Source organism: Caloenas nicobarica, chromosome 2 (assembly GCF_036013445.1).
Source record: "Caloenas nicobarica isolate bCalNic1 chromosome 2, bCalNic1.hap1, whole genome shotgun sequence".
Lineage (NCBI taxonomy): Eukaryota > Metazoa > Chordata > Aves > Columbiformes > Columbidae > Caloenas > Caloenas nicobarica.
In genome coordinates this window covers 42,281,893-42,353,981 of record NC_088246.1, presented here as the reverse complement: position 1 = coordinate 42,353,981, position 72,089 = coordinate 42,281,893, and the positions used below count along the sequence as shown (strand labels likewise).

The window sequence follows — 72,089 nt, the reverse complement described above, 5'->3', positions numbered from 1 at the left end:
TTCAGAAAAGAAGAACTTGTGCCCTAAAGCATCTCTTTCCCTCACACTTGGGAGATAACTCCATTTGATCCAAGGATCCCTTCAGAGACTTCCCCCTCTGCATTCACTTGGATTTGATGCAAAATCTGGGCTGGTCATATAGAGACAGGATTTTTCTTGGTTGTTTCAGAAGGCTGGTTAGGGTCAGAAGAGAGATCTAGACAAGAAGCTGATGGTCATCCTTTTTATTGTCTTACTTGTGGAATAGGAGTGCTTCTACTGATAAGAGAAGGAAATAACAGCTCTTAGCACCCTTGCTGCCATTCTGAAAGGGGATCAGTATCACAGTATATCCCGCTGTTTCTTATGGCTCATTCCTAATGAAATATGCACGAGTGTATTACATTGGTCCTTCCCTCCTCCCATTTTAAGATCTGTTTTTTGCAGTTCAGATGGAGTACTGTGAAGAATGACTACAGTTTCACTGGCATAATTATTTTTTCATTAAATTCACCCACATCGTGCAGTAATTGGGTTTCCTGATTTGGAGTCCTGAAGGTTTTCAAGGTTATTTCGAGCTATCAGTCATGCCAACATCCATACCCAAATATGTCTTGTCCCTCCACTGGCACAGGTCATTATGCACCCTGCACTTTTGCCCAAGGCAAGTCTCTAATCTCTTCTTCTATCCTAATCTGGTTACCCCTGGCACAGATGAATCCTGTATCTACTCCAGCCACCCATCAGTAAGCAGAGAAGGATCTAACATTGACACCAATATGAATTTTGTACATACTTTTTTTTTTCCCCCCAGAACTGGAGAAAGCACATTAAACTACCCTTGTTGGTTGGAAGGATGCCAACCTGAAAACAGCATGCTGCTATGCACATTGCTTTGCATAAGCAGAGGGACCTGCCCAAAGTGATCAGCTTCCAGTTTGGTAATTTTTGTGATGACAGTGATGAGCTTTATAGCAGTTACCCCTGCTGGAAACATAAACACACATATATTACGCACTGAAAAGGAGTGGTTAGATGATTTTTCAACACACCTAGTGATCTTGACTTGTATAAAAGAAAGAGAGAATGTTTTGTTCACATGAAGCCAGGCCTGGGAACATGCTATTTCAGGACAGACATTTTAAATACCACTTATATGCACAAGTCGAAAGTTTCTTTATTGTTGTTTCAGGATTTTTTTTTAAGCACAGAAATACTCAAATCCATTGAAACTTTTAAACCACTTAGCTTAATTCTTAACCACTTTAGTGCTGTCCTTATTCACTTCAGCTTTTGCTCTTGAAGCAGACATCTTGGCAAGCAGGAGATCTTTCTTCATGTTTTTTGAAGAGATTTAGATAAATCTGAGACTAAGAGTGAAGAGACAGGACAGATAAGATTGGCACTTGTTATATCTTCAATAAAGGCAAGAATATTCTGGGGCATCTTAGCCAGGAAGGCCAACTGTTACAAACCAAAGAAATTACAAGTAAGGAGAAAAATTATACACACATCAGCACAATGAATTCCGTGTACATACCTTGTTCACTCAGCCTGCAGCAACTACCTGAAAGGAGGTTGTAGAAGAGAGGATGTTGGTCTCTTCTACCAAGTAACGAGCAATAGCATGAGAGGAAAAGTCCTCAAGTTCCACCAGGGGAGGTTCATATTGGATGTTTGGAAAAATTTCTTCATGGAAACGGTTGTCAGACATTGGGACAGGCTGCCCAGGGAAATGGTGGAGACATTATCCCCGGAGGCGTTTAAAAGGCTTTTAGATGAGGTTCTTAGGGACATGGTTTAGTGCTAGAGTTAGGCTATGGTTGGACTTGATGATCTTGAGGATCTCTTCCAACCAAAATGATTCTATGATCTATAACTACAAACTACCTCATGTTTGCCACCGGTCACAACATCTACGCAATTACTGCAGATCCCCTCCAGTACAGTAGGTAGCTAATGAGGTGCTGCTAATTTATGTTCAGAAAGCACCACTTTGTTGAATGCAAGATTTCAGGTTCTCCTGCACGGGGAACACCTGTGTGGGGAAGGTGGCTGTCCAGGGCACAGGAGTGCAACTCTGCCTTCTGATTTTGGGCATCCCCTCCACCCCTCCAGTTTTTGCACGGCATCGCAACTGCAGCTCAGTGGGGCAGAAGTTGCCTGGCATTTCCCAGTCTTCAGTGGATTATTATAGCTATTTTTGAGGTGCAATCACAAAGCTTCCTCTCTGCTAATTGCAAATTATTTAGCTTTTGGCAGATTGTAGCTGCGAAAACACACTTACATTAGCAGTAGAGTAAATAGTGCTGAGAAGGCAGGTGTGTTACCCTGAAAAAAATAGCAAGTTATTCAACTATTGGTGCGACTGAAATGTTGTTTAACTTCAGCACTTCCTTATTTTAATTAAACATGCCCCTTTCTTTCTTTCCTGAAGAGAATGTCAGCTAAGAAGCATAATGATAAAAAAATTAATTATTCAGATTTGCTGAGGACAAAGAAAGATTTCTTTCTCAGTCAATTTACAGTGAGTCAGTCTGCCAGGGCCAAGAATTAGCACTAAGTGAAAAGAAATGCAAGTGGGTAATTAACAGCAGTAACAGCAACACCAGAGATGGGAGATCAAAACACCAGAAACATGAATGTTCTTCAGATGCTGCCTTTGTTCAGACTGGCTGGAAAATGAGAGCAGTGCACTTTTCCTTCAGAAAATCAAAATGAACCATTTACCCTTGCCACATAACTCACTCCAACCTTACTCTCAGGTCTTAATCTTAGACACACACCTTCACAATCAAAATTTTAATTGCATGACACTGTTGTTGAGAAATATGTGATTCGATACAACATTCCTAACATGCCAAAATCAGTGCCATATTTGGGAAATCGGCTCTAGCTATCTCTGGTAAAATTTTATAGCCATTACTTACTATTGTATTCCTATTTTTCTTGTTGTTCTTTATCGGGGTATTAGATGTTCGTCTCATTGTGGGATCCAAGAAGTCACGCTAAGGCTGGCACAGATCAAATTTCAGCTCAAAACCCACAGGAATGACACTTTATAAGCAGAGCAAGGTAGAATCAAAGGCATAAAAAACTGATAGCCTTGTTTTGACCATGGTAAAATACAGACTGAACACGGATGTAGAGAACTCTGATGCTTGAATAGCTTGAGATTACCTAAAGTATACTGCAGCCCATCCTAGTACAATAGCAGAGTTTTGGGAAGAACTTCTGTTTCTTGAAATTTAAATTTCTTAGTGCATATATTTAAAACCAGTGGCACTTCTGAGTAATTCTAGTTTTACACTGACACAGATATTAGTAATGTTATGTTAAAGGATAAAATATAATAATTAAAGAAAAAATACACTGTACAAATAAAGTCATATATGACATATAATAAAATGGATTAGAAAAAAATTAGACGATATCAAATCCTGAATATATGCCAAAACCTCCAAATACTCATTCAGATACTAACTGGGTGCTTCACCCAGAAGAGCCTTGGCTCTTGGTCATTACACATGACAGCACAAATTTGGTATATCAAAGTGAGTGTTTTTTGAGGGTCAGATGGTTGGTGCTTTGGTTCCCTTCCCACTTCTGTCCTACTGCAGACAGAGACCAGATACACATCTGTGGCACTTCCCTGGTCCTCCAGCATCTGGTCATACTCAGCAGCCTTGCAAATCAAGCGGCTTCTGCCAGTCCTTTCAAGGAATGCAGAAACTGAAGGTTTAGGAAGGGAAGGCAGCATTTTGTGTCCCTCCTGTACTAAGGGGTCCTCCTGGAGTCAGGCAGAACCTGGCTGTCCAGGAAATACTTTTTTAAACAGTGCTTTCCTCTCACTAAAGGTTGCCAAAGTAATACTTGCATGTGCAGCATTCAGTGTAAGATAGGATTACTTCATTAATCACTTCATTTAAAATGGAAAGTATTTTCCTTATTCACTTGAGGATTTTGCCTTGGCTGGGGTTAACCCACAGGTCTCCCGCTAGCATTTTCTGCTCAATTAGTTCTTTCAAAGGGATTATTGAACCAACATAGATATTGTGTAATCTATCTTAAATCAGGAAATAGTATAATGAGAAGCAGTTACATGTGGAAGGGAGGTCAAAAAAAGCAGCAACAGGAACTCAGAAAATATAAGGATAAAAATAAAAGGACAGGTGCTGTCTTCAGTCATGTAATGTGATGGGGACTCAGTAATTGACCTAAAAATAGAGGAGAGTAAAAGAAAACATTCTGAGAAGTGGAGTAGAGGCCATAACCTCAGCTGGTGTAATTCAACATACTTCTACAGAAATTAGAGCAGAAGTGAATCACTATAGCAGAATAATAAGAACTTACATATTTATAGAAGCTGTAGCAAAAATAGCACTTGTCATAAAACATTACTCAAAGCTAAAGCAAAATGATTATCGAAGTAGACCACATTCTGTGAAAAGAGCTGTGATTACTGTATTATGCTTACAGTAAAGGCAGGCCATGCATAGACTAGGTTAATTTTAAATACAAGTTAAGCAAGAAGCATTTGGTAACTATGATACAGATGGTAACAATCCTAAAAAAGAAAGGATCATGTTTATATTTTCCTCCATGGCAGTATTTTTGGAAGGACAATGGCTAAATCAGAACAAATACTTAAGTGGATCATGCTCAGCTGGATATACATCTGATCAGATTTCAAACCTTGACAGTTTTGCCTTGGATATAATTATTTCAGGCTCTGGACAACTACTGAAGGAATTTTATGTATCAGAGGCAAATGGTGATTTTAAAGGATGGGCATTCCCCATCAGTCTATGGACAAAAGGACACCCAAGCCTAAAATTGCCTGAGACAACATAAACCTCAATTTTAGCTTTCTTGCTTTGAAATGAGATATTAGATCTCCATTTTTCCCTGTTTCAAAACAGCCCTGGTCAGCTTATTCTGCATCCCATCCTGAGCAATATCACTGTTGAGAAACATTGAGAGACAGAATAGATGAGGAAAAGCTACTTTTCTCTTTGGTTGATTTTATTCGCTTGAATAAAAACCTTTCAGAAAGTTGGAGAAACTCTGCTCCAAGAAGAGTAAACAGGAGGAGAAATATACTTTCTGGCTGGTATCATGTAGGCCAAGAATACTGCTAAATCTGTGCTTTAATCACTGACATTTTATGCAACCGTCTATAATTAAAAGCAGTGTTTTCACCCAAAATGTATCTTATGCAAGCAACATATGTTTTGTGCAATTGAGCTTAACTGTTCAGATCCACTGAAGGAGCAACTTCATTCCTGGAGAGTTGAGACCAGACCGTTTCCTTACAGTGCTGCTACACTTCAGGAAGCCAAGCTCAGCATTACCATTGCCACGCTCACAAAGGCTGAGCACGATACCCTTGTTGTTGTAAATCAGCCTAGTGAAAGCTAGTGACAGCTGCTGTAAATCAGCTGTGAAAGTTCACAGCACTGCACAGATTTAAGCCTATGGAGACCGTGACTCCTGTTTAAGCAGGACTATTAGACTGCTGATACTTCGCGCAGCATCGGTATAATTGCATCCAGAAGTGGTTTTCTCCCACAGAGGGTAAATGCAAAGCCCAGTAGCAGAGCCAGCTCCTCAGATGCATTGCTGGGTCATTGCATCCATTTTGCACATTCATAGGTGAGCAGTCTTGTATGAACCATTTCAGAATACTGTACTTTAATACAACAGAGTAACGATAAATGATAGAAAGTCCTCTATTTTCTGTTTCAATAAGGCTAAGGAATAATTTGATAGTACAAAAATCACAGTTTAATTGAAACTTTTAATAGCTTTGAAAATATGTTTATTCACAAAATAGAGTTCTAGCCTTTCCAAAGATCAATGAAAACTGTATGAGTGTATTCTTTCTTTGAGTACTAGCACAGCCAGAAAGTGTTATAGAACCGCTATGGTTATTGGCTTTAAATGGAAGCCAAAAAATTTTAAAACAGCTAAACCAACAGCTTCAATTTACTATGCTTGATTTGCAGCTGAATAGGCTAAAATGAAATAAAACTAATATATATGCCTCAAGGTTACAAGATAATTTTTCAACAGAGCAGTAACACAACATATACAGTTTTCTTCAAACAGAAGAACAAAAAAAATTAACGAAAATATCAACACTACTCGGAGCTGTTTGCAAAGCATCAAGAACCTCTCCAGAAAAAAGTCATCTTTTTCACAACATTTTGAACCAGCTCTTCTCAAATGCTTAGAAATCTCTTTCAGGAGCCAAGCAGAGACTTGGCACCAACTTGAATTGTGTGCTGCAACATCAGGAAACACAGTGCAGTAGGATAATATAATAATAACCCTTCTTGTTCTGTTAATATTTTCTCCATGGTTTGTTTTGCCCAGAAACATCCTAGAGGGTTTTTTATCATTTCCTTTTTTTGCCTGAAATACAGTGTGTTTCAAAAAGATGGACCAAATTTCAAAGATAAAGAGATTTCAAATTGGGTCCATCTTTCTGAAATACCCTGTAGTGACCTGCTGATAATCTGATCTGTGAACCAACTAACTTGTCCTCCAACAAATCTGTCATCAGCTGTCACTGCAAAGTTCACAGGATGGTGCAAGGTGCTAATAAGAAGCCTGATAAGCAGCAAACAAATATTGACTGGTTATTTATACTTAATAATTTTAGAAACCATGTAACTAGTCACACACTGTGTCACCACCTTTCTTTTATTACATCCTATTAATATAGCACTTTGTTCAAGTCTTCATCCTAGAGTGAGCCTGTAGATACATACATGACTATATTCTGCCTTCTGTGCACAAGAGTTTTCTTGTTCCTTACTGGAAACTCTGCTATTAACCTTGCAAGCGGTCATGAGAAATGTGCTCAGGATCGTGCAGTAGCACAGAAATGCTAAGGAAGCCTCACTGTGCGCTTTTTTCTCTCCCAGTAGACAAGGAGGTATCTGTGGCTCTGCAGTAATACCAAATCTGCAGCAATGCAAGATCTGATTAGCAAAACTGTGCAAACTTCTTTGGTTAGTGTCAGGAAAACTCTTTCTGATCATTTAGTGAAAAACAGTAACATCGGATTGCTTGACATCCCACTTATTACATACTTACCAGTCTGTGTGTTCTCCATTTTGACAGAAAATCCTGTCTTAAATATTGGCATTGGACTAAAACAAGATTACCTAGCAAAGCGGCCAGTGGAGTTGGGGATGTTTTGAGACGGGCTTTTGAAACAAGCAGTTGATTCGTAACCAATGTTCTCTGCAGATATCAATATTAGGAGGATTATGAATACTGTTTGTCTCAAAAGTTGAAAGACTGCATTTGTTTAAACAGTAACAGTATTGTTTTAGCTGTCACAATATAAGGCCCCTGGCAAGGTATGTGGGAGGAGCTGACAAATTTTTGTAGGCCAGCTGACATAATTGGGAAAAAAACAAACAAGCAAGTATTTTTTGAAGTTTCTGCAGTTTGCAAGAGCTTGTCTGTTGGTTCCCAGCCCTCACCCCCCCTTTTTTCTTTCTCAGCTATATCCACAAGTCTAAGAGCAGACAGTACATTTCCATTTTATAACAGGCACACTAATAGGAGAGAGAAAGTGCAGATGTTCTTGAGGACTTACATAAATGTAAAACCTTTGATAATTTAGTTCAAAACCAATCAACCAACCAGAAATCCTTGTGTGAACTTCAGTGGTATTTTTATGGTAAATAGAGATGATCGGGGAAAGCATGGTGCATTCCTCTTTATATAAAGTTTTGCACTTGCTTTGCTCGATGGCATACCTGTAACCAGCAGTGGAACCCCTTAGCAGATGTTCCCAATATTGACAGATCTTATGTGAGAGAAAATAGTTTAAACAGCTGGGTACACTAGGGGACAATATAAGACACAGTTTATCTTAATCCTAGAATTCTACCACAAAGTATTTTTTATCCTAGTCTCTCTTAAGGTTTTCTGTTGTTTCCCCAACCTCTTTCCCAGGACAACTGCAAAAGCAAGAGACGAAGGTGAACTCAGAGACTCAGACACCATGTAACAAGCCACAGAAGTTTGTCTCTGAGCAAACAAGCCATCTGTTGTCAGCTACTTTTCAAGAGCTTGCGGATGCACAATTTGATCTTCATGGTGAATTCGACGAGCAAAATGGAAGCACTTCAGTATGTCACATATTTCTAAAGCTAGACTTTCCTGGCCAGCTGATTAATACATACTGCATTAGGATATGATGTCCGACACCAAGACCTTTTGTTGTAATGAGTGGCCAAGCATTCAGATACTCTGAGCCTTTAATCCTCATTCAAGTCACTGAAGTAAATGTAGTTTTCCCCTGGAGACAGTTCCAGAAAACACGATAAAAAAGCAATTTCCTCTCTTCAAAAGTGGACATTAGCAGCTGTGTGCATTTTAGAAGAGGTCTTTAGGATGCTGGAGACCCTCTAACCACATGCACAAAGGTATAGTTAACACACCGTATCTAGAAAACATCCTCAAAACATGGAACTCCTTTTCCAAATACACTTCTTCTCATCATGGATCTGGCACGAATGAGGAAGACAAACTGTTTGCAGAGCTTGTATTCGCACATATCTGCAGAGCATCCTTCAGCCCTTAGACCCCACTGGAGCTTGTCATTGTTCTGTGTTGATCCAGAAGATAGAGTCTTGCCTTCAGCAACTGGCAGGAAGAAACAAAGCAAAGTGAAAAGGGAAGAAACCTACGTCAACAAACATCTCCACTCCTTGGGGGTGATCTGGGAGATGAACCGAGTGAGCACCATACCAGGCCTATGCATGGCAGAGAAGGTTCAGGGTATGGAGGCAGGAGCAGCACCAACTCTTGCTGATGACCAGCTTGACAACCCACCACACTGGCTGAGAGAGGCCAGCCCACACCTCGCCCTGTGCCAGGTGGAGCCCAAAAGAGCAGCACCTATCTGCTCAATTCCCACCCCGCTGGCAGCAGCATCCCCACAGACCCTCACTCAGCATCTGCAAGCATCATAGCTCAGCACAAGAAGAAGGTGTCCTGGGCTTGGCTTCACTCTCCCAGGCTGCCCTGCACTTTTGAAATTAAGAACTTTTAAAATTCTTTTAAAGAAAGATACTTTGATTTCTGTCTTTTATCTTCTTCCTAAACAGGCATTTCTAACTTAGGGTCTTCACGAAGAAGATGCTAAAGGATCCTTGTTCTTTAAGACAAGGTTTTAATCCCCTCGACTTCCAAAACAATCTGGATAATCCAGCTCTAAGTCTCCTCATTAAGGCCAGATTTACAAAAATCTCAATCAGACTTCTGCTTGAGGTTTTCTAAATCTGGTTCTAATACAGATAGTTAGAGCTGGAACACAGATTAGCTTGAAACTTTGGGGAATTAAAAGAAATCAAACCAGCAGATAAAACCTGTACAACAAATATTCCTTCCGCTGTAGTTGACGTGAGAGAACATGTATATTTTGTATGAGGCTTGTCTTCCCTGTCTATTTGGTGACTAAATTACAGCTGCTGGGCAAAGGACAGGTGAAGAGAATAAAAATAAACCTTCTTGATTTTCTTTTACTTTTAATTTAGACCTATTTGAAAGAACTTGAGTTTAGTCTTGCAGACTTTCCAAGCCTCTTGAGTAACATCACAAGGCACATACAAGAGAACCATATGATCAGGCCCAATCAACATGGGTTTATGAAAGACGGGTCCTGTTTGACCAACCTGGTCTCCTTCTACGACAAGGTGACTCACCTAGTAGATGAAGGAAAGGCTGTGCATGTTGTGTACTTAAGACTTTAGTAAGGTCTTTGACACCATACCCCACAGCATTCTCCTGGAGAAGCTGGCAGCTCACGGCCTGGATGGGTGTACTCTGCGATGGATAAAGAACTGGCTGGAGAGCCGGGCCCGAAGAGTGATGGTGAACGGAGCCAAATCCAGTTGGCGGCTGGTCATAAGTGGTGTTCCCCAGGGCTCAGTATTGGGGCCAGTTCTATTTCATCTCTTTATCAATTATCTGGATGAGGGGATTGAGTGCACCCTCAGTAAGTTTGCAGACGACACCAAATTGGGTGGAAATGTTGATCTGCTGGAGGGTAGGAAGGCCACGCAGAGGGTTCTGGACTGGCTGGATCATTGGGCTGAGGCCAATTCTATGAGGTTCAACAAGGCCAAGTGCCGGGTCCTGCACTTGGGTCACAACAACCCTAGGCAGCGCTACAGGCTCAGGGAAGAGTGGCTGGAAAGCTGCCTGGCAGAGAGGGGTCTGGGGATGTTGATTGACAGCTGGGTGAATATGAGCCAGCAGTGTGCCCAGGTGGCCAAAAAGGCCAACAGCACCCTTGCTTTTATCAGGAATAGTCTGGCCAGCAGGACCAGGGAGGTGGTTGTGCCACTGTACTTGGTGCTAGTGAGGCCCCACCTTGAATCCTGTGTTCAGTTTGGGGCCCCTCATCATAAGAAAGACATTGAGGTACTGGAGAGAGTGCAGAGAAGGGCAATGAAGCTGGTGAGGGGTCTGGAGCACAAGTCTGATGAGGAGCAGCTGAGGGAACTGGGGCTGTTCAGCCTGGAGAAAAGGAGGCTGAAGGGAGACCTTATCGCTGTCTACAACTACCTGAAAGGAGGTTGTAGCATGGAGGGTGTTGGTCTCTTCTGCCAAGTAGCAAGTGATAAGACAAGAGGAAATGGACTCAAATTGCACCAGTGGAGGTTTAGATTGGATATTAGGAAAAAATTCTTCACGGAAACGGTTGTCAGGCATTGGAACAGGCTGCCCAGGGAAGTGGTGGCGTCACCATCCCTGGAGGTGTTTAAAAGGTGTATAGATTAGGTTCTTAGGGACATGGTTTAATGCTAGAGTTAGGTTAGGTTATGGTTTGACTCGATGATCCTGAGGATCTCTTCCAACTGAAATGATTCTATGATTCTATGCATCAAGGATATTTATTTTGAGTTCATGCACTTCCATGAAGATGCCAAGTTATTATTAAAGACTTTAAGAATGTATTTATCTGACATTAATTAGTCACTGGAAAAAAAAATAAAGTTAGATGCTAGCAGAATTTGAGGTAATCTGACTTAATAAAGCTTTTCCTGTTTCTTATTAAACATCATTTGCCTGTGGCAGTTGATCACTTCGCTATTTCTCCAGTCACTGTAAAATTCTGCAGCCCTGGTAGGACTTCAATTTCGAAAGTGAAAAACGAGCAAGATGGAAAGAATAAAAATGAAAAATCTGTTTTCTGAACACCTTTCCAGGCATCTTCCATACATCTTTTTCTTCACAGGTGACCTTTACCAAGGTATATTTGTCTAAAAGTCAAGCAACACTCCTGTATTTCATCTAGAATTTCCCAACCTTTGTTGATACAAAGCACCCCAGCAGACAGGTCTCCCATCCATACCATTCACATTTAAGAATGATGACGTCCTAGAAGAGGCCAGCAGCAGGCAGCAAGGGCTTACATTTACAGTACTTGACCATATTTCATAGAATTTTAGTGATAACAGCCCCAGAGAAATCCTCATTTCCTTGATAATGATTAGGATCTTGGGTAGAGACAGCAACTGTATCTAAGACAAGTTATATATGCCTGGAAAACAAGGTTATTTTTAAATGCAGGATGCCTGCTTATTAACTCTTTCTCTGTAAATTCCTCATAGAAGTGAGAGATATAATACTAGCATGAAAACCACTAGAGTTAATTAACCTTTGGTTTGAAGGTACAGTTTTTAAGTTAAGACAAAGCCTGAGACTGATATTTTAAAAGTTGTTTAAATTTTTAAGGTCTTGTTGGGTGAGGGAGGTACCTTCAAACGGAGAGGGAGTTATGTCTTGAGTCAACCAAATAACATTTTTGCAGTTTAGGCTGAAAGGTACAGCATCTCACAAGTTCAGTTTTAGAAAATTCGTAATCAGATCCTGTTCACTGGCAAACAATGTAATATGAAAAAAAGTTCAGGGATGATTTAGCTACATCAGCATGCTAGGAACTGGTGGGAAGGTGAGAAACTTGGAGAAAAGCATCAGAAAATATGGATCAGTACCTGTCATTTTGCACGCACAAGATATCACTCACCGTGCCATGTATGTGTATGCATTCATACACAGAGAGACAATTATATATATATGTATATGTACATTTGAGTGGACTAACTGCTCCACTGTCCACTTTCCAGAGGATAAACACATAACAAAACTGACATGGTCGTAATAGGCCTTCTGAACACATGCAGGCTTCTGGCTTCTTCTGCCTCCATGACTTTGTGGTATACTAGCATGCTCTTACAAGAAGGAGGAGCAGAGACACAAGTCTGTACCTGTCCCTAGTACTTTCTAGTTAGATTATAACTGCTCTTTCTTAGCCCTGCTTTACTGCCCTTTCAGAGCAGCAATCACGTTTTTAATATTGTACCAGATAATTCTAAACAGAAGTCTTATTGGCCTTCCCAGGCTTCGGGCTAAAAGCCAGGAATGCTACTACCTTTAAGGTGGGAGAGGAGTTAATGCAGATCTTCCTTGCCCTTCCACATATTGATGAAAGAATATGACCTTTTCAAAATTCACTGAAGATAATAATTATAATTAGATTCTCTTTGTTATCTGCAAAGCCTTGAAGCTCTCTTGATCTACTTAGCCCTGACAGCTCAAGTCAATGCTGAAACAAACTGAGGCCAACCCAAACCCTTGTATCATTATCTTTTTCTCTGATAGGAATACTGAGGCATAACTGGGGTAGGAACAATAAGCACATTTAAACTAAATGGACTAAATATTCCCTCCAAACTACCATGTATTTCTTTCCTTCATGCTCAGTGAGGATGCTGGCAGATAAAAATGCTTTCTGCAAGAGGACCTTCACTATGATAAATGAGAACAGCTCCTTCGATTTTAATGGAATTACATTAAGGTACTGCAGGTAAGGATCTGACCCTCTACACTTCTGGATTTCACCCAGGAAAGCATTGCAGCAGGGTAGGTGGTCTCCCAGCTTACAAATTTTTAAAAAGACAGACAAAGCTGGGAGAGGCATGCAAGGGGCAACTTGATTTATGTAGCCTGCTCCCTTCTTCACTACATCTTCCCTGTGTTTCAAAAGACCCATACAGCTGGTTTAAACACCTTTCTGTGGGAGAGCAGAGCATGGACATTATTTACAATTTTCTGACTGGAAAGAAAAATGTCTTTCCTGTTCGGAGTTGGTGAGGGCTGGGCAGGGAAGAGCCAAGCACCAGGCAAGCTGTAGGGTGGACATGTGACAGTGACTGATCAACTCAGCAGCCACTGCAGCAGTTGGCACCTTTTCTCCGCTACCTGGCTCAGTGGGAACCAGCCACACAGTACAAGCAGGGCCAGTGGTGGGATGCCACCTACCAGCCCAGGTCATCATGCCATGGAGGCCTCAGAGGCTGCAAGTGGTGAGACAGAAACACTCTGGCAAGGCTGGGTGGGGCTGGGCAACTGATCTCCTCATCAGAAGCATAAGTATCTGAACACCCCTCTCTCCCAGCTCAGCTTTGTCCCCAAATGGCCTTTCTGGAGCAGGGAGCAGCGTCAATGGTCTTATAGGAGGTGGAAAACAAATCACAGTGTCAGCAAGGGTCATGGTGACTGAATGGAGGGAATTCCCTCTGCATCCTCCTCTCCCTCCTCATCAGCTGCCTGAATCAATGCAAAAACCCATGCAGAGCATCCTCTCCAGGTAGTCATCTTACCCCAGCCTCTCCCACCTCTTCCTTCCCTCTCTGCAGAGCACTCAGGGCTTCTCCCATATACAGACTACAGGTTTCTGGGTTAAACTGGCTTTTCCAGGCATTCGTGTAACCCGTTGCTTCAAATCAGGTCCTCCTTCACCCACCCCAGCTACTCCTTTCTCCTGGGAGCACAAGGAGCAGATTCCCTTCACCCTTCACCTTGCCTCTGCCTCACCTCTTCTCTCCAATAGGAAATGAAGCTTACACGTGGAAACGCATGAAGTTTGAGAGACAGGTCAATAGTTTGCCATTGAAGGACACGGAGAATGCCTCTGAATGTAACTGTCAGGCGAACAAGGTGTCTTTTGCTCAGAGGCAGGTGCCTCGCACTTGGACAGGGATGCACCAAGAATTTGGCTGACTCCTTGCCCTGGGGAAGTGGCCTCAGACAAAAGCAACCCAGCAGGCCCTGAGATGACATATATCATGCAGTAATTAAGTGATTCTGCATTATGACAGTGATAACTAATGATTTAATTACTCTACCTTCACTTTTACAGAAGATGTTCCAGTATTAGGCCAGTAAGAGAACAGAAGACAAAAAAATAATGAATCTTTTATACCAATACCAGAATAGGGTGTGAACATGGCGATCACCCTCTGACCTTCTCAGACCCACTCTCCAAAAAGCCTGTGGACAACTTCCCCAGGATATTGCTGCCACCCAAGCCCGTCATCTGTATGCACACTGACAATGTAGGGCATAGAAATTCCCATTCTCCTACCAGCAAGATCTAGCTGAGTCGAATGTTACCGCACCCATGCACGTGCACACACACATGCATGGGGACAGGAGGCTGGAACAGCTGAAGTTCATGTGTCATGAACCAATGTGGTTTTCTACAAGGGATGAGAACTGGTGTTTCAAACCCAAGTTCATCAGAAACAGCTTCATCGGGTCTGCAGTGAGAGGTGCCATCTGCTCACTCTTCACATCTTCAGTCAAACCATGCAGCGCCTTTCACAGGCATCTTCTCAGTTTGTCCTGAAGAGTTGGTTCTCCATTTTGCTCAATCCAACACCTGCAGCAGAAGGAGCACCCTCATCAGACACCAAATACCATGGTCACATAACGTGAGCAGTCATCACCCATAGACCTCTAGCAGCTAAAACTGACTGCCATACCTATAGTCACCACCATGCTATGTCAAAACAAAACCACTGGCATCAGAAGCAAAAGCATTTCAACACTGATTAAGGGCTTACCTGCAGGATTTTCCAAACGTAAAGCCTAATTAGCCATTGCATTTCTGTGGGTTTTCAGGAAAAGCAGCTCAGCTCTAAATGACACTTCTCACCCCAAACCATTTGTTCTCTCTGCTAAGTACAGCATCTATTTACTGACCCAGTCAGGGGCCAGGCATGAAATGTGTGTCGGGTCTCCTCAGGTCCACAATGACATACTGTCGTGGTTTTAATTGAGATAGTTTCCATGAAAGACATTTCCTCCACCCTCTCAGAAAAGCCTGAAAATTTAGAGCTTGTTCCTTCCAAGATAACTTTTTTGCTCACCTCCACAGTGCTGCTCGCAGAGGACACAACAGTGCAGAACAGCAGTAATTGTGGAAAAATACTGGAATACAAACATTTAAACAATAATGGTGGTTATTTTCCAGAAGCCTGCTGACTCCAGCAATTTTGCTATAAAGTAACTTCGTGGGTGATGCTGGCTGAACAGTGACCCATTACAGGAAGCTAATAACATCCAGTGAATCCACTTATATACTGTTATTTTTTTACACTGAGGAGGCCTGTCCTCATACACACACACAGATTCCAGAGAAGTCTATGTACAGCCAAATACAAAAAGACACCATCTGTCTTTTATCAGATAAACAATAAAAAGTTAAGACAATTGTAACTGCTGCTTGCCGCCAGCATGAGGAAATGCTAGTTCCCTATTGCCACTCCGCAAGTCTGAGAGTGTGATGCCATTATTTAGAGGTTAAACCCATGTTAACCCCTTCAGTACAAAAGCAATTGCCAAAACAATCACTCAGTTCACCCTGTACCGAAACCACATTTATTGCAGAAACGCTGATCCCACGGTAACGGCAAAACTTCCACTTTACACACAGCCCAAAGTGTATTCCTGGATTTGGGAAGGAAGTCTGCTAACAAAGAGCACAAATTCAAGTTCAGTCAGGAATGTTGGCACATCACAATGTGAGAACCCAAGATAGACACTAATTTTGCTTTATTATTTAAAAATAATTTTTTTTCAGCTTTACAATTTGCATCTAGTATGATCCTTCCAACTATCATTTCAGGGTTGCCACAGTTTTTGAAAAGAAATAAATGGTTCGAAGAACTGCAGAGCTTGTCTTTTTAAAGAATATCTTTATACATTACTCCGCCCTTCCAAACAGATAGTCCTTTTCTACTTCAGAACTTCAGAATAAAATACAGTCAATTCCACTTTGTCCATTTATTGATCAGCCATTTTTTAAAAAAGCTTGTGTATACACGATATCTAATTTTCTTTGTAAAAAACCTAATAATATACCCATCAGTTCATGAATCTTGTAAAAAACATGAGAAAAGACCAAATCTGTGCTCACCTATGCACACATTTCTCAACAAGGTCTACCACTCATAGCAATAGGAAGTAATTCTGGTAAGTGAAAACAAGCTTGCTAAAGATTCAATATGAAGAGCTATGAAGGTTATTCAACCACAAAGGTAATATTAAACAACAAATGACTAAAGAGAGGGGAAAAAATTCTAACATTTTGAGTGTAGTTGTGATGTGGTTAGACACACCTTCTTGAAAATTAAACCAGTTATGTGGGTGTTTTTCTATTTATAATACTGGAGAGTCTGATGTCTCAAAATCAAATTGTGTCACTCTGTAGAAAAGTAGTCATGAAATTGGCTCACCCAGATAATTTGGCTTCATGAACAGGTCAGGATGCATTGTCAGAAAGAAAAAAAAAAACAAACACCCTATGGTTTTAGGGGGTGAGTTGCCTGGGATCCTGAGCTGTGGTGTGTCTGCTACTGGTGGCAACGGAGTCACATCAAGAGGGTTCCCAGATTACCCAAACAGCAGGTTCCCTCCCTTTACATATGGCCTAAAACAATGTGGGACTCTGAGCTCTGCTGTCAGGGTGGCATTTCCCAGGGATGGTGTTTCCCAAAACACTCATCCTTAGTGACTGCACGAAGAAAGAGAGAAGAAGTTGGTTGTTCTGAAACAGTAACCAGGCCTGTAGCTTCTGAAATAGCGTAGTAAAAAGGTGCCTTGGTTACCCCTTACACAGGCCCAATAAGAATATTAAAGCCCGTATCTCCTTGAGAATCTGAAATAGCTCTAGTATTACCTTAATTCAACAACTCTTTTCCTTTGCCACTAAATTTAATTAACGGAGTATAGAAAGATTGTCTACAGAGCTTATTTGTTGCATTCACTTTTTCAGCCAACTTGCTACGCCTCAGTATTCTCTGTTGCTAAGATCTCCAATTATAAGAGACTTTGCTGAAAGTGAATGTTAATCTGGCTTACGTACGGTAATAAAAAATTGGTAAGCCATGAAATGCAGTGCTGAGCACAAAGCTAATCCTCAAAGGAAGAAAGAAGAATAGGTTGTGCTAGGGCTTTTCTGCTTCCTTTTTGTCCAGCTTTGATTTATGAAGAGGATCTGAAAGTTCTGGAGTCTGTTTTTCCTTTCCAATTTTTTCCTTGCTTTTTTACATTAAAAACTTTCAGAACATACCTGAAAGAGCATGGTCTCATAGCCACATTTATGTAAGGAAAAGGTAAAATTTTTAATATATACCTAAATATTTTTAGGGAGATATGCAGACAGGCATACAAACAGACTCACTGCAGATGCGATTTATCTAACATGTTAAATTTCAATCGCCTTTTAAACACAAGTATTGGCAGGTCAGATACTACCACTGTTAGGGCAGATTTGTCTAAAAAGATGTGTTTTCCCAAATTAAGATGGAGCTATGAAAAAATCTAGTGATCACAAACTCTTTAATTATGAGGCAGAGACTGAAATTGTGAAAGATAAAGATATCTAAACAGACTGTTAAACATACGGACTTTCTTTCTTCCCTCCTCCCCCAATGCCCAGTTTAATCTGCCGCTAACAAACGAGCTTTGGATATTGTTGCATCTTTATGAAATCTGCTTGCAGACTGCCCCACCAAACTAGTAGGATGCTCACAAGGTCCATTTGAAACCTCACAGCAGCATGAAGAATAATACAGATGTTTGAACTCCCAAATACTTCACTGCCTCTCCCTTAACAGTAAGGAAAGCTTAAAACCATCTCATTTTTCATTCTGGAGCTTTTGTTGGATTTAGCTGCTGTGTTCGGACTCAGAACCATCTCAAGAAATCTCCTCCAAGGGGCATAACTATCTCCTAGGAGAAAAACACAGCCAAACACACTGCAATGCCAAGAACCTACTTATTAACAAGCGCAGAAGAGAACAGATCCAAGGACACTAGTCACATTTGCACATTTTACAAATAGGACTGTTTCTTATGAGCTAAAAGGCATTACATCATCCACGTAACCATTTTTCTTTCTAGAAAATCATACTGCTTTCTGTGAGCTGGAAGGAAAACAAAAGGTTGTTCACAAAGGTCTGTAACAGCTTTACATGGTAAGCAGCGGCTTCGAGTAAGGATCTCAGAAACAGGCTGAGCTGCGCCAGTGTCGCCCTGTTTTCTGTCACGTCGTGTGCAGCTGGTGCTGGGACCAAGGGAGCACTGAAAGGCTGAGGATGGAGGTGTACTTGGCTCAGGAGGAGCATGAATCATGGCTTCAAAGCAGCTCGTTTCATGATTAAATAGGGGAAATGAAAGCACCCAAAGGAGTTGCTGTTTTATCTGCGTCCATGTGCATACACGTACCTGACACGCTCATGCACATGACTAACTGCAGGGAAGTACGAGTGAATTCGAGAGATGTATGGTTGACCTGCACGCACACATACTTGTGTATGTATTGGCATGCAAAAAACACCTACTTCATATACTGCCATGGTATGGCATGTACACTCTGCGTTTAATGCTTGTTGGTTGGTTTCACTCCTCGAATTAATGGACTTCGGCAAACCAAAACTAAAGATGCCAGGGCATTTCCCTGCCGTACGTGGCACCATGAAGTATTCACACTTTCATTAAGTCGCCACACCACTTTTCACTTGAAGAAACAGACGATGAAGGGATTTCTTCGTGAAAAACAAGGCTTTAGTCTTATTTTAATGAAGAACCCATAGGGAAATCCTCATCCTTTTTACATGAACCACCAGGTGAGCAGTAAGAATAGTATCAAAGCACCTCGACGTGTCAGGGACGATCTCCCCAGCGAAAAGCTGTCACTCCTTTAGTTAACAGAGCCTCAGCACGACTCAGCACAGAGTGCTCAAACCCTCCCCGGCAGTTAGCGCTGTGAATCACAGCGAGGAGACACCAACAGTTTAATGTGATTTTGCTTTTCCTGGGCCTCATTCCCACTCCACAGATGTGAAACTTCCTTGTCTGCACAACAAATGCCCCCTCCTGCCCCACAGGGAGGGCAGTGCAGCAGGGTTTGCATCCTGGCCAATGCATGAGAGCAACGGTGTCATAAAATCAAGCCCACCTCCCCTTCTTCAACAAACACCTGCAGCAGCACCTCAGGGAGAATCCGAGCAGCACAGACTTGTGAACCTTTCCTATGGAAACCATCCCTGCTTCCTGGCATGAGCAGGGGCTTTCCTTCTTCAGAATTGTATCTACATCAGTGTTAACAGTGTTAAGTAACCTCTGACAACTTTGACTTCCATGAATTTGTGAAGTCCTACCTTTGAATGTGTTTTTTTCTCCACAGTATCCTGTACTTTATAACATAAATGCATGCTCTCTAACAAAAAATATATAAAAACAAAAGCAAACAAACAAAACACACCACCTGCTGCCTGGTATTCTTTAATCAAAACTGCTCTATTTTCTGTTGCAAGAAATGAACATCAGTCCTTCCAGTTAACTTTTGTGTACTACTCCTGGTTTTATGTCGTCTTCTTCTGGCATCTCATCCCCATGCTTGGGGATATTTAACGTCTTCTCCTATGGAAACAACTTCATATCCTTGATTATCTTTTTGCCTTTCTCTACATCTTCTGTAGTTTGGAGACTACAGATCTACTTTTTTGGGGGAGGAGGAGAACCTGAACTGAATGCAATGTTCTAGATGTGGGTTCATCAGAGATTTATTCAGTGGTTTACCCAGTCATTCCACCATGCTGTTTGGCTATTTCCCTCCCAATAATTTCTGGTGTTAGTCATCAAAGAGCTCCCAATGTGCCTCCAAGATGTTTTTTTCCTTTTGATTATAGCCAATTCAGAGAAGATCCTTGTGTTCATAGCTAAGGATGTGCCATCTGTAGTACTTTTCAATTATTCACACCAAATCCAACCTTCATTTTATCATCATCTGCTAACTTAGAAACGTGAGAACCTGCTATATTTCTTCACAGTTAGCTGTACGCTGGACTGTCCTCAGTAACTGTTTATGATCCACAAATGTTATCAGTTCATTATTAACTCCCTTTTCCAGATCATCCAGAATTAAGTTGCACAGCATTGGTCCCTTTCTGAGATCTTTGGGACACCTTTTCAGCAACCATCCTCCTTCAAGAAAACAGACAATTTCTTCTTCATTTCTTATCTTTTAACCAGTAACTAATTAATAGGATTATTTTTCCCCTTCTCACATGCTAGCCTAGTTTCTTTCAGAATATTTGTCATATCTATCCACAGCTCCCCCTTAGTACTTGATCAGCTCTTGGCCCTTGCTAAGGAGGGATTCCTGGTTCTGCTTTGCTTAGAAAAAAAATGTTCCCATTTGTTTTGGCCATACTATGGCTTTATATCTAATCCCCCAGAATTTACACCCTCTTCTATTTTCTTTCTTCAGATTTCACTCCTACAATTTAAAGACTATGTTTTTAACTCCTGAAATCTCATTTACTCTTGTTTAGCAATGCTAGCTTTTCTCCCAGTGTGGAAGTAGAAGGACACCCTTTTTAAAATCTATTTAGATTAACTCTGAGACCCTACTGAACATCCAAAAAATAAAGCTACTTTTAGTTACGAACCAATATGCAAATCAAAAAGCCTAATTTTATTTAACCTTTTTTTTTTTCTTTTCCTCTCCACCACTAGTGGTACTCTAGTTTGATCATGACACTAAGTTTGCTGCTGCTTTCTCGCCATCCTCCCCAGTGCTGAGGACACCTGCCTGAAGCTCCTGGGATACAGTAAGGGAATGTAAGATGAAAACCCACCGCATTTCCCCACTTACCTCTCTTTGATGTCCTGCAATGCAGCTCCTTCGTGTTGGCTCCTCCCCAGTGCTGCCGAGATGCCCTCCAGTCTTACCCAGGCTTCGGTACCTTGCACCTGGAGTCAGGGCACTCTGCTCACCCCACACTCTGCCCCTCTCTCATCACAGCGAGTGGTCCCAAAAATGGGCTACCATCCACCAGCTCTTCACCTGGCACCCCAAGGAGAGAAGTGCCCCTCAGGGACCCTCCACTCCAGGACATTTCACAGCCATTTTGTCATTGCTTCTCTCTTCTACTTGGTCAAACCCAGTGTGCTCTGGCACTGGACAGGTTTCTGATCAATAAATTACTCTGTTTTACATGGTTCAAATTTAAGCTTTTATTTGTTTTTTAAATTAAAAAAATAAACTTCGTTATTAAATAGTGGAATGGGTCTAAACTAATGTTTACATATTAATTCACTTGCTTTAGGATACCACCAGAGAAATAATTAAAGTATACCACCTGGACAAAACTTTCTGTTAGAAAGCTCAACAGCGGCGTAATTCAGTTAAACAGAAAAGAAAAAAAAAAAAGTCTTAATGTTTACAATGAATGTTAGAAGTAAACCTCTGGTTTTAGTGTCATCCAAATCTAGTTTCCACCACAAAGGCAGTCATTGTATTCAGAATACTATACCACAGTGCTAATGTCATCAGCTTCATCTGGTTTCTTTTGCCTGCTTGGCAGGGATTTCAAGTACTCAAGGTGCCTCCTTGCATCCTCCTGATTTTGCCGGACGTAATAAACCACGTATGAGATCACCATGGTGAACCAGCCAAACATGGTGACCAGCATGGCGTAGTCGGTAGTCTTTTTAGGAAGGTTGCAGAGGTCAGCATCATTGGCAGCGTTGAGGAACGGTCTCCCGGCGTGTTCATCCAGCACAGAAGTCTTGCAGATGACATTGTTGGCTGTCTCGTGGTTGGAGGCCATGCTCCTCAACACCTGCTGCAGTGTGCAGTCACAGTGCCAGGGATTGTTTGCAATTCTGGCTCTGGCCTTTAAGTTGTTGAAAGCGTTTTTGTGCACACTTTGAATCCGGTTGTCGGACAAATCCAGAGTCTGCAAGGTTTCTGCCACCCCTTTAAAGGCGTGTTCATCTATAAACTCAATCCCGTTTTTTGACAAATTGAGGACTCTGAGTTGGTGCAAGTCCTTAAAAATTTCATTGGGGATAGATGTTATCTGATTGGAGTCCAAATAAAGTAAGACTGTTTCTGGAGGAAGATCTCTGGGTATTTCTTTGAGGTTCGCATTGCTACAGCTGACATTCAGACCTCCGGAGTGAGAACAGAGGCAGCCTTTCGGGCACATACTGGCAGAATGAAAGCACAGTATCATGAGGACAAAACTTTGTAAGAGCAGACACATGGAGAGGGAACGAGTTAACCACAGGTCTACCAAATTCATGCTGGGGTGTCAGCATAATCATATGACCATCTCTCATTCAGCCAACAGTGGTGGGAAAAGGATCAGCAAAGTTGAAATGTGGCTTCATCTTCTTCGATGGGATTAGTAAAAACTGACTAACATGCAGGCTTCCTCATGGTCAATAATCTCCTTAGAAGCACACCTACAGAGAGGAAGGAAAACAAAGCCTTTATACCATAAACTCCAATCTCAAGTTTGTTTTTGTTAAAAAAATAATAGAAATAAAATTAAGTCAACATGAAGTGCAACACTAAATAAATGATCTATTATCCCCTCAGTGCACCAAAGGATTTACTTAGGTAACTCCTATTACCATTAATCTGAGTTTAGTACATAAATCCCCAGTACATTTTTATGAGGATAGACTACACTTATTACAAATCAGACAGGTTTGGGCTTTAATACTTTTTAGAGGAGGCATTGTTTTGTTTTTATCACAGACTTTTCTAAAACAGCTATAAAAATAATTACATTGTCCCTTGCTAAAGTAGAAGATGCATTAATAGGCACTAAGAGTTGGACCTCTGGCAACAGCGACAGGTAAGTGAGGAATTTGTAGTGGTTAGTGCAAACATCTCAAAATATTTTGTGCTATTTTAAGTGTAAATCAAAGTACTTCAGTAAGGAAATATTTTTACTGTATCAAGAAAAAAAAAATAAGTAAACCAAATGCTGTTGAAAGACATCACAAACATCCACCATCTCCTTGTTTGCCTCCCCCTACTTCTCTTCTGCTTTGGACCACTGAATTTCTTGTATCTCCCAGGATTTTGTGAGACACTGCTGTGAGACCCACAGAAATAATTCCTACTTCCAGTTTTCTTGAAAATTTTAACACAGAGAAAAAGAAAGAAATGTAACAATTGCCAAAAACCTCACATCCCCTCAACCAAATAAACCTCACACAAACCTACATACAAGCCAAACAAAAAAACCTATTATTCATGGCATGTAACTTGCTAACAGAACATGTGAAAAATATTGTTTCTGCTTCTCCCTTCTAAAGTTGGCTTAAAAGTAGTAAATATCCAGAAGCTTTTCCATTTTTTCCTTTAATTGGAGAACATACACAGAAGCCTGAAAGGCTGACTTATAAGCATTCAAAGACAACCTCATTTATTTCTTCCCCTATTACAGTAAACTACGAATTTTCTAACCGCAACAGGTCCATTTGTTTTCACATACATGCCCTCTGTATTTGTAGCAGCTTGGATATTTGCAGCCTCCAGGTTCTATTTACATATAAATGATTTTTTTTTTTTTCCGAACACACAGTATTGTCCACTGAACAACAAAATCCCTGCAGGAAGGATACATGTGATTCTACAGGAAAAAGAAGAAATTGCATTGGAACCACTTTTGCCTGTAGAACTCACGTACTAACTGCAGTTTCTGGCATATCACAGTAATACGGATCAAAAGTGTCATGCAGTATTTCAAACCCATAGCTCACGCTTTATTTAATCCTTTTGCTGAGGTGTAGCATGTCGGTAACCTCACAGAAAACAAACAAACAAACGAAAACCGAAACACCTGAATAACATGTACGTTACGTGTGATTGCTCCATGGCTATGGCTCAGGAGTAGCAAAAGCTCAGCACACTCACTGCAGCTCCGCAAAGAGCAGTAGTGTATCGCTACTACTCTTCAACTTATCTATTGATCAAGAGAGAAATGGCCCAGGAACCTCAACAGAAATTTTACACTTGGACTCCATAACATGGAAATCTTCTACTGTAAAATTAAAAAGAAAGGAAATTGTTGGCAACAAGATAGTGAAGTTAACCCTGGAAATGTGAACCATTAAGAAGAGAAGTAAACAGAGCACAAAAAGCTCCCTGTGAGGAAATGCAAGTGAGGCAGCACCTCTAGAAGAGAGAGTCCTGCAGGACCTCTGTGGAAGAAACAGGGTTTCCATGAGAGAAGCCGGTTTCACTGGCTGCATCGTTGCCATTTCTCCCTGCGGCTCTTTGGTCACCGCAGTGCTTGGCCTTCAGATCAGACAGAAACCTCTCACAGAAGGAGACAAGTTACAGAGGTTGTTTCTTCCCAGCCTGCCCAGAAGCGCTAAGTACTTGCTAAAACGTGCAGCGCATCCGGAGGCCAAGCTGGAGCTGGCAACCTGCTCCTCCATCCCGCGGCCCTGGGTGCTGCTGCAAGGCCTGTCCCTGGAAAAACAGCCACCTATCTTCCCTCCATGTTCACGTCTCGCTACTGTGCTGCACAAAAAAAGTAGATGAGTGGTCCAGCTCATCACCACAGAATAAGCATCTCATCACTGACTACTCGTACACAGTGGCTTTCCACCAACGACACTGGAGTCCTACTGCAGGAACCAATGGACTGGGGTGAAGGAGCAAAGACCTGAAGCAGATGCTTAATTTTGTAGAAGCATAAAAATCACACTGTTCCCACCAGAGTGTGACAATTAAGTTTCATATTTGAGCCATTACAGGCTAAAAAGCCCCTGCCAACCTGAAATTACACCATGGATCCTGCCGAGCCCTCCATAGTGCCGCTATGCCACCAGAGATCATGTGCCAAAGATGTCCCATGCACCAAAACTAATGTGGAACTTCTTCATCTCACAGAAGGCAAACGAAGCTCTTTTTCTTTAATGTATTAATGTGTTCAGAGTGGAAGAAGAAGGGTCATTACAGACTAAGCGGGAAAGTGTTTAATGAAGCAATGCCTTTTCAAAAGAGAAAACTAAGTAAATGGATAAAGAGGGAGAAAAACTCCCAATCTTTTAAGTAGTTAGAAAGTGCAAATACAAGTTTAAAACCGTAATTAACAACCCCGTCAACAAAACTTAGCTGAGCAAGAAAAAAGCTCAGCAAATTCTCGGTAAATTAACTGGAAACAACCCAACGAGACTGAGCATCGGTCAGGGGAAACAGAGCTTTGTTTACTTCTATGATCAGAATATCTGATCCAAGGGATATCTGAGGTTTGGGTTTCACGAACAAACTTACAGCAAGAACTTTCTTGACTCACAGGCAGCTTAGTGACTGCAGCAAGAGAAAAGAGAACTAAGATCCGCACATTTGAAACGCCAAAAGGAAGATTTTTGGCTTCCTGAGCATCTATCTAATTTTCTCTGCTTGGAACACAATGAATAAAGAAGGTAACAAAGTTGGAATAAAGACGAGAGATACATATCAGACAGAAACACTAAAAGACTACAGAGAAAGGGATGACAGACTCAGAATTAAAATAATACATGAATTAATTAGAAATCTGCCAATAAAGAAAAAAATGAAAAATAAATTTTAAAGTAAATGAAGACACAGGGAAATGACAGCAATACCAGAAGCACAGGTAACAGCATGGTATAAAAATGCTTTTTTGTGTACATTTTTAAAATATAAGCACAAACATAGAAAACCTAACATACAAGTCAAATATTGCAGGGCAATAAAACTACAGGGGGAAGACTGCACAAAAGAATTCTTTACAGTCTTGCAATTGAAACTGGTTTTCAAGCTTTCCTCTTCTCATGCTTCCCCGAGACCACTCACTCAGTACAAACAGCATAGGAAAATGTATAAATCCTGAAATCCTCAAGGAAAGCACATTTGCTTTTAATACACAGTGAGATTTCTTCTGAGCTTCAGGTGTCAGGAATTTGCAGATGTTTCCAGCAAGCAAGGTGCACAGACTGTATCTTAGTACTTGAATGCAATACTACTAAATTCGACATTTTATTAATAACTCCTCCCCATAAGAAATTAGTGATGTTAAGAAGCATTAGCGCTTCCAACTACCGATCTGGAAAAAAGGGCCTACAGAAATTCCACGACAAGACTACCTGCAATATTAATTTATGCTGTTGTGTCTTCAGAGCAAGATACAGGAGGATAGGAAATCTTATAACCATCACACAGAACAGCATAAATATGACACAGACTGAGACTTTTTGTTGTTTAGGACAACGCTTAGACAACGAAAGATGCATAAAAAAATAATCAATCACATATATAGCTAAAGACGTCTGACTTAACAAAAGAGAAGGGGAAAAGCAAGGGTAGGTAAAAGTGGTTTCTACTATGGTGGAGATTTCCAGAATCCACATGGCAGCTCTTCAGTCATTAACCAAATGCTCACACATGTGTGAGCAGTTCCTCACTGTCCCTCCACACAGTCTCTGCCCCCATAAAAAGCAAGAATGGAGCAGCTGCCAGTGTCTTGCACTTGGAGGCCAGCCACCAATCTCAGAGGACTCAAAAGCAGAGACAAAAATCAGCCTTAAGAGGTATTCTGCCTATAGTATTTTAAACACACACACAACGCCCTCAGCCATCGGGATCAGCTTGCATCTCCACCAAGATGAATTCAGCGGAGCCACTCATTGGTGACAGTCCTCCAGAAATTTATATCCTCCAAATGGAGGAGAGAGATTTCCTTCCTGCTTGTTCACCAGATACCTTCTCCATAGAGTGTGTACCTAGAGTTCAGAAGGGTGCTTCAAAGATTACTTTCCAGCACTACAAAAATTACCTGTGACAGCCAAATGCCTTTGATCAAGTCACTCCAGTACCATAACACTTTACTTGGAATTTCACCTGAATTCTCAGACATTTTCAGGTGAATTTCACAGAATCACAGAATCACAGAATGTTAGGGATTGGAAGGGACCTCAAAAGATCATCTAGTCCAATCCCCCTGCCAGAGCAGGAACACCTAGGTGAGGTTACACAGGAAGGCGTCCAGGCGGGTTTTGAATGTCTCCAGAGAAGGAGAATCCACAACCTCCCTGGGCAGCCTGTTCTAGTGTTCCGTCACCCTCACTGAGAAGAAGTTTCTTCTCAAATTTAAGTGGAACCTCTTGTGTTCCAGCTTGAACCCATTATCCCTTGTCTTACTGTTGGTTGTCACCAAGAAGAGCCTGGCTCCATCCTCGTGACACCCACCCTTTATATATTTATAAACATTGATGAGGTCACCCCTCAGTCTCCTCTTCTCCAAGCTAAAGAGACCCAGCTCCCTCAGCCTTTCCTCATAAGGGAGATGCTCCACTCCCTTCATCATCTTTGTGGCCCTGCGCTGGACTCTCTCCAGCAGTTCCCTGTCCTTCTTGAATTGAGGGGCCCAGAACTGGACACAATATTCCAGATGAGGTCTCACCAGGGCAGAGTAGAGGGGAAGGAGAACCTCTCTGGACCTACTAACCACCCCCCTTCTAATACACCCCAGGATGCCATTGGGCTTCTTGGCCACAAGGGCACAGTGCTGGCTCATGGTCATCCTGCTGTCCACCAGGACCCCCAGGTCCCTTTCCCCTACACTGCTCTCTAATAGGTCATTCCCCAACCTGTACTGGAACCTGGGGTTGTTCCTGCCCAGATGCAAGACTCTACATTTCCCCTTGTTATATTTCATTAAATTTTTCCCCGCCCAACTCTCTAGCCTGTCCAGATCTCGCTGGATGGCAGCACAGCCTTCTGGCGTGTCAGCCACTCCTCCCAGCTTGGTGTCATCAGCAAACTTACTGATAGTACACTCAATTCCCTCATCCAAGTCATTGATGAATATATTGAACAGTATTGGTCCCAGAACTGACCCTTGAGGCACTCCACTAGATACAGGCCTCCAACCAGACTCCACCCCATTGATCACAACTCTCTGGCTTCTCTCCTTCAGCCAGTTTGCAGTCCACCTCACTACCCGATCATCCAGTCCACACTTCCTCAGTTTTGCCGTGAGGATGCTGTGGGAGACGGTGTCAAATGCTTTGCTGAAGTCAAGGTAGACCACATCCACTGCTCTGCCATCGTCAATCCACCTTGTTACGTCTTCATAAAAGGCTATGAGGTTGGTCAAACACGACTTCCCCTTGGTGAAGCCATGTTGACTGTCCCTGATGACCCTCTTATCCTTGATATGTCTTAAGATGGCACCAAGGATAAGGTGTTCCATCACTTTCCCAGGGATGGAGGTGAGGCTGACCTTCCAAACATTTCTCTTGAGGAGAGATCAAAAATGTCACCCTTTTCCTGATGATTATTCAGCAAGCAAGGTCTCGTATAATAAAGACAAAACCACGACCCAATGTATTTAATATAAAAGTCTTTATGGGATGATTCCTGTCCTAAATCACAGAAATAAGGGCCACAAATGAAGTCTGTAGAACAGGATCACACAGGCTGATGCCAACATAAGACCCCCCTGACTCACACACAGCACCATCTCTCATCATGCTTGTGGTCAGACATCGATGGGAAGAATCAGCAGCAGCTCTCTGCAGTCAGTACCACCCTGGCCTTCACTAGATCACAGACTGTAAGGACTGCTCAGTGACAAGAGATGGGGGGGCAGATTTTTTGGTTTTGTTGTTGTTATCACTCGCAAACAAGCAGAAATGAGAAAATGGAGAAAGATACGATCCTAAAAAACATTCTTGTTCCCTAAGGCAAACAGCACAGGCACTGTGCAGAAAGCACTCTTCTAGCAATAACAATTGGGTAAATATTGCAGGTATTTTGGAAGATGGTCTTACTTTGGGATGTGATGTCATGTGATGCTGAGACAAAAAGACTGAAGCTGCTATGGCATCAAGCTGTAGCTGAAGCATGGTCTCCTTTGGGTCACCTTTTGGTCTCCTTTTGGTCGCCTTTTGAGCACGTTTCTTCCCATCATGTTCCTGTTCCTACTCACTATGCAGTGTTCCCTCTTTTTTCCCTCTTCCTACTCCAGGGGCTGATGGGCTGATCACAGCTAGGTTGGTGCAAAAGAAATTGTAGGTTTTGCATTGTTGAAATTTGCCATTTGATATTGGAATAGATTCTTAAATAAATGTGCTTACATTATACATCATTTTAATGCAATTTTCTTGCTGTATGGTTTTTTTTGCTACTGACATTACTTGCTGCTCATTTTATATTTATTTGAGACTATGGAAATGATGCTAGACAAAAAGCAAATCTGAGTGATTTTCTTATGCGAGTTCAAAATGGGTCGTAAAGCAGTGGAGACAACTTGCAACATAGACAACGCATTTGCCCCAGGAACTGCTGACAAACGTACAGTGCCGTGGTGGTACAAGAAGTTTCGCAAAGGAGACGAGAGCCTTGAAGATGAGGAGTGTAGTGGTCGGCCATCGGGAAGTTGACAACGACCAACTGAGAGCAATAGTCAAAGCTGATCCTCTTACAACTACACGAGAAGTTGCCGAAGAACTTGACATCAACCATTCTACAGTCGTTCGGCATTTGAAGCAAACTGGAAAAGTGAAAAAGCTTGAGAAGTGGGTGCCTCATGAGCTGACCAAAAATAAAAATAAATTAGTGTTTTGAAGTGTCATCTCTTATTCTATGCAACAACAATGAACCATTTCTCCATCAGATTGTGATGTGCAACAAAAAGTGGACTTTATATGACAACCGGAGATGACCAGCTCAGCAGTTGGACCAAGAAGAACCTCCAAAGCACTTCCTAAAGCCAAATTTGCACCAAAAAAAGGTCATGGTCACTGTCTGGTGGTCTGCTGCTGGTCTGATCCACTACGGCTTTCTGAATCCTGGCAAAACCATTACATTTGAGAAGTATGCTCAGCAAATTGATGAGATGCATTGAAAACTGCAACGCCTGCAGCTGGCACTGGTCAACAGAAAGGGCCTAATTCTTCTCCATGACAATGCCCGACCACACATCACACAACCAACGCTTCAAAAGTTGAATGAATTGGGCTACAAAGTTTTGCCTCATCTCTCATATTCACCTGACCTCTCGCCAACTGACTGCCACTTCTTTGAGCATCTTGACAACTTTTTGCAGGGAAAATGCTTCCACAACCAGCAGGATGCAGAAAATGCTTTCCAAGAGTTCATCAAATCCTGAAGCTTTTTACGCTACAGGAATAAACAAACTCATTTCTCATGGGCAAAAATGTGTTGACTGTAATCGTTCCTATTTTGATTAATAAAGATGTGTTTGAGCCTAGATATAATGATTTAAAATTCATGGTCCAAACCTGCAATTATTTTTGCACCAAACTAATACTTGGTAGATAACTGATCAGGTCAGTCAGCTGCACCTGCTCCCTTGAAGCCCAGCCCCAAGAACTGGAGAGTGCAGCTCCGTCAGTGGGCGGCGTACAGTCCCAGCTGTACACGAGCTTTTATCCCCCTGGTTAGGTTCAGAGATTGCATGGAACTACAAAGCCGTCACACAAAATTAGTTGCAAAAAACCAAAAGGTGGAAGCACGCAAGGTGCCCAGGAGATGAAGCGGGACTGCAGTGGTGTCCCAAAAGCATGAATGATGCTAAAGGCAACTGCAGTAGCACTGGGATCCTGGGGTATGCAGTGAGGGCACAGGAGCAAGGCAAGCTTATGGAGTCTAGTATGGGCACAGTATGAAAGTGGAAGCATAGCTGTTAAGTCCCCTACAGATTTTTATGTGGCTTCTAGGATCAGCAAGTCTGGCTACAAAGGGTTTTTCGCTGCTGATCTCTTATGCATGATCATCTGTGCAGATTCCATAAGCTAAGTTAGGTCTTTGCTGGCATTTGAACAACTACACCATCCTCTTGTCATGTGCAAGGAGAGCCGCATGGCACAAATGTCTCACTGTGAAGGAAATTCAGTGACAGTAACTCCATTTTCCCTACCAATAATGAGAGTTACTAGAACAATGTCCTCTTCTCGTCTTCAAAGCTGAATCCTGTGACAAAACATATTGCAGCCATTACTCCTGCAATGTCAAAGGGGTCACAGCTAATTAGGGATGCTTGGAATCTGCACGCACAGTTTGTATTTGTGGTTACTGAAGGTGTCATGATTAAAGAGGAATTTCTTTTTATTGTAGCTTATGTGCTCAAACAAGCAAGCAAAAATGGGAAGAGGAAAAAGAAAGAAGGAGCCAACAGATTAACCACAGAGGGTGGCCTGATGGCTGCGTCAGGATTGCACTCAGCCTGTCTAGTCTGCCACTTTTTGATCACCAGAAAAATTGGAAGAAATTAGGTACAACCCAGCTTCCAAAGAATGTGCATTTTGGGGTCAGGTGCACAATTCATGTGCTGAGCCATACCACGCTTCTGATGATGTACAGACAGAAAACTTAAATGACCTTGCTGTTAACTTTAGGCATAGTACCTGAAGAAGACCTCGTTTGAAAACAGATCCCAAATGGCACCACAGAGCTCAATACTCCTTCAGATCACAGAGTCCACCACAAATGTCACTGTTTCTTCAGTTAATACCAAAAGTGTCCCTGTGAGCAACTGCTGGCCTTCCACGCCGGAGATGCACCACACATGTCAAGGTGCCTCCTGTTTTCCTCATGTATAGCCCATACGACTTACATATGAATCTATAAACTGCTTGTATTTGTGTGTGCAGCTCTACCGCCTTCAAATGAAACTCTGAGCTGCCAATAAGCCTTGAAGAGATCCCTACAAAAACAACCTGACTTTTCAAGCCCAGTCTAAGTAAATTCCTACCCTTTAGAGTAACAACCTTCTTGCGTGCCAGCTTTGCAAGTCAGATACAGAATTAGAAAAGCCCAGGAAATAAAGACTCCTATGGGACTCTTTTTTTAGACACCCTTTAGAGCAAACTTGCACTTCGAATAAATATTAAAATTTTATAACTAAAAATCCATTAAAAGGGAATGCTGTAAAAAGATCATTATTTTATCTGACTTCCAGAAAATTACTGAGATGTTTTATAGTTCTGAAAGACTTGACATTATTATAACTTCTTTTTTCCCTAAGGCATTGACTATGTTGGTATATAGAAAAGATGCCCATTGATAAACCTAGTCTCCTATTCTCTACTAAAATAGGTCTTAACTTTGCCATATTGAATACTTTTGTTTTAAATCAGATTTAGCAAATTACCCATGGAAACAGAAAATACTCCTCTTTTTAATGGATTGTTCTCCTTGAACTCTTCTTCCTGTAATGCCCGTCTGTTACAGCACACACACCGACCTGCCTTGCTCTTCACATCCATAATATTTTATGTCTTTGTACACCTTTTTTTTTGCCATTCTCATAAAATGTGATACACTATTTTATATATATTACCTTGTAATTAGCATTGACCAGACAACCATAAGCTGGTGACACAGCTGGTGAGGCCACCCAAAAAGTCCAGTTTGCTAAAGGACTAAGGACTGGACAATTTTACCTGAGCCAAAGAAAAAGATTTGCCACCACTTCTCCCAGGCACGCGCAGATGGCATATGTATGAAGAATGAAAACAGAGAAAATATCCATAGGAAGAACTGTTTCCATACATCTTATCCTTAGTCAATCTTATACTACCGGTTGGTACAGATCTTCCAGTAAGCTACACGTTGGGTTATCCTGTGCATCTTTGTGCCACATTTGAGAGCAGCTGCGCCTCTGGAAGCCAAGAGAGCCTGTGCACATTGGGGGAAAAACCTACATGAAATCCTGCCTGGCTCCTCCAGCACCTGCAGGCTCAATCTGACCTCAACTGTTTAAAAACACAAGATTGACGTAGAAATGCCAAGCCTCCTTCTTCTGCCTCTTATTCTAAATCTCTTCCAGGGTTTAGATGATGGCTCAAAAGTGGCAGTATTGAAATAACAGTAACTAAAAAAAAAAAGGGTATTTTTGTTCACTTCCCTATTTATATATGACAAAATTACACCACTGAGTGGGTACCAAGCTGGAAAGTGAGGATACCTGTGAGCTGGAGCTGAGCAGAAGCAGCAGGACCCAAAGGAGAACAAAACAGCCGCTCCCAATCCCTGTGCTGTCTGCTTGCTACAGAACAACAAATTTCATGGGCACCAAGTGAATTGCTCCAGACAAACACGATCCTTTAGAACAACATTGTCTGTGTGCCATCAGTGGGGAAGGCACCGCAGTAAGCCGCAGCTCAGGGCAATCTCACTGGCTGCACACACAGACTCCGAGCTGGGCAACCATGTGGCTCCAGGACACCGTCAGGAAATTTGATTTAGCAGACGAAACTGGTCTCCAGTCTCAGAACTCAGGCTGCTGGCAAACCTCTGTCTTTCAGGCATCTCTCCCTGGCAGCCGTCAAACACGGTACAGCTGCCTGGCTGCTCCACAGCACAGCTGCCTTGAAGGTAGGCAGTTAAAATGCGATGAAGCACCAAACCAGAGAGATGCCAAGGGCTGCTTACAAGGTGCCAGGTGATTTAAATTCCCAGAAGAAAGTCTCCAGCAGTGGAACATTTTCAGGATCTCAGAACACAGCAAGATGAAATCTTAAAGCAGTGAGAAGAGAAATTAATAGAAGCCAACAGCAAATGAGGTGGGAAAAAAGGGGTGCAAAAGATCACTGATTCAATGAATAATTGAAATGTCATGATTAATCAGTGTGAGCCTGAACTCCAATTACATAATGGATTCATTATCTAATGAAACACCAAATGTACTCAAACCATAATATTCTCCCCTAAGATAGGACTCAGAATGCCAGTCGACATTTTGTTCCCCAAAACCTTCCAGTATAGACATCCTTTTAACAACTGCTCATGGCAAACCAATTCCAGTTGCAGAAGCAAACTGTGTACATGAAAGTTTGCAGATCTTAAGCTACAAATACGCTCTCGTAACAGTCACAGAGTAAGAAAATGGTTGAGGAGAGCCAAATGAACATTTTAAGCTATAATTACTTTCTGATTGTGAGATCACTGAATGTATCACTCCTTATTACAGATTAACAGCTTACTTAATTATACTGTGTGGGCAAATGAATCAGCACTTTAAGACTAATGGGTTGGGTTCATGTTAAGAAATGTATTTGACTCTTCTCCCTTTTCATCTCAAGTCAGGAATTATTTTATAACTCACAGCTGATAAACAGTTGTGTGAAGCTTAGCAGATATAAGAACAGATCAGTGACAGGAAGATGTTAAAAATTATCTCCTATCTTTCCTATGATGCTTTTCTCTTGGAAGTCTTCTGTGGCAACACATTTATTGGAATGAAATTTGATATGCTTGATGGAAATTAAAGGAACAGCTGTCAGGGATGCTCTTAGACCTCTTTGTTTCAACCCCTAACAAAGACTGAATATGGTTTTATTCTTCCGCTGTCACCATCACTTGCTTTTTAGAAGATGTTCAGTGCTGCCCACTTCTCCCAGTTATCTCCTACATCCTCTTCATATGACTTACGACTACAAAAGGCACTTGTCTCTTCCCTGAGCAATATACTGTGCTGGGAAATATAAAAAACATCTTGTATGCATATTTGAAAAAGGAAACAAAACATTACATACACTTACACTGCATATGCAGTGGCAACATGAAGTTAAAAATGAAAGGCATAAGATATAAGATAAATACCATCATCTCTTGAACATCATTTATCACTATATTTGCAATAAATTGGCTTGACAATTTATAGAAGAATGAATAAAGGCTCAAGATACACCAGCTACTGCTCAGCAAACCTATCTGCAAAACGGATTTTTTTACTTCATGTAAGAACATGAAGAAACACATTACAGACACTAAAGGGATACGATCCACCACAGACAAATGACTGCCTGTAAAGATTTCTCCAAAGGTATATCATTTGTTTCTAGATTAATTATTAGTGTGCACTAGAGTAAAAAACATTTTTTGAGTTTGGGATTATATTCTACTGAGTCTCAGTCACATTTTCTGAGACAACATCAACACGAATTCCATTTGGCAAGAAAACCCTTTCCAGCAGCAGCTGAGTCAATCCTCCATATGATCTATACTAGAAAAAAAATATACTCTGAAAGCTTAAAATAACCTGAAGTGGAAATACTTTATCTTCCTTGGGTAAAGAGACCCAGGCTAAAGATTGTTCTAAAGTCTGGTTATGAACTGAATACCTAGGAGCCTTTCACAATTAGGCAATGCTGTGGGTTTTCAACAAATCTGATAGAATCCAATGGAAAGTGTTTTCAACATAAAAGGTCAATTTCACAATATTTGCTGATCTCTTTTTCTCCCATATTATAAAACAATGTGATCAAAGTGAAAAAGACAAGTGCTTGGCTGGAGCCATATCTTAACTCTACCCAGTAGCTAATGATGGATGCTCCTTCAACTTAATTCTGCAGTACCGTATCAGAGAAAATGTCTTCTGGATCTCAAGATAATTACACTGATCACCTCAATGATTACTAGCATAATCAGTGACAAGTCTTGCAATTTAATCTTGATAACTGCACCTGGTGGCTGCAGATGGTGTCCTTGTCCAACGAAAATCTCATTCTTATTTTGCAAAGTGTAAGTCTAACCTCCAGTACAAAAACTGTGTTATCAGAAACTAATAGACCTTTAAGGTACCACTATGCAAAGATAAGCAAGATTTAGACCATCTAGAGACCCTTCTTCCACTTTTAAGGACACTTATTTGGTTCTATATAGTGTTATCTTCAGGTTCATTTGAGGTTCATCCAAATGTTCCTGCAACTTGGTAGGCAATTGGAAGAGAGAAGTTGTAATTAGGCTGGGAAAGCTGTGCTGATAATAAAGTCAGCAAGGCAGAAATAAGGATGCAAACCTGCAGGGACCATTCAGCAAGGAACATGCTAGCGGCTTTGTAAAGCTGACAAGAGTTGCATGAAGCAGCCAGCAAGACAGCTGCTGGCAGCAGATACCTGGGCACTAGGGAGTCCTAGAAGAAATGTGTTACAGCCTCCAAAGTAAGACAGGGGAGGAAGGAGGAGAATGAACCAGAGCAATGACTGGAAGTTGTTTCTTCCAGCTGACCCTCTGCCACAGAGCAGGTTCCCAGGAACCGCGATGGGTCACCGCAGATGGGACCATCTCTGGGGTCAGACGCCTCAGAAGGAAATACAGATGTGAGCAGTGGCAGTGCCGCAGTGACAGTTTAGCATCCATTTTTCACATACTCTTGCTTTTAATTGGGATCTAGATTACCCTGCTGTATTAAACAACAGGAAACCAAGGCTGTTTCTCTACACGCACAACTGCCCAGTAACAAACACAGAGCAATAATCTATGGCACAAGGAATTTGCAAGGAAAGCAGCCAGGCAGCAGAAGTTACTAATAAAATGAAACAACCTGATTAATATCCACAAGATGAGACCGCAAAGATAAAGAACATACTTCCAGAGCAATTAGTCTGCATGAAAAAATCTGAAAAGGGGAGAAAAAAACCACAAGCTAAATTAGCAATAGGGGAGAGCACTTTAGAATAGAGTACCTCAGCAGTTATTAATTCAGCTTCTTGTGCTTTGAAATATGCTAGTTGTACAATAAGCAGGACCTTTAAGAGGCATGTAGAAGTAGAGTATCTGATTTATAAAAATCCAAGAAAAATAAAATGTGTAATATTTTTATATAAAGGAAATCAATAAAGTTTGAAATTCCCAAATAAAAGCTCTAAACTTAAAAGTGAATGCCCAATACCACAAAGCCACCATCGTCTACCAAAGAAATTAAAATTGTGATATATCAACACATTTCAGAAAATAGCAAGAGACAGCAAGCATGGAATAATTATGAAATCAATAAGCAATTAATCAACTTTAAGAAAACATTCTAGTGACCTTCTGGAATCAAGTGACACACTGAGTTAACTGCAACCATTTAGGCTTGCCAAACAAACTGGTTGATCGGTGATGCTGGTTTTGCTGTGTCAATGGTTATTAAACCTGCACACTGTCACTGGCATAGCTGAGAGAGCAAAGAGCACATCTACAACACCGCACACATCTATGCTTCCCGCTTCTGCACCAAATGTGTCAAGCAAAAGTATCATAAACCTCTACTATATCAAACCACCCACCACTAAAACCAAATCCACTCTTTTAATATTTTAATCCATGAACAGCTTCAAATAATTGTCATTTCTTTTTCATCAGCGTGCCAGAGAAACTTATCTTTTTTCTTTCAATGAATGCCATAGTACCAGGCTAATAATAGATTTTATTTCTATCTTTTGATATCATTATAGCTCCGAAAGCTGAATATGTGACAGTCTGGAATAGTTAGACACAGGGCTTTTGTACCTCATGAAAAAGAGATTAGCAGGTTCCTATCAGGACTTACTTTTAGCTCTGTTGGCTGCTACTGGCATCAGATGCCAAGGAATAGACTAGCCCAAGTACAACCTCTGCAGCTCTGCTCCAGCTGAGGATCTCCCAAGCAAGCGAAATCTAGCAGCAGAAAGCTTCAATGACATCTTGTGCTGGCAGCATTTCCCTAATTAAGAGTTTAAGGCCAGATGGAGCCATTAGATCATCTAATCTGACCCCCTGCCTACCACATGACGTGTCATTTTACCAGTAAACCTCATATTGAGCCCAGTAATTCAGGTCAGACCGAAGCATGTCAGAACTGAGGTGACTGCTGTGTGCCCAAGGTGGTACCTTTGGTACCCACTGTTCTTGCACCATCCTGTACCAGGAGGTAACAGGATGGCTTCAGCAGGGTCTGAATGCACCCAGAAAACTCAAATCCATCAACATCCACCACAATATAATAGTTAAACTATTCTAGCAGACGTATTTGCTCTACCAGGAGCTAGACACCGAGCAAGAGTGTCTGTTTTCAAAAGAAAGGCCATATTGAAAGATGATGTTAGACCACTCATCATAAACATTTGCATGTTACCACTTGTCTCCAAACAAGAGTTAAGGAAAACTGGCTATTTTTAATGTGCTAGTGAGTTACCCAAAGCCTTCTGCTGCCATTAAAGGACTTTGCAAATTACATGTGTTCCACCTAAGCAACAGTCAGCATTTCTTCATCTTGAAATGACTGCTCTGGAGCATCCCCAATGCTTCCCAGGAAGTCAGGTAAACCCCTTTTAAAAAAAAAAAACAACAACCATGTAGTATTTTTCCGAAGTCATAAAAAGCTCACTGCATAAGTTTGTCTTCTGAGGACATATGATCATAGCAAGTTGTTATTACAATTTGATGTAGGATGCTGAAATCCTTTAAGGGCTCTCTGACCCTTACTCAGCAAAAATATTTAGCCTGGTTGCAACTCAGCAGCTGGGTGAGAGGCGAGCCTTCAATGTTCAGGGGGCTGAAGTAAAAGTTGTTTATCAACAATTGCTAAGTAATAGGAACAGCTCTGAGGAAAAAAAATGGATCGGCATTTCTCAGTGGAAATAAACACCAGTCTTTATCAGACATGAAATCTAGCTGTGCTAAAAAAACAAAAACAAGGCACAGCTGCTCGATACTGAGTGAGCAGAGATTTTCCACTCAGTCAGTCATACTTGCCGAGGAGAAAAGAAAGGAAGAGCCAAAAGAAGGTGTTGCAATGGCTGCCTCCAAGATGAGAACAAATCGTTGAGGTCACATTCATTGTAAGGGAAAAGAGGTCTTCATTAGCAGCACTAGAGCACGACAGGAAGAGACCAAAACCCTGTTCAATAAACCCCTTACTTTAAAGGCAAGAATACATCAACTCTTTGTGTGTCCCCAAGGAAGTTATACAGCCAAGTTGACTTTGGTGGAGCTAGCTGATACAAAAAGCAGGAGTTGTGCAGAAAAAAAAAAAATCTTGATTAGGTGGGCAACGATCCAATGAGCAAGACACTGGAGGCTGCAAGTTCACAGCCGAAGAATCTCAGGTAGAAATAATTTACAGCAAATTAAGTTAGGTCATGATAATGAAATTTAAAGACAAGTGGGACATGATTTATTTTACTAAGGCTTGTTGAAAAGCGAAAACCAAGCCGAGCTAACAGGAGAGCTAATTTAACTCTGGTTACAGTTGGTACTGGCACCAAAATAAACTTGACATATTTAGAATGGGAAAGAGAATGTAAGAATAGGATTTTGAAAAAAAAAATTTACACGATATTTCCAAATTGTAGCAGGGAGCAGTACAAATCAAGTCCTGTCAATCACTAGTACTTGCTTCCCAATTTTAAAACATCCTGGCGCACAGTCCTCAGTGGCAAACATGGCAGAACTACCTGATGGCAAGCACTGGGAAGGGATGGACAACAAGTTGCACCAGGGGAGGTTTAGATTGGATATTAGGAAAAAATTCTTCACAGAAAGGGTTGTCAGGCATTGGAACAGGTTGCCCAGGGAAGTGGTGGAGTCACCATCCCTGGAGGTGTTTAAAAGGCATTTAGACGAGGTTCTCAAGGACATGTTTTAGTGTCAGAGTTAGGTTAGGTTATGGTTGGACTTGACGATCCTGAGGGTCTCTTCCAACTGAAATGATTCCATGATTCTATATGATTCTACGAAGATATCAAGAAGCAGGAGAGAGGATGGAAAATCCTCATGGGAGAAGTGCTCCCAAGAGGCGCAGTCCCCTCGCAGGTGACCAGAAAGCGACAGCCGCAGCAGGAGGGATGATTTTATCGTCGAGGGCTTTGCAAGTTACCTCAACAGGTTATCCAGCGGCAGCCTGGGCTCTGGCTTCGTCTGGCAACTGACGCGGTGCCATTATGTCCTCAGCTGTCCCTCCTGCCACCCGCCTAACTCTCCCTCCTCACGCTGTGAAAATCGGCAGGCGAGGGGAAAAAAAGAAAGAGCCACTTTATAACGGCTGAGTGAAACAGTTTGCAGGGGGTAGGGGGAGAAAGAGAGTAATGAAGAAGCGTTAATATTAAAGTAATAAAGCTTGTGGCCATTTTTCAGTCTGAAATGCACACCACCATAAAACAATGCTTAAAGGCACTTGCTTCTGTTCCAAACCACCTGCACGCTTAAGGCACCCTGCTATTAGCACAGAAGTTGTTTACTACCAGCCTCATTTCAGCCTGATTCCAGGAGAGCCATAAAGCTGAATTTCCTCACTCAGCACAAAAGCCCATGTGGCCTTGGCTTTTCTTTGGTATGCCAAGCACCGTCGTGTCGTTTGCGATCCCTGCCCGGTCACTAACCCACTCATTTCTAAGAAAATGTATAAAATTCACATTGGAGCAAAAGGACTATGTCCCCGGTGCCCTTCTTCTCCAGTTCCTTAAACAGCAGCTACTCTCGGTATGTTGAGCATAACTATGATGGTGGCACTGTCTGCCAGCACGTCACTTGTGTTCATATACCACCCCAAAATGGTCTGGGTGGCAGCAGGTGAAACAAGACTACTATTTCCTCTCATGAAGCAACTCCTTCAAAAACTAAAAAAAAAAAAATGGAGAAGCAATGAAATATAATGGCAGAGAAAATAAAAAATGGGAATTATTTTGAAATTAATACTTTTTATTTTATTTTTCACTTGCTTGACCTTCCCCACCCCCCCCCAATAAAGGCATATGAATTCAAAGCCACTCACTTGCTTTTCTTTCTCCATCAGAAACAAAGATTAGGGTTTATGGGCTCTTCATAGAGATGGCCCAGATATAAAGAAAGCCTTTGTCTCACTGGTAGGACTACTAATTCAAGGACAAAAAGACAGAGGGTAGAAGAGCAGTGATAACCTACAGGAACATTCAAGGCTGTCAGAAAAGCCTGTGGAATTGCAGGAAGAGGAAAGAAGAATGAAAAGCAAAAACTGCTCTCACACCTGTGCTCTCACTGCGAAGCGAGGAAGCCAGACGTGGGAGTTTCATGTGAGAGACCACACTGGCTCACGACCTGATGGGTGAAGCCCTTACAACCTGGAGCCCAGTGCAACTGACAAGCAAGTTCTATAAATTATATAGTCTTTTCAGGAGCTACAAAACGGGCCATGAATCGGCCCACCACCAGCAGCATCAGCTTCCTACTGACTAATACGGGAGAAGAGATGCACTGATTCGGTAAATGACTCATGCAGCAGTATAGTTTTACCCTGTATCTACTACACATTTTCACTGAGAGTAATGCAAAGCATCCTGCTAATTGCTCCCCTCCTCTTTTTAAGAATCAATTAATTTCAAAGGAAGCTTTACCTCTTTTACGCATTCAAATCCCACATCTGAATACAAATCAACAGCCCAGGACACCCAAAGAAGTCCAAATGGGCTATGCAACACCCTTATCAAGTCCCAAGCCTACATACAATGAAGAATGGCAAAACAAATAGTAAAGCAAACCGTATCACTTGAGAGCAGCATTTTCAAATCTCTTTTTCTTCACACTCCCCATCACAAAAAACATTACAATGCTCATTCTCCTTCCCTTAGTTGCCACAGATGCAGTGCCACAGTGCTGCAGCAATGCTAGTCCCATCTCCATAAGCTGGTTCACATCTGAGCACCTCCCGTTCTCCTGGCTCCTTCTCTTCTTGCTTTCAGTCAGCCAAAGGCACCCTCCAGTTCCACCCTGCCCTCCCTTACTGGACAGGGAAGTTAAGAGACCACCTCATGCACGATAAAATGGACTAAACTGTCACAGTGCAGTGATGCCATACACATCTCAGTGCCACTCATGTTCTGGTCCAGGGAAAGTTTGCCTGCACCCCAAAAGGATGCTTCCTGAAAATGTCAGATTTTCCAGCTCCAGCTGCAAAGAGGAGCCCATAATTGCAAACCTGCATTTCAAACCTCGCAACCTTTGCCAGCCTGAGGAACAGCCCAGTATTAAACTTCAGTCAGCACAGTGCTGTCAACTGGTTTTCAAGATGATCCACGATAGATGAGCTGAATTTGCAAGCAGCCAGTGTTTGCATCGCATTAGACACGTTACTGCACCACCGGGGCACTTGCGGTGCTCTGTGCTCAAAAGCATCTCCTCAGAGTGCCGAAAGGAGACACTCATAGCCATGGCATTGATAGTGCCCCCATATTGTCACTATTGTGGAGACGTGCCCTCTACCAACAGGGCTGCCGCAGACCTCAGCCTCGTGCCTGTGCTGAGTGTGAGGAGATAAATCGAGGTTCTCCTGCCTTTCACAGCCACCAGAGGATGCAGAGAGCGTGTGCCAGTGGCCATGGCACAGCTACGCAATGGCCACCCAGGAGCCTGGGGCTGGCAAAACACGCTTACTCAGGGCACAAGTCCCAACAAGCCCTAAAAAATTCTTATGACGGGTCACTTCACCTCCTTTCCTTTTCATTGGGATATACAACTTGCCGTTTCTCTTTCTACCAAAAAAAACCCTGTTATCATGCAAATAACCATTCTCAATTTCTTTGAAGTTGCAATGCTGAAATGTACTTCGGTAGATGCAAACACCTCTGCAAACAGGGAGAAGCGGGAAATTCAACTATCAGCCCTGGAGGTGTCGTACAACTTCATCTACACCGGACCACCATTTCATATTATGAAGTTACTTTTACGGTTGCATAAACAACTACATTAAGAACGAGTGATTCCTTCTCTATCAGTGATTTTAACAGCTGCCTTAATGTGACAATCATTTATTTATAACAAAAGAAATACTAGCCTCTTAGAATCAATGTTAGTAGTACGATAAAAGAAAAAAATAGCCTATTTATAACCTGCTAATAATTATTTTATATAAAGTTATTAAAATATTCCCCAGGCAAAATTCTACATTCTACCCTTACTCATTAAAATGTGCACGACTCAAAACTCGATGGTGGATGAAGAGGAAAAGAGAAAAAAATAATCTTACATCTTTCCCTTTATGGTGGCATTCTTTCAGCTAAGTAATTTCTTATTTCTGCTGCATTTTTCATAACATCTGTATCAAAGATGTTACTGACACCTTAATGGATGTTTTAATGTTATTGGAACATACATGTTTTCTTACTGAATTTTATGAAAGTCATTTTTTTAAAATAAGACTTTTAAAAAACTTTACAAAAAACCTTTTGAACCCTCTGAGAAAGCAATTTGTATAAAACATTAGACAAGATAAAAAATTTCGATCAAAATACAAAATTTAAATAACATCAGCATTTTTCTGTCTTACTAAAAAGATGTTATTTTGTCATTAACAGTTCTTCCACCTGGAGCTTTCAGTCAGGTCTCTCCAAAACAAAGGTGCTTCTTCAAGCGCATTGATGGTTACAACCCCTTTCAGACAAGTGAACAAAGCGGCCCCATTGGATGCTGCTTGGCTGGGCTTGCCCTCAGGACCTTAGTAATGATCTCAAGCAGAGGCTCAGATGGTTGTGGTGAGATCATACGATGTGTCTGTAAGACGAGACACCTAAAATGGGGTACGTTGTGAATGGTATACCACGAACAAGACACAAACATGGCAACCCTGACTTAACAAGATGCGTTAACAACAAAGATACGCTGGGGAAAATAAATGACTTTTTTTGTAACAGTGCCAGCAGAAAGCAGCCCAAAAGATGGCACAGCTACTCTCGGGAATAATTACTGCGACATCTGTAGTCTCCCACTAGTTTTGAGGCAGTGCCAAGGCTCCCACCCAGAGCCATTCTCGCTTGTGTGCAGGATGAGGAGTGATCCTGGCAGACCTTCATGAGATGCCAGGCTGAGTCCTCGTGGCTGCGCAAGCCCCTGAGAGCTCCTGGATGTTTAAGGAATCCAAAGAAACTGAAAAGCTTTTTAGGAGTTAGTATTAACTTCAAGCTGATGGAGCCATGCTGGAAGAGTATGATGAACACTGCCAAAGGTGGGTGGCTCCTCAGCTCTGATTCTGCTCAGTGGGGATGTCCAATTTCTCTTTGGAGGACAGAGCTGGCTAACCTGTGTTCCCCACTGGCAGCAGATGCTCAGCAGAAGGGGGACAATTCATTCTTTGCATCCCCACAAACAGTGGGATTCACAAGCTGCCGCTGGATTGGGAGCTCAGGAGAAGCCAGGAGCCAGAATCCTGCCTCCCACCGACAGTCGCATCCGCACCCTGCGAGGCAGCGGCTCCTGGCGCCCTGGTCCTGTTGAGCTCAGGAGCTGTCGCATCTTCACTTTTTTTTTTTCCTTCTCTCCTTTTCCCCATTTGACAACCTCAGGAATGCCTGTAGGTTGGGACTGTTACACCCATGCACGCTCAGAACAACCTTGCTCAGGCAGAGATGACAGCTGTCGATGACAACATGGACGTGACTGCAGACTAATCCACCTTGTTGTTCTGACACATTAAAACCATCTCCGAAATCCCTGCGCTGTCTGTAGTCACTCCTGTTACATACCTCTGTGCAGCCAGCGTTCAGCCAGGCCAACACAGGAGAGGAGCACAAAGAAAAAAAATCCACATTTTCGGTAGATTCTTACTCCTTTGTGCACTAGAATTTTTCTTTTTCTGTGTAATCACGGAAATATATTAATAGTTTAGCTTTAAATATAGGTTGATCAACAAACTTTACTTAATACACACATTCTGCAAAGAACTGGTTTGTATTTAAAACACATTAAATGTGTCTCTAATAGCTAGAAGGACAGACTACTACCAGAAAAAAGGCAGTGAATTTGAAAACTATCTCTTTCTTGCATGTTCTTTTCTCAGAAATCCCCAGCCCCTGCGACCAATGAGAAAGTCTGGAGCAGTGAAGACTTGCCCTCGGCAGAGGAAGATGCAAGTTAAGCAACATTTAAACAAACTGGACATACACAAGCCCATGGGTCCTGAGGGAACTGGCTGATGTTAACAGAAGGCCACTCTCAACTATCTATGAAAGTTTATGGCAATCAGAGGAGGTTTTGAGGACCGCAAGAAAGCACAAGTCCTATTTTCAAGAAGCAGGATCCAATTTACTACAGGCAGGTCAGCCTCACCTCCAGCCTTGGGGAGGTGATGAGCAAATATATATATATTTATATATATATATAACAATTTCTTTAACATACGAAGTAAAATAAGGTGATGGGAAGTTGTCAGCATAGATTTATGAGCACAGAATTCACATCTGACCAACACGATAGCTTTCTGCAATGAGGTGCCTGGCACATCTCACTGAGATGAGAGAGAAGTGGATGTTATTTATCTTGACATCAGCAAAGCTTTCGATGCTGTCTCCCATAACATCCTCGTAGACAGACTGATGAAGAGCAGACTAAATAAGTGAACAGTGAGGTTCATACCTGATCGGAAGGAATAACAAAGACAGAACCAGACTCTTCTCAATGGTGTCCAGCAAAAGGATAAGAGGTGATGGGTACAAATGGAAATACAGGGAATTCCATCTGAACATAAGACCTTTTTTTTTTTTTTTTTTCTGTGAGGTCAGTCAAACCTGGAAGAGGTTGCCCAGGGAGGCTGTGGCATCTCTATCCCTTAAGATAATCAAAAGCCTGCTGGACAGGACCCTGAGCAACCTGCTTTGAGCAGGGGGGTTGGATTAAGTGATCTCCAGAGATGCCTTCCACCCCCAGCCATTCTGTGATTACTTCCAAGCAAGTTAAACAAAACATCTGCAAGAACTACAATTCAATTAAAAAATACTTGAAAGCTGTGTAACTTAAGACAGAGATAATTCTAGGCCCAGCAGCACAAAATTTAAGTCCTACTGAAGCACATTTTTATTTCCTGTTTATGTTACCCATGAGTGTGCAATCTGTGTTGTCTGTAAAGAAAAGACTTCATGGGGTGCTTCACTTGCAACAAGGAGTTATAAACACACATCTCAAACCCAGAATTTGGTTGTAGATGTTTGCTATCACTTAGCCAGGGTTCATGAAACCATCCTACCATTGAGCAGTTTCCACTATGACTAGGGTGGGTAAACAAGTCCAATTACACATGTTCTATTTTTAAAATATTAATTGTAAGGCACATAGTGTAAAACATAAAATTATGCTGGCTTTCACAACAACAGTGCTTCCTGAGAAATGGCTATATTAGCAAACAAACACTGAAGATACACAATTATTGTATTACTCCGTGACATAATACTCTAAATCAAAATAGCGCTCTTCCTTTTCAACTCATACCAACATCTAAAAGTGAAGGAAGAAAACTACAAATATTTATTCATTTATGTCAATGAACTGAAGTCAACAACCTGAATTACTGAACTGACAGCATGACAATATTCAAGATGGATATGCATAAACTTATTTGGAAACACTTGAAAGGAGATTTTGAAATGCCAACAAGTCACACACGGCCAAACTTTCAGTAAATAAATTTGTAAGTACCTAATGAACCAATTAAGTGATTAACTGATTTAAATGCATCAAACGCTAACTTGGCACCCTATTTTCAAAAAGAAAAAAAAAGGGGAAAAAAAAAGTTTAAGCCTTTAAAAACATGCTTTTTGGCACCAAAATGACACTCGAGCTGGCCAGAAAACGAAGGCAAATTTTCATTCTGTTTTCTGCACCCAAATTACAGAACAAAACCCTATAAAGTGTAGCTAGAAGGCCTAAAAACAAAGCAAAACCAAAATGAACTCATTGAACTGTGTCCTCACTTAAGTATCTTGTAAATTGGCCCAATGATTTCAGGAGGAGCTGAACTGAGCCGTGGTAGAACAAGCTTTCTAAAATTCTACCTTTTGTTATCAGTTTTAAGAAGACAGTCAAATGAGTTGTAACAGGAAATAGACATTTCCATTTACAATCCTTTCTTAGAAAATTTGATGCCAATTCCCATCTCTCTACAGAAATAGATGCAATGTGTGGCAAGGGAAAAAGAAGAACTCTGCAGGAACAACCCACTAAGGTTTTCCCTGAAGCCTCCTGCTGGGTTTTGTAGCCTTTAAAGGAAAAAATGCTTTTATTCTGCAGGTCCCAGCTTGCCAGAGAGGCTCCAGCTCTGCTCGGTATCTTGTGATCGCTTTCACTCAGGGATTCTCTATGGCTTTTTCTTCTAGCAGAGCCAGCACAACTGTTTTCATCTCCTGGTATCAATCAAACTTTCTATCAGGCTATTTGCTTAACCTAGCAATCGCAGAGGCTCCCAGGATGCCAGACTCTAAAGGCAAGTTCAAATGCTTCAAGTTGTTCGAGAAGCGAGGCAAAGCACCTCTTGCTCCACACTTCTGCAGGTCCATATAATCTGCAGGTGAGAAGGGGAGCACTACTCCTGACCAGCTTGTCTTCCAAAGCCATGGAGGGAGTCAACTGTGGAGATAACCTCCATACCTAAGCGAAGGCGCTACATCATGGGATCACGTAGTTCATGCCTTGAAAAAAAAAGCCCTATCTCAATGTTCAGTTTCACAGTAACAAAAATATCTGTAAAATTCAAGGACTGATAGCACTGATAGAAGACAAATTCCTTTAAAATGCCCTAAACAATCCGGTTTTACATTTCGAGGCAACAAGTTTAATTTCTGTTTCTGTTTTATGCTGAAGGGAAGTTTCCTTAAGCACCAAGCCTAAAAAAGGCAGCCCACCACATACTTGCCCACATTCGTTACCTCTGAGTGCTGGCAATCACTGCTTACTCACTGCTGCTTATGGCTTTTCTCATGGTGGGAAAGGCTGATGGCAAGGAAACAGTTAATTTTTTTTTTTCAGTTCTTTCTTATCATACAGCTAGATTATTTTAGAAGTTGCTGTTTGTATATTTTCCCCTGGAGTTTCACAACTTTCTCTTAATATTTCTTTCACCCTTCTCCACAAAAATGTTCATTATTTTGTGGTTAGCTCTGTTAATTTTGCCAATTGAAGTAGCCCACTTAAAAAGCTATTTCCTAGACAAGCTTTCCATGTTTCTATACGTTAACCTATTTCTCTGTTTATTTCATTTGTTGTAGCTTCATTTTATTTGATTTGATCCATGAAAAAATGGTATACACAAAAATTAATGAGGAAAAGAACCCTAGAGCAAATAATACTAGAAAGCTACAAAAACAGAGGGGATGTATGTACATATGCTAAGGAAAAAAAAAAAGCAAAACAATAAAAAGATGTTAAGAAAAAAAATACAACTAAAGTATCCACATAAAGGAGCCAATAATGACTTACTTCGATCTTCTCATTTATTCTCATCTGAAACCATTTCTTCAAGTAGCATTCTTTAATTGGACGGGCCATGCAAAAGAAATTGGAATGTTCAGATAACTCATAAAAATACTACTTAATTCAGTGTATTCATGCATGACTACATAAAGTAAGCAAGATTCAACACTACGGTAAAAAGGAGAAATGAAGTGTAAAAATATTTTCTCTTACATCACCAAATGGAAGTCACACTCATTTAAGTAAATATTTTGCTATATTGATAGAAGCTAAATCCATGCTGTGTGTGTTTTTTCTTTGGCTTGGGTTTTTTGTTTGTTTGTTTGTTTTGTTTGGTTGGATGGTTGAGCTTTTTGTTGTTGGTTTTGGTTTTGTTTGTTTGTTTCAAAGCTTTGCTTTAGTTATCGCGTGCAAGCTTTTTTAGGTCTGCTTCATATAAAATGACACAAAAAGTTTGTGTTCACATAATACTATTGGCAAAATGCTGTTTGCTTTTCACAACTTGTTTGTAACAAACATTTTAGCTCTCTCAAAAAGGTAAAGAATATAATCAGCAAACATCTTTGTGCCCATCTTCTAAGGATGCTCATCATACATAGAAACAAATTTCACTAATCTGAGCCAATAAGCTCTAATCACACGTGGTAAAACTGATACGCACCAAGAGCTTATGGACTTGCTAATCAGCAGCAAGATACAACAGAATAAACTCTTTGAAATCTACCAGTTTCCCAAACAGCAGCTGCATGGCTTCCCTTTTTGAACAGGGACTTGATGCTTCATGTTCAATCTGTGCACACCATTTTCTCCTTCCTCCCTAAATTCTAAACATTTTTCTTACATTTACTTCTTCTGAGATTCAGTAGTGACAGTTTCTTCCTTACACTCCTACATATGTTTTGCACAAGCTGTTAAACAGAATTAGTCCACGCTCCTCTTTCATACCAGTCATCATTGGCCAAAAATTTTTCCGCAGAATCTGGTACACAAGAATTGAACCGACTTTGCAGTTGCAAAAGCTCAACAGCAGCCAGAGTGTTAAACAAAACAGAGAAGGGAAGTGCTTATAAGTGATACCCCAACATGTCATGGGATGGAAAGCTGCTTCTCTAGTGCTCTGAAGGAACTCCATAAACTGACCTTAGAGAAACTCCAGTTTTGACCCTCAACGCCCATCTTCTAACTTGTGCAAACGTATCTTGAAAGCCAGACAGAAGAAAGGTTTTGCCGACTGTGATCATGCAGACCCTCGGAATGACCACAAGAAGCGTTTACCAGGTGAAGACAGGTCCCAAGTGACTGACAGGGAAGGGGTATGGACACAGCACTTGGAAGACAGGTTGAGCGTGCCCAGTATAAAGTCTTTATGCTGCCTTTATCTGCCACAAGGGTGTCACTTATAAGCAGATAACACCAGAAATATTGCCTGGTATCACTTTGTTGAACTGTGCACAACACAATAATCAAGGTTAGTTCAAAAGGACACTATCAGCAAGACTGCTGGCTGAGACCTTTACCTAAATAAGGAAAGAGATTATTTTTTTACCCTGAGCGTAAATGTACTCTTCAAATTCCACAAGTCTTTACTGCAAATTGTCCCTTACCATTCAAAGCCAGCACATGAAAACTTGAAAAAAAACCCAAGTTAGAACTACCTAGAGAAATTGCCTTGTGGTCTTCACAGACCTAGCAAAGCAGAAAGATTAACGTAAGCAAATCCCACCCCTCCCCCAAAAGCCAACACAAAAAGGCAAAATTGTACCCTAGTAATTCTTTCAGTTGCACTCCAAAAAGATCTCTTTTAGTAGTAAACAGGAACAACCAGTTTTAAGGTGACAATCTAAACTCAGTGTCCTGGGGTTTTAAAAATAATTAAATAAAAATAATGGAAGACACACCAGTAAGAAAAAAGGTGACACTGGAAAACTTGGCAGATTCTGGGAGATAAACTAATTCAAGTCTGAATGTCCTTCCTTCACCATGTGTTTAGACCACATGGCATGAGGAGAATATCAACATGTGCTGTACCTGAAACCCATGTCACAAAACAGAATAAACCGGATGATAATAAAGAACTAAGCTATTATGCAAGTGCTGATTTCTGTGTATGTTTAAATCTGGAGGTCCCCTACCCCTTCCTGCAGAGCTTTCTGTTCAGTACAGGTTCCAGGAGGAAAGTGGCTTAATCACCAGTAATGATGGAGTGTGAGGAGCCTATCTGGGTCATACTTAATGCTTTCCTCCATGCTGAGGGTGCAATTCCAGGAATGAAGAGTTAGGCACCATGTCTTCCCTCCACCACCCATCTTTTCATCTACTGCACATGCTGCTGTGCAGAGACAGGCGTTCACACCTACGGGATGCTGCTAAGTCATGTGGGGACATGGCATGCAGGAAGCTGCTCTTCTACAGAAAACTCCTGCAAATACAGTGGACATGCCACTAGGATTTCTTTCTTTACATTGATTTCTATAGGATGTGAGATGGATGTCTCTGGTGGTTTCACTATACCTTTTTCCTGAATGAAAGCACCACTCTTCTTCTGCACACCCTGACTTTTCTCATGCATGCTAGGGAGGGGCAGGGAGCATCTTCTTACATCCTCTGCATATACTGTGAGGCCCAACAGAGACATAATAAAATATATAAATTTTTTTTTTTTAGTGGTTTAGTTACAGCAACCCTTGTGGAATTCTGATTCACTCCGGACGCTGTAAACATTTCTTGTTAGCTCGCTACCAAAGCTCATCTAAGAATCGGATAAGATCACGTGCAGCTACCCGGTGAAGCAAAGGAATGAGTCATCAGTCTGCAAGCTGAACAACAGACGAAATCATAGATTCAGACCCAGGTAAGCACAAGAATGAATGAAACACCAGTTTCCAAATTACACCTCTGGAGAAAGCCGTCTAGGACAGCAACTCGTAAACTCATAACTACCTGGCCTAGCATTAAAAAGCACATAGGGAATCCAGTCGGCAACTTAAAGAAAAACTCTATGGAATTCAAGGTGAGGGGGGTGAATCTCCCAGAAAAATGTTTCAAACAGCTGAAGGAATTCAATTACAGCAGTATACACCTCTGCAACTAACTTGGTCAAGTCTTGTGTCCTATGTTCTTGTAGATTGGGATAAATATTATGGATTAGGAAAATGTCATTTTTTAATAAACTAAGGTCTTTTAATCAATTTATAGTGAACTCTATTAGTTTTACTCCTACTAAGACTAGTACAACCTTCCCCACAGAAGGAAAGAAAAAGACAATAGTGCAAATGCTCTCTCATATTTTATTCAAGCAGTTTCTTCTTTGGGTAAACAAAGATAGCAGTCTCAGAAAATGAGCGTACTTCCCACCAACCAAACTGACAAAAAATACTCAAATTCAGTTTGCAGTTTTGCTGGTCTAAATGCACATAATCTAGGTAACAAGTTTAGATTTCTACCAAAGCAACTGAAAGCATAACACGTCCCTGGAGATATATAGTCTGATTACTGATGATGAGATAGCACAGCAAGAAAGAGGTGGGCAGGTTCAGAGAAAGCTGCACATATTGGTTTCACTCCTATTTACAATTTACCCCTACTATTTCACTCACCCACTCGCTCTTCACCAAAGCATGAAATGCCAGTTGCTTAGATTTAAGCTGCTCAATAGTCAGCTACTGCCATCACAAATTACTAAATAAACTAACAAAATGCCACCATTCCACATAATTACTCCCGAACACCATGCCAGCCAAATGTATTTTCAGATGTTTCACCCTCCTCTCAAACTCTTCTGCCCTGCCACCACTAAACCAGCCGCAGTACCTGCACCAACTTGAGACCACAGCTCCTGCTCCTTCCCTGCCTCAAGGCAGCAGACCCTTCAGTGAGGACAGCTGTGGGTACAATACACACCAGGGCTACTTTTTCCCCAAATCTTCACCTACACTTATTCCTCTCTGAGCATTGCATCCCATTAATCACCCCTTCAGTCACTGCATGCTACAGAGATGGCAGTAACTGCTCTCCCGTGAACCCTCTCCATAGCCAGCGCAGGGTTGCCTGAGCTACCTTAGCCCTCAGCGAGTGATAGAAAGAGTGGGAAGAAGGAGATCCTGGGAGCAGGACCTTCAGCTTTGCTCTTCGGGAAGCTTCTCCCCACCCAGCTGGGTCAGGCACAAGATTTACAGGTTAAATTTTGGTCGCTGTCTTCCTAATACCACTTTATTTGAGCCCAGATGCACTGCAACATACTGTGCACTGACTGCGCCAGTGCACAGGGCAGGGTGAACATGCTGAACACACATGGCTGAAAAAGGTGAGGACCTCATCAAGAAAAATAATACTGAAGATAAATTAAGAGGGAGAGTGCTGAAAATGGGGCAGTACATTATTATATACCATTTTGGCACTTCCAGCATGCACCAGCATGTCACAAAAGGGGAATACTAGCAAATTTTTATATTGATACCTCCAAACCTATGCTCCAACAGCTTAACAGGAAGGTAATTTTGAAGGCTATAAAGGTTACTTCCCTTTGTCTCCAATCTGGACCTGCTTCTTCAAAGGTCCTTTTTTTAAGGTAGCTCCACTTCCATCTCTGTTTCTTGGCTTCTAATTACCTTATTTCTCATTTTAAGTATTTACAGCTCGGGAATTGAAAAAGCAAAGGGATAGGTGATGAGCAGAAGGAACAAAAACTGGCTGTGCAGGATGCCCACTCCAGGAGCTGGACCTCCTCGCCTGTGGGCGGGATGGTAAGCAGCTTGGGGATGTCTCCTTCCTGTTCATGAAAACACGAGGGGCTGTGAAAGGTTGTTTTCCTGCCAGATTGCGGCTGTATCACACGCACCACGCAGTCACCCTGAGCACCCCTACCACACACACAATTAAATTCTGTCAAGCCACTACTGACCACCTCTAGTGCACAGCACATGGCACACTTTAATTTAGCATTAGCAAAATACCAATAGCCCCTGCAGAGACTTGGATATAATTCTACTTCAAAAACATGTTCAAAAGCAAAGGAGCAGCAGTGAATAATAATTAATAATTGTTAGCTCTTGCATCATTTTCACACCTATACCAAATATCTTGGAAAGGATAGCTCCTCTTCCCCAACAGGAATGCCAGAAACAATATTTTTCTGAAAAGGAAGACCATTCCAGATTGCAGATGTTAAGTCTACATTTTCATTTCCACATTTCCTAAACTGTTCAGATTCTGGAAGATGAAGGAACAATAATTCAGCATGTAAAACTGGAGCTCAAATATTTCCAGCAGCCCCGCAAAATCCTCTTGCACACATTCCTGTGAGTCAAAAACCCAATCTGCTGTGAGGCACAGCATGTACCTCCTGGCAATAGTGTAGATTTATGTTTCTGGTCTCTGGGAAATCACTGCTGTGTAAAAGGATATGACTGGCTTTACAGGTCAAGGTAAAATCTATTGCCCTGAAACAAACCCAAAACGTACAAGAGATCTTGCAGCCTAAACACACAGAGCTATCAGAAGGGGTTGATTTATACAGTTTAAATAGCACAGTCGATGCTTTTCTTCTCCATTTGACAACTTCTCTTTTTGCTTTACATTTTCCTTGCTTTCCAGCCCTTTGGAAACCTCACTCATAAGGGAGAATATGTCACATTTCCCCTGGAATGAAATTGGCTTATGACACATTGTATAATTCCAAAAATACATAATGCATTAATTTGACACACTCCTGTCATCAAGACCCTAATTTCTAACATCTTAATTTCCAGATAAAATTTTAAAAAATTCTTTTCCTCAGCCATCTAATTTGTTTCATTTTAAGAGGGGGAGTTTCTTCCCACCGAACCCAGGGTTGTTCACATGGGAGATTCCCAAACCTCTGGGAGAAGGTCAGTTTGAGTCTCTTCTTGAATGTACTATATTTTCATCCTAGCAAGTGACTACTAGTGAGCTGCTTTTCTCAGCCAATACTTTGTATTTTAATTCCTACCTTTTATCGACTATTTTTCCCCCTCTTTCTGTGTGTTAGTTTTTCCCCTACTCTTGTGTTCCCATTAACTCTTTTCTTTCTCCTCAGTTTTGCTATCTGGACCTATGTGTCCATCTTCTCTACCACCAGACTACCACGCATGCTACAAGTGATTTCAGATTTTGCAAAGGACTATAGCAATGATTTCTATGCAATACTCCACAACTCTAGGGGTGTCATCTGACAATTGTTCAAGTAGAACCACAAAACTTGAGTGGGGCATTTTCTGTAAAATAGATGTGCTTCTGCTATATAAACTTCTGCCCTCCTGCCTACTAATTACAAGTGCTTCTCTTTTGATGTAAAAAGGCAGGGACAGAGAGAGAGGAGATGTCTGGATATACTGAAAATCTTTACAATGTCTTCTGCTCGACAATTAACTGTAGTCTGTGAGTCGAAGAACCGTAAGAGATCCATCTGCTCACAGGCTTGTGACCTTTCTGGTGAATTTTAGGAGTCATACACCATCTTAGATAAGTTGCTTTTTTATCTTCACAACAGACCTCACCTGGTTAAATATTACATGTACCTCACAGAAAGCAGAAGAATTACTTGTAGAGCCAGTATTAAAATGCAACAGACCCTTTTTTTCTGTATTCCATAATGCTGAGCTACCTCTGCAGTGACCTAAGATGCGGGGACAGCTGAGTAGGAAGGGACAGAGACACAGCACTGTCAATGCCACCACAGGCAGGGCTGTCACTGCCTGATCCAGCATCATTGCCTTTCCCTTATCTCTCTCATCACAAATCTTTTTCTCACCCTGCAACCCCAACTGTACGTATACACAAATTACATTACCTGGTGCCCTTTTTTTTTTTTTCACAGAATGTCCAAAATTCTTACTCCCTGGTTTCAGAGTTTGATGGAACATAGAATAATGGGAGCGGACCTCAAAACCCATAAACCCACCCCAAACCATAAACTGATGTTGCTGACATCAATGTTGCCTCTCTAAATCAGCCCTAAATTAAAATATCAAAAGGAAAGGATGCTTTCCAGAAATAATATATACTGGTAATTATTTTTCATAGCCTTCAATACATAGCCATTTGCACTTGAGAAAGACAATTACAAAACATTATTCTGACTCTGTGAATCACTAAAACTAAAACAGTGCATGTAATGTAGCAGCATACTCCCTTTGCACTTCTCTGTGACTCTGTAGAGATACCTGGGAAAAACACAAACCAATATTAATCACTTTAAAGATTCCCTTTCTGTGTCCTCTCCCACTGTTTTTTGTTCAATCCCTTCATGGTCTCACCATGGAAAATCAGAGAACCTTTCACTGTCACAAAGCTGCATATCCTGGACATAAAGGAAAAACAAAGCTCTCCTTTTTGGGCCAAATCCCTTAAATGGGAACATTGCCCATGTGAGAGCAGACTGGCTGAGCCCTGTAAGAGGTCAGGAGGCAGGAGGTGACATCGTGATCCTACAATTCGTGGGTGCAAGGTCAGGAAAGAAAGCGAAGGCAGGTGCTGGTGGCTGCAGAGGACACCTGAGGAGTCACTCCATGGCACTGCACACATGGGCCAAGGCTGATCCTACTTTTCCTTCCCACATGCCTGGGCAAGCAGCCCAGCTAAATGCACGCAGCACCAGCATGGAGACTCCTCTCTGAATATGCTCTTTATACCATATATGTTGGCCAATTCAACCAAAAATGCCCCCCAGTTCTGCCCAGCGCCAAACAAATGGAGCTGAAGGGCTACTGCCAGGTTGGAGAAAATGGTCCTGACTTGGGCCAGCAGCTCTAAAAGAAACAGAGGAGGAAAGGCTGGAAGATGTGTCTTCACAGGGTCAGAGACTCTTTGCCATGTCTTTGTCACTAGCTACTGTTTTTCTGCTAAGTTTGCATAATCCTTTGCATGACAAAGCATGTTTGAGACAGAACTTTTTTTTAAAAAAAAAGGAAAATCCTTTTTCAGATTAAATTAGTAAAGCTATGAAGGCTAAAAAAACTTCAGAATACAAATTTTACGCTGGTCTACTTCATTACACACCTCGTGTGCAAATTTATTACAGGAAAATGATATCTAATTAAATTTATTATGCTTTGACTTTTTTTTCTTAACTTAATTAAAAACTTCTGAATTTATGTAATTTATTATGACATGACCATTGTTAATGAAGCTCACAAAAGGTACTGTTGGGTAAATTAATGTAAAGGAGATGAAGCAGAGCAGAATGAGGGATTATGTTCTCAGACTTCTGAGGCAAAGAAGCCTGAAATAAATGTGAGTTGTGAGTATTTGGAGCAGAGGGTGTATTCATTGTAATTATTTCAGACTGCATGCTGATTGCAGAAGATTAACATAAACAGGAGTTGTTATTGCAGATGTTTCTATTCGTGCTAGGAAATCCCTTGAATATAGGAAGCACAGAATAAAAAATGTGAAGATGCTGTACTACACCATCGTAACTTTTGTTCTATTCTCTTTTTCTGTTCTGGACATACCAGAAGAAACATAAATAAAGCTGTTCATGTTCAGGCCTTGAAGGAAAAACACCACTCCTCTCTGGTAACATAATAGAACATCTAGATGTAACTTCACTGCTCAGCAGTGAGTGTTTTGGCACATTCTCTCCTCCCTCCCAGAAGTGCCCTTATACTGCACAGCACTAGGTTACCCTCCAGAACCTATGTGGCCTGCAGCTAGAACCATAGTCAGTACAATAAAATTGATAGTAATTAACAGCTTTTAAGATCCTTGCTCCTCCATTCACAACAGCAAACTGTATGCATAAATAATTCACATGTAATTTTGATATTTCCGACTCCCTTTCTATATTAAATGATGGCAAAATTTCCATTCAGTCTGGAAAAAAATACACAAAACTCTTCTTTCTGAAAATTTTCTGAAAAACAGAAGTGGGTAAAAATGTCTAAAGATAGTGCTGGAGGTGTATACAATAGATCTCATCACATCTGCGTCACTTCCTGAGTTTTCATAATTTGCTTTCTTGTCTCAGTAGGATCCAAATGCACAGAAACCAAGAAGAGAAGGGCTCTTGGCAGGGCTTTTTGCCTCTAACTTCAATCTGCTCAGGTCTATCACTACAACAATTTTTAAAATAAGAATTGCCCAGCTTCAAGCTCTTTAGTTATTTGTGGACCAGCTGTATGAAGTACCCTCCACACTTGCAGAGATTGGTATGAGTCAAAGATGCTGTATTGTACTGGTCAGTACGATATCTGTCTATAGCCTGGACATTATTTCCTATGGTTCTGCATTAAACATGAAACAAAAAGGTCATTAGGCCCTTTCCATACAGCAACATACATCTCCAGGTATGCTGTATTTCTCGGTCACAAACATCAGGGCAGTCAGCTACACCACCACGGGCCAGATCCCAGAACTTCACCCCACCGCCTGGAGACCAAGGGGGTGCGAGCACCTTCTCTTTACATTCCTCAGCCTTGTGCTTGCTCGGTCCTGGATGGTGCCAGGAACGTATCAGACCTAAACCCAGTTTTCTTGGGCCAAGAAGGACAAGGTTCTCTGCTGCCTGAGACTCGTTAGGTCGCAGGGCCAGTGTCCACTGAGAGGGGCCCAGGCCTCTGAGCACCTCCAATGATCACCCTTGCTAGGAGATGGGCCTGGTTCCTTCCCAAAAGAGATCAAGCCATGGAGGAGGATGGTTGTGGCCAGTGGTTTGAATGCTGTCAGGAACCAGAAGCCCACAGAGCACGTCTGTCTCGCAGCACAGACACTGCCCGGGCACCTAGTTAAAATGTTTTTAGCAGCAAGCTCCACTGACAGCACAGCACATCTCACACTCCAAATCTGTCCCTCTGTTTCAATGTTACGAAACAGCATCATCGACTGCAGTTCAGGCAGGGCTTTAAAATAAAATGTACTAGCACAAAAACAACAGCCCTGTCTAACATTTACAGAGCAACTTTCAGCGGAGTGGATCTCACGGGATTTCTTAAGTTTTTCCAAGTCAATTGTATAATGCCACAGGTTTTCACAAGCATAGCTAAGGGCAGAGTCTGGGTCTCCGTATATATGATTTCTTCTATTCACTGGCAGCTGCAAGGGGTCAAACACTGACAGAGCACAGAAGCAATTCCACATAACAACATTGCCAAGGACGCAAAGCATGGTATGTGGCAGAGGGAATTCACTGCAATGCAACTGCTGGGCTGTGAAAAAAGAGGGAACAAGAAAAAAAATAAGACAGAAATGCTGTTTCCCCAACACAGAACAGTAGGGTTGCAACAGAAATTTTACCATACTTGCAGGAGGGAACAGGGCATTTATAGCTACAAGTACAAATTCTGCAAATCCTTTCCAAAGGACTGTCCTTGAACAACTGAACCAAGATCCCAGTCTCCCTGAACTAACAACGTAACAGGGCTCAGCAGGAATGAAACGCATTGTATGACTGTCACTTCAATCATTTTGAGCGGAAACTTGTTCTAGTAGCCTGTCAGATGACAAGGGTAGATATGAATTCAATAGATAATACTTAAGTCCCAGAAATAGTTATTTCAAGTATTTTTATATCGCAAACTAGGAACAATACCTCAGTTCCCATTTGGACATATGCTGTGTTCAAATCAGTATGAATAACATCGATTCTTAAGGTGTTTTCATTATGATTTTGCAGAAGTCTATCACAAACTGAGACAGCATGAGCATTATGGACGTAAATCTACTATGGCTTACGCCCACCTTAATCAAAGCAATTTCAGTGAGCTCAGATTTATGCAGGTTTACCTCAAGTCCTTAAATGTGAGTGATTCTCAAGTAAAAAAGAAACAAAAACAAAAACTACAATACCGATGTTTCCAAAACAAATAGCAACATAATGACTAATAGGAACACCTCTGTACAACTCTGGTCTCAGATCTGAACCTACACACATTCCCATGGCTCCTTCTGCTGATAAGAATCCAGCTCCACCTCCAGCAGACCCATCTATCAGCTCTGGCAGGGGTACGGGAGGACATACCTGCACTGAAAGTCTTTTGCTGCCCGGCTCCATGTAACCCGGAGACCACACAAGACATTAAACTGGTGCATGGAAAGAGTCTTCTGTAGCTGACATCTCTAAGAGAGGGGAAAACGTAACTTTCAAAACGCAGCAGCAATGAAAAAGGAAGAGAAATAGTAAGATAAAAAGAAAACAGTACAAAGTAACATTCTCATTAGAATCCAAATATTTGCAAGGAAAATTACATAAAGTTTACTTTTTATTAACTTGTTACACTGTTAAGCTATAACAAAACATTTCTCCACCTTTGACTGGGAAATGCAGAGGTGCTATACTTGCTTATGCCTTTGGAAGACTTTTCTAATCTACCACGTGAGAACATCTTACCTTCTTATTCAGAACGACCATTTTCCCCTGAGAAAGAAAAAGACCTATCCGCCTCCCATTTCAGACCTTCTAAGCTGACTCACATCTTCTAAAACTCTTTTTCTTAGTTGTGCCAACATCTCTAATGGACTTTGTTCTTTAAGCATCACTTTCATTGAGAGAAAAATTAGAATAAGGTTTTAAAAGTTCTGGAGAAGGAAAGAAAAAAAATGGCTGGCAAGTCAGAGATTTTAAACCCACATTACAAAATGCCACATGGGACTCCCCTGCTGCTGAGAACATTGAGATCTCACGTATGTACCCTGCCCTACATCATGCCACTCACTAAGGGAAAATAATTGAGCACTTTTTCTCAGTAAAGTTTTGGAGAAGACCTCCTGAAGTCCTGAATCGCAAGCTTGAAGGCCTTACGCAAACCATGGCAATTAAAAACATCCTCAACTCACGCTGACAATATTCATGTTAAAAACTCAAATGGCTGTATTTGTGAGTGCAGTAGCCATAACTAAGTTTGGAAGCAGCAGGTACTTAAAACTTGTCATCATTCCTTGTTATCATCCCTCTTACACTCTGGACCAGTCACCCATCCTATAAAGAAACTTCTCTTTTATAGAACAGCCCAGCTCTTCAACAGACTTCCAAGAAGACGACTTCTGAGGGAAGCCCATTACTGCTCGTAGCTGTGAGCCCTTCACACAGAAAGCCAGAGAAAGATCTGTCCGAGATGCTTTCCTGGATGGAGAAGGAGCTCCATGACTTGCCCTCTGTACCAGTGTCCATGTCTCAGTCCTGACAAATTCCCATGTTCTGTGCACACCCAAAATGCCCATTTTCTATGGGCCCAGGAAAATGCCTCCATTAGGGCTGCCAAGAAAGTAATTGTAGGCTTAGCAAGGATATGCTTTAGCATCACCAGGATATTTTATCTTTTACCTCTCACCAGCGGTACAAATGTTACAGGAAACGTTTCAGCATTTCCTGATCTTTCTGCCCTTCGCCTCTTCAGATGAACCATCTTAAATTGGTATTTTACCTGGTATATCCCTGCCAGCTCTTTATAGACAGCATTTCCCTCTCATGCCACCCCCAACCCGACAAATGCAGGCTCAGACTGAGGAACACCGACCCTGTCACATCTTATAAACTATTGCTGAGAGAGGGTGGAGCTTTCGGTTGGATGGTTTGGAGTTTTGGTGGTGGTGGTGTTTTGTTTGTTTGTTTGTTTTTTCTCGATGGGCAAAGAAATCAAGTTGCCACTTCAAATGAACGCAGGGTCAAACCCCTAATGAAAAAGCAAAGGCTTTGACCAGCAAGAGGAACTACGGTGAACTTTACAATGTTCTACAGAGCCCCCGAAGTAAAGAGGTGTTCCCCAAAGCCATGGTCTGATGTGGCCGTAGGTGCACCCTGCCTGCAAAGGCCCAGTTGCTTCTATGGCACAGACATGGAGACGCCCACACCACCGATGCTGCAGGGCAGCAGGGTACCCAACTTTCAGCCCAGCTTTGTCTTTGCTTGTTATCACAGTCATCGAATAGTAATATTCTCTTTATCGCATCTGAGGAACACAGAGTTCCTCTCTAATCTGAAAAAGTACAGGTTATGGCACAGGATGCAGGTTTCAAAAGGTTTACACAGATGGGCGCTTTTTTTCCCCCATTCTGGTGTGAAAAAGATGAAAGGGTAATATAATTACACATTTTTTTTTAATATTGAATTTGTTTTGGAAGAGAAGACACAGAGCACTCGCTTTTAATTCCCCTTTTCCAGGTTCATTCTTTATTTAGTAAGAACTATAAAAATTCTTTTGAAGTAGTAATATATTCAAGACTAATAAAATCCAAGTGCAAAATATTTTCAGAGGCAGCTTAGGTACAATTATTAAGTTGTCAAATAAAATCGTCTAGTCTAAGTCATACTGGAGAAGGGACAAAGTTTACAGCTAATTTCTCAGACTGAAATGGAACTGTTTCCAGGAGCAATCTTTCTATCCAAGATGCTGCTAGGTATCTCCAAGAACAGTCAAGTATATGGGTAAAAACAGTGAACCTGAGTAGAGCATCAATGTTAGTGAGAAGTTCACCTCTCACTAATCTGCAATTTTAACTACCATGAACTCTCCACCTACCCCTACTCACATCACCTGCGCACAAGTTCAGTATCTGTAATTAAAAACAAACATGTTTTTTTTTCCAGATGGCAATAGTGAAGTACACTTCCCTGATAGCTGATCTTTAGAAATTTAATTTTTGTCAGCTATGGCATTTAAGTAATTAAAAAGCTACCTTGTCAGTGCCGTTTACCTGCAACTCACTGCTCCAAAGTGAAGAAACAACAAAAGTCGGAAAGGCTGAGACTGCAGAGCTCTATTAGCTCCTGCATACACACATCTGCACTCGCAAAAATGTCATTTTTGCTACAGTATAGGTATTTCTTAAACTCAACTGTCTATTTAAAACTTTGCCTTAAAGGTTTTTAGAAGAAAGGTAATAATAATATTCTTTAAAAAAACATAAATTGAGGAAATTGGGGATGCACAGCAAATTGAGAAGGCTACTTGGAGTAGCCAAGTGAATGGCAGAACACACGTGGTCACAGGATCAGCCCCCAGCTCCCCACTGCTTTGCATTAATGAAGCACTACTCCGCAAGCCTGAGTATTTTAGTCTCCCTTTGCAGAAGCCCAAGTGACTACTCCAGATTAAAAGCTGCACTCCACAGCTTCTAGAATCAGACTTTAAAACGAGCTGTTCTAACCTGTATGATTAAAATTGCTTCGTTAAAACAACAGACACAATAACTCCCGTCAACAATACTCCTTTTGAGGAGCCCACAGAAAGCCAGAGCTTACCGGCTCTGAAACTCCACAGCAAGAGGAAAATAAAAGACCTGTGTAACCTGCAGTGTCCTCATTCACCTCATGTTTTTCTAATGATTTCCCAGCTAATTCAAACATCTATAAACTTTTTAAAGCAATTTACTTACCATCGAAGCATGGCTCATCAAGTCATGCATGCCACAGTGTAAAAAACACAGTGCATGGAGCTGACACTGCATGGAGAGAGTTTCTCTTGGGGAAGGCTAGGTATTTCTCTGGAGAAGGGACAGGCTCTGAATGTTTGTGGTGTGGTGATACAACCACATGAAAAGTCCAAATTGGAATGGTATTTTGATACAAACTAATCCTGAAATTAGTGCAAAATATATTTTATTGGATCTGACCTGCAGTCTGATTTCATATCAAGAAAGCTCCCGAGCACGACAGCTTCTTGTGTGTAAAAAATATACATATTTTTGAGCCAAAATCAGTGGCAGAGGTGTAATACCAAATATCCCTATGGCTAGCATGCCAGAAAGAGCAGTGCAGACAACCAAGACTGAATATGAGAGGGTACATCAATTATTACTGCACAAACCAGATCAAAAGAACAGCACACAGCTGATATGCTCGTAGTTTTTCATGCAGCATGACAATGAGAGGGGCTGAGATGGTATTAGACAACACAATAGAATGCATTAAATTTTTACCAGATTCATGCAAATAAATATATTTTTTTTTTTGCTCACAACCAAAGAAGTTGCAATGCTACTGACACTGCATAGCTGGCTGTTGTTGTTCAATGTGCTAAAAAAAACCCTGCTATAATTAAGGAATTGCTTGGCCTCTGTCCATTTTGTTCCACACCGCTGCCTCACACTTGCTTAAAGAGCTGAGAAAAATTGTTGAAAATGTGGCAGATAGTGGAGAAAAAAAAAATCAACAACACAACACAAACAAACCACAAACATGTTAAGCTTGACTGGTTCAAATTAGGCAGTATTTGTACAGATGGAACACCTGCCGTGACTGGCAAGAAGTCATGTCGCTTTGCAAGAAAAGTTTTTGGATCGAAAGTTATTGAAATACCATTTGAATCCATCAGGATTTTTTTCTGAGCCAAAGATTTAGGTTTCTTACATGTCTAAATCCTGTCATCTCCTACTCTAGCAAAATAAGTATTTATGCATGAGAGCTGCCAATAAGCATACCATGTAATTGATAAAAATGATGAGCAGAATATATATACAATGTCTTTTGTCAAAGGGCAAAAACTGCAAAAGATTCTGGAAACAGCAAATGACCAGTACATTTTGCTAACAGAAATTATTAACCCTTCAATGACATCAGTCAGCTTAAAACCCAGAATGGGATCAGAAATCTGGCCTGTAGGGAAATGACATCTCAGCTTGGCAGCCTCAACATGTACTTACAGGGAAAGGACTGAGTGCTGTCATCCATGTGCTGCCTTTAAGTCAAAGCTCAGATGTTCTTATTATTTGAGTCGGTGTGCTTGGGTTATCTGCAGTGTGCGAGAAGTGACAATTGAAGGTTTGAGAGATACTGTGTTTTGGGAGTGGTTTCACTCTAAATTCGAAGCTCCTGGAAAACAACAATTTCCCATTCGTATCCCATTTTATAACGTGATGTAGACCATTTTCTTTGAAACAGTTTGGAATCTCTCAGCTTTAAAGAAGAGGAGGTATCCTTGCAGCAGCAGAGAGAAGATCAATACTCTTATCTACAGAACAGGACCAGGCACACCCAGAGAACAGCAAAACCCGAAAACAAGCACTTAAAAGCAGTTCTCCTCTGATACATGCCTTCCCTTTTAGTGCTTGTGCAGATTGGGACCGACACATACTCATGAACAGAAATACTCTATTACAAACTTTGTTAAAAATAGACTGTTCAAAAGTCACCAATTCTCATCTCGATGACTTGTTGTCAACAAAGCTGAAAACAAGGGCAAAAAGGATGGTTAGAAACACTGTCAGAATATTTGAAAGTTGCAGTGACACTCATTCTCCGTTAACTTCATTTCAGGAGAAAAGAACTAAGGGTCATTCTCTCTTTTGACACTAATAACAATAAATAATGTTTAATAATACAGAGGAACCAAGATAAGTTCTAAATACCACATGCAGCACATCTAGGAAAAAAAAATAAATTTAAAAAAACCAAAACAAAACAAAACACACAACAACAAGCCCTATCCAGACTTGCTATAGAGACTGACCCCTGGATTTAGTAACTCCCAGTCTTGTGAACAGTCTCCTGCCTTTGCTTATTTTCCCTCTTCTGGAACTCCTACATTTTTATGTATCGATTCAAGATTTTTTCTTGGCAAATACCATTTTTGCCTACATGGAGGAAAGTATAACAGAGCATCACCATTTCAAAATAAAACTTCAGACTGAAGTGTCAGGAAAGGTGTTTTGTTTTTTAAGGTAAGAGTGTATTGAAAATAATACACAAATACTGCTACGTGAAGAATTAAAATTTAAAATAATTTAAATGGAAGCCTGAATACATTGTGCCAACTGTCATTACCCAATACAAAATAAAAATGCTTTAAAAAGGTCAAGAATTAAAACACCGGCAGCTTAAACTTGTTTTGGTTTTGATGTTCATAAGTTGAAGTTTCATCAATAAGATATATAACCACCGTTGCTTGCTTAACCATATATGCCCTAGCAAGCAACTTCATATAAATTTTTTGTTGTAGATTCGCTTCCAAGGGGAAGAAATACTTGCCTCTGTTCTTAAAGGAGGAGGAGTACTGGCTTGGACTGAACACCATACACCCAGTGCTTTTGTTTCTTTTTTAATTATAATGCCTTTACAATAGCAAACAGCATAGATTCATTTGAATGTCCAAAGACTTCACCCTTTTGCTGCAAATTATTCACATGCACATAAAAATGTATGCTTTCTAAGTATTACAAAAATAATTTGCATTAAGCAAATTCTGCCAAAGCGATACACATTTGTAATCTAGATGTGGGAAACAAGCCTCACATGCTTTTCACATGTCCCACTAACTCTCTGTATAAGCATATTAAATACTCAGTCATTCAGGCACTCTAATGAAATGTTGAACACTCACAATCTTTACATACAGAAGACATTTAGTTAGCACAGTTGCAAAAGAACATAACCCTGTTTTGGTAAACTGCAAAAAAATACTCCCTTTAATATCAATGCTATTATTTGTTGGAAGAATTGGTAACTTTCACTGCAGCTTTGACAGAAGATAAAATGATAATGCCATTAAAACTAACAGCATTCACAAAGTATATCTCTTAAGACAGTCTGTCACTAAGGCATGTCACCTTTAAAAACACATGCCCTGTTAACCAAGGTTAGGCATCCAAAGGATGAAGCACAAACATGAAGTGACCCCCAGGAGAACATTCCCTGTCAGACTTCCACAATTTGAGTAAAATATAGGTTGTTATGTAAGTGCTGCAATACACTGATTTATACAGATAATATTTTCCAACTGAAAACTCTACAGAAATTTTAAATCCATCCCCTGTCCCTTTGATCCTTTCCTGTCCACCTTCTACTTTCTTTATGCAGTTTCCCTTTCTCAACTTTCTTTTTATTCTGTTTGTCTCTCCTTTTACTACCACTTTATAACCAGACTTTCCATTTATTGTTCCCTAAATAATTAAATAGTCTCCATTTGCTTTCCTGCTTCCAAGCCAGAAGAGCATCTCATTTATGTGCTAGCGCTCACTTCTAGCACCTTTCACTTTTCTTTTATTATCATATCTTTATAGTACTATTTGGCAGGCAGAGATGAACTTTTTTCTTCTTCTCAAAGAGTAAGTTAGCAGCTTTATGAAATTGTTATTAATGTAGGATATAACTAATTTCAAACACACACTAACTAGTTGAACCGACCCTGAAAAGCAGAGGTAAGCCTTAATCAAGTACACCAAGATCTGCAGTGCTAATTTTAATCTCTATTTAAGTGAAAATTCCAATTATCCAGTTCAACGTATCTCTGAAAAGGCCTTTTACCAACCCCATTTGCTCAAGGGGCATTTTTATCTCCTTTCTATCTGTTGAGACACAAAAAGCCACGTTAAATCCCTCAGAAGGGCTTCTAGCCCCACTGAAATCAGCCAAAACATCTTTTCCAACTCCCATGACAAGCCCGTGGCACAGCAGGGAGCAGAGCTGGAGGGCTTTGGTGCAACCCCATCAACCCCTTCGTCTTTTGGGAAGTCAAACTACCCAGTTCAGCCACTACCTTTCTCCTGGCTGTCGTTTACCCTTCCCCTGTTTCGAGGGCTTCTGGCCTTCTTCATCTGTTCCCTTTTCTCTCTCTCTCTCTCTCTTTTTCATCCCTATAAAAGTTCACATCTTCCAGAGAGAGAAACCACATTTAAATTCAGCTACCATTGCTTTTTCCTTGCTGATGGAAAGCAGAACTCAAGAAGTGTGCCAATCCTTACAGTAAAAGGCTTTCCCCATGTCCAGTGTTGGTCACTGCATAAAGAAGCTAATTAAAAAAAAAAAAATCTGCTTGCCGAAGGTATTCAGTAGAGCATTTAAATATCCAGGGGGAGACGAATAAAAGTCACTTCCTCATTCAGTAGCACTAAGCATTGTGTTTATTCTTCAAAGTTCAAACCTCCATGTAAAAAAAAGCCAGCGCCAGCTACCAATGCTGCTTAGTCTACAGGGGTAAGCAACTCAAGTCATCAATGGCACGTATGGATGCGGACACCAACTACCCACAGAAATCTTCACGAAGCAGCAGCATACATCTTTAGCTGCTGTGAAATAATGAGATCCTCCTCCACAGTGGGTTTGGCAATTGTTTATCTAAACCATGAACTCCGATAAAGCCATGAGTAAAACTGATACCCCATCATCCTGCTTTTTCTCCGAGATGCGCCCCCATGCCCACTGTACATCCAGACTGAGAAACTGCACCAGAATGCCGGAAGCACAGAAACTACTTTTTGAAAAGAGCTGGATTAAAACTAGAAGCAGAAATTTAAGTTCACCAGAACAACTCCAAATTTGATGCTACTTCACCCATAGCACATTGGATTTACAAGCGGAAGGCACACCTTGTTCATGCATGTATTTACAGACTGTAATCCGTTTAAAAATATTTACTGAACATGCTGAGAAGTTCCTACATTCTTATTGCTTGTAGTTTCTGCAGACATATTGACATTTTATTCATACCAGCACTGAAGTGCTCTAGCAAAACTGCTCTTTCTGGAGGTTACTTTTAGTAAATAAAATAATATTTTTAAAGGCTTGGACAAACAAGCCAAGGAAAGTGCTGCATATTCCATGAACTCAAATAATTTATTCTTGGCTCAGAATACCATCATGGTAAAATAAGGTTCTATTCAGTTTCTAAATTTCATAGCTCTTTAAGAGTTTTCTCTAAATTCACTAACAAATTTTATCGGATGAAGCAAAATTATAATTATTATTTTGCTAGCCACAGAACACTAATTAAATCTGCGTTCTCAAGTGAGGGTTGATCCAAAGACCATGCCTACACATGACAACAATGTAAATCTTGTAAGTCATCTCAAATGCAATATTCTACTCAAAGAAAAAGTACCTCCCTTAGTCCATCTTCTGATTAACTGAAATGGTACCAACAAATATATCTATACATATTCCTGCTTGCTTAAATTATTCATTTCATTTAAAAGTTTTAAATCTTCCTGCCAGTTAGCCATGTATACCTTGTGTTACTCATATAAATATATTCCCAGTGAAGTGACAGCAAATACCTTTAAAAGCAAGATTCAGAAATGCCTTATTATTTAACTCAACATCTAGAGGTGGTTTTATAATACAGCAGTACATCTTCTTTGGGCTTAGACACTCAAGTTAGCACTTCTGAGTACGGCTGAATTTTATAAATTTCAGTTCTGCTGCTTCAGTGTTATTTCTTGAGCTGGCATATCATGTGTTTGCTCTGAAGTTACTCTAACGCAGCTTCAGCGTGAGCAGGAAGAGATTCCTGTCTCCTAAAAGATTTGAAATATGGACCTTGTAAAGCACACAGAAGAGACAAATCACAAATGTATCCTTAAATTGTCTTGCTATTCTGCTTATCTGTAGCAAAGCTCTAATGGACTTTACTAGTATAGGACTGGATCCAGATCACGAACTTGGATGCCTATTAAATGATACTTCGTTTTCGATTAATCTCTCATTTAAGGCAAAACACATTGATTCTTGATAGTTGCACATACACTCCTCTATCTCATTCACTCAGGCCCTGATCTCCAAGATGCCGAGCAGCTTCAGCTCACCCCAAGGCAATGGAAAACTACGATCACCCAGAGGAGCTCATCTTAGTTGCACTGAAGTTGGTGCCGATTTTACAGCAGATCTCAGGGAAAGCAAAATCCAGGCTCAGTGACCCAAGCAGCAATAGCTGAAAAAATGTGAGAGGTCTGGACTTAATCTCAAGTTCTTCTCCTACCAAAGTCGAAGACCTCTTGTTAGTGCCAACAGGCCCATCCCCACATAGTGCCGTAGGCTAGAACTGACAACGAGCCCAATGCTGCTGTCTTGAGTTGTCAGAATATTACCTGTAGGAGTAATCCCATAGAAACCCGTGGCAACTTGCACAAGTAAGGGCCGTAGAAACAGCTAAGCAATCACACTGTTATAATTAATTCCAAGCAATTTTATTATTTAGAAACTAAACTTGAAAATTGGGCTCTGAATATGGCAAAGGTTTTGCAAATTCATTCATTCTACAGCTTAAATATTTTCTTTCCCTCTAAATCAAACGAGAAGCCCATTGTGTGCCTGTCCGTTTTAATTAAATTACTAAGAAGAATATCAATGGGTAAGCCATATGAATGCTGTGGTGCTCTATATCAAAGCCTTCAAGCTACTGCTTTCAGTAGGGCATGACACACACCTTGCAATTTAAACGTACACATTATTAGACAGATTACCACAAGAAGAAATTGTTATTTTTCAGCATACATAAAAGGCAGAGTTCTCAGCTCTAAAAGTACTCATTCTCCTTTCCTTGTCAATTCTGTAACATTTTCTCATGGTTATTATTTTTTTAAATAAGTACAATCGTCTCAAAAGCATTAGCTTATTTTGTCATTTTCATATATATGTAAATACCTCTTGGCTCAGTTCTTTGAAAGGAGCACTAAATGTTGTTTGCCTGGTTTTCATTCTGACTTTTAAAGTGGTCAGTTTATTCATGCTTTTCAAGTTATTTGGCTGTTTTTATTCTGTAATCACACAATTTCTGCTGTCTAGGGATATTCAGGAAAACTGACTCGGTGATAAGCAGCACCCTGAATCACTTCGCGATTTTCTAACAGATACTCTTAAAATCTTCTAATTTCTGAAGGCAGAAGCCAAGAGGGAAAGAAAAATTCCCATTGATACATGCGAGGCAGCTTCCAAATTTTTGGAGAGGGGAAATCCTGGACGCTGCAGATCGCCAGAAAGGTGAGAGAAGCGCCCGCAGTTTCCAGAGCTCAGGGATACCACACACGCAGAGTACCCAGGACCCGCTCACTGCCAGCGATCATGACATTTCTGTGAGGACTCTGAGGTCGGTGCCGTGCCCTGTTCGGGCCGCCCGGCCACCGCGGAGGCTCCGCCGCCCCGGGACCCCCCGCTCGGGCCGGGAGGCGGGCGGACCCGCCAAGACTGAGCTCGCCCAGCTTGTCTCGGGGGGCTGCACTTGGCACCCGGGGAGCCCCAGCGCCCCCCGCTACGGTCTCGCCCGGTGCTTTACCGGGCAGCGGGGAAGGTGCAGCTCACCTGGGCGCAGTAGGCACCGCCGCTGCCCCTGCAGCCCGGCTGCCGCCCGCTGCCCATTTGTTGCTCGCGTTCAGAGGGAGCTGCCTTCTCCTCCCCATCACCGCCACCGCCGCCTGCTCCGTGGCAACTGGTCCTGGTAGGTCTCAAAGTGGAAAAATCCCACGGCAACACACACGGCGTCTTCCCACCGCTCCCCGCCTCCGCCTCCCGCTTCCCCGCCAGCCCCGCGCCCCGCTCCGCGCCCCGGCCGCCGCCTGCATGCTGATCAGCGCGACCTCCGGCAGCCCGCCCCGCACACGGCCCGGGAGCGCAGCGGCCAGGCGCCTCAAAAACACAGACATATGGGGGGCGCTTTTTTTCCCTCCCTGTTTTCTGATGCCGCTCCACTACGGGATCGGGGGGATGCGGATCTCAAATCTCTCGCTTCCTTCCGAGCAAGGTGGTTGACAGCCCCCTCCCCGCAGCCTCCGCCCCTTGATTCCCTCCCCACCCCCCAGCCGCCTTGGCGTAGCCCCAACCTCGTCGCCCCCCTGCATTCACGGGTCGCTGGGGTCTCTCAGCACGGGCCGGCGGAGGGAGGATCTCCGCAGGCTCTCGCCGATCTGCGCTGGGCAAGGTGGCACGGCACGGCGGTAGACCCTCAGCAGCAACGCTGACCGCCTCCCTCCCTCCTTCCCCGTCGAGTTTCCTCCCGGCGCTACCGCCCCTCCCCAGCACGACCGCGGAGCCCCGCAACTCACATCGCGGAGCGGCGCCTCCCGCAAAACTTCGCGGCGTGCCACTGCCGCCGGCTCGGCTCGGCGCGGCTCGGCTGAGCTTGGCGCGGCTCGGCCGGCGCCCCAGCGGCGCAACAGGCAGCGCAGCCTCACCTGGCGCGGAGCCGCCGCGCCATGGGAGCGACGGGCGGAGCCTGCCGGCGGCGCGGCCGGGGCAGCGGGGCCCGGGGGCAGCCACCGCCAGCCCGCCCGCCCTGCTGCCTCCGCCGGACGCGGGCCGGGCGGCTCTGCCTGCCGCGCCGCCGCTCCCGCCTGCTCCTGCCCCTGCGCTGCGGCTGCAGGCAGGCAGGGAAGGAGGGAGGGAGGAGAGAGCGGGGCGGGGAGGGAGGGAAGGAGGAGACTCCCCTCTCGCTCCCACAGCACAGCGGGGAGCTGCCCTCTCCGGGAGAGTGATGCTGCCCGTATCTCCCCGGCACAGATTTTGGCTCTCACCCCTGGCTCTAGGGGCAGAGCCGGGGACCGCCCCGGCGGAGGCTGGTGCGCGGGAAGATGCGCAGCCGCCCGCGCCAGGGGCCGAGGGAGACCCCTGCCCGCCGGCCCCGGCCGGAGTGTGATCCTGCTCGCCCCAGGTTGCCCAGCAAAACACGAATAAGGTTAACTGTTATGCCAATCTGAACGAAAAGGCATTAGTGCCAGTGCATACTACTTGATTTTGCAAAGTTGCTACTGTACAGGTTTTGCTACAATAGGGTGAACTTACTTTGCACCCAACCAACCCTTTGAACTGGTCTTGACTAGAACCTTTTATTCAGCTCCTGCTTTGGGTTTACCTTGATTCTTGCCAGGGCAACATGAATCTCTAACTCTGAGAGTTGTTCCCGTGAAATGTACTACGTTGCAGCAGTTGCATGGACTGTCAAAATACAGGCTGGAAGGAGCATCACCAGTTGGCTGCCTCTCTCACTCAGACATGCTTTCTCTGTTGTGCACTTTTCTACTCTGGCTCTGCAAAGTAAACTTTTTGTTTACCTTGTGCAGCAAAGGATTCTCTTGCCTGTCTCCAGTTGAGAGCACCCTGGTAGAAGGGTTTTAGAAAGATTCATCTTTGCTTGGTAGCTGATTTGCTTCAGGGTAAAAGCCTCCTAAGATGCTTCTTGAAACAGAAAATGAGTTGGCTTGGATTCCCTCAGGGCTTTTTTTTTTTTTTTTTTTTTACTTCTAACTATACAAAACTATTTTATCTCCATATAGGCCATTGTTAAAAAGAAACTGGTGGGTCAGAAGGACCACT

The 72,089-nt window shown here is 41.8% G+C and overlaps 1 protein-coding gene and 1 pseudogene across 5 annotated transcripts; one reads left to right on the top strand and one right to left on the bottom strand.

Moving 5' to 3' along the window:
• Positions 1-14,689: 14,689 nt before the first annotated feature.
• On the bottom strand, positions 14,690-70,912 carry LRRC3B (leucine rich repeat containing 3B). 5 transcript variants are annotated; one of them, XM_065629406.1, is made up of 5 exons: positions 70,823-70,912; positions 63,716-63,804; positions 59,097-59,215; positions 21,684-22,620; positions 14,690-14,737 (listed from the first exon to the last, which is right to left on the bottom strand). In XM_065629406.1, exons 4-5 carry the CDS (start codon positions 22,455-22,457, stop codon positions 14,726-14,728), a joined length of 786 nt encoding a protein of 261 aa, XP_065485478.1. In that variant the 5' UTR covers positions 22,458-22,620; positions 59,097-59,215; positions 63,716-63,804; positions 70,823-70,912; the 3' UTR covers positions 14,690-14,725. The 5 variants fall into 5 exon arrangements, with proteins under 5 accessions (XP_065485478.1, XP_065485477.1, XP_065485480.1 ...); XM_065629405.1 differs by having other exon boundaries at positions 59,097-59,194; XM_065629408.1 differs by lacking the exons at positions 59,097-59,215; positions 63,716-63,804 and adding an exon at positions 70,083-70,215.
• LOC135985012 (histone-lysine N-methyltransferase SETMAR-like) lies at positions 29,374-30,399 on the top strand (annotated as a pseudogene).
• Positions 70,913-72,089: the final 1,177 nt, after the last annotated feature.

Bases quoted from the DNA above. Each gene is read 5' to 3' on its own strand.
- LRRC3B (XM_065629408.1), bottom strand. From the start codon at position 22,457: ATGAATTTGGTAGACCTGTGGTTAACTCGTTCCCTCTCCATGTGTCTG.